The following is a 60,948-nucleotide window of genomic DNA, read 5'->3' on the forward strand; positions in this document are numbered from 1 at the left end:
TATCTACTGATATTTAACAAAAATCACCTCTTTAGGTGTTTGGACTTCAAGTCCATATTTATCACATTTTACTTTGTGATATCAATTCTGCAGGAATTGAGAAACTGACTCGTGATTTATATATCACATTTTTATTTCCTTTCCATAAATACTCACTGACATTCAACAAGCATCACCTCTTTAGGTGTTTAGACTATAAGTCCCGATGCATCATATTTTACTAGTGAATCAATTCTGCAGGAATTGTTTCTTTCAAATTTGGCCAATATTTTACGTCGTATTCTTCGATGATTCTTGATTCACTTTCATCATTACTTCTGGTAATGTCAATTGCCATCTCATATGGAAATACGTTGTCGACAACGATTTTATTTCTATCTATAATTTCTCCATTATTCATGAAATGTATCGACATCTCGTTATTTTCAGGTACCTGTCCCTTTTCAAGGGAAAACATTTTCATGAAAAACCTCTTCAGGAGGCACTCTTCAAGAGTTTGTATAGGAGAATTTTATACAGAGAATTTGGATGGACTTTATTGCTTGTTTTGTGGGTATGGCCTCTTCAGGAGCACCAAATTATTTGTGACTTTCTCTTTTGAGATACTCTATCTTTTGTATCGATAAGTCTCACATGCCTTTATACACGTCTTTAGACTGCTGAATTTCTTAATTGTCCTACAGGGACTTCAATCCTCGCTGGAATTTTAGCAACTAGAATATGAGACATTTTTATCTTATTGTATCCAAAATTTAATTATCATCTGAACTTCTGGTTCACATATGATAATCAAGATAACGTCGAATAATTTCATCTTATTTGCTTCAAGCAAATTTTTCTTTCCACTTCTGGTGGTAAGACTTTATAGTAAAAGAATCTTCTGGTTCTTTTATGGACATCCATATGAAAATCATTCGACTTATCGTAATTCATTTTGGATGATCAAGATAACTATGAAAATATACAAATATTTTGAATCATATCATCTTTTGATGCATCATAATATTTGATTCAATAATTTGTATAATATCATCTCAAAGAGAAAGCTTACAGCTTTTCCAATACGAGGTTCTGGCCCGAAAAAATATTCATTATCACGTTCAATCTCTTAGTTTCTTTGAATGAAACGCATAATTCTTTTCACTTCAGGGCATAGAATGATATAAATTCATTATCATTCACTTCAGGGAATGATATAGATCTAGTAAGACATGATTAATGATTCTTATCAAAAACTCATTATTTTGCTCAGTCATTGAAAGACCATATATAAATTTAGAATATATTGTGAACGTTTGCATTTCATATTGCTACTTCAGGAGCGTTTGCATTTCATATTGCTACTTCAGGAGCATACTCGATATTGCTACTTCAGGAGCATAATCGATATTGCTACTTCAGGAGCACATTCGAGACGTTCATTCAAATATATATTCTTTCCACAATTTCAATTATGCAACTTCAAGTGCATAAATCATAATGAGCTTTTGGTACAAGTATCAATCATTTAAACTATGAGATACTCACAAGCTATTATTGATTTAGGGCGATCCTTCAAGGATGCTCTATTTCCATGTTCAGATAAATCATATCATCAATAAATAAAACTTGTATCTAAACAATATAAATAAAATTAATCACATTAAAATGTGAATTATAAAAATTTTAATTCATCATAGATATAACTTGAGATGTAATCATTAATACTCACCTCAAGAATTATAAATAATATATTGAAAAACTTACTTGAAATAGAAAATTACTATCTTCAGTGTCATCAGGACCTTCATGTATTATGAAAATTACTGGGATCGAAAAGATCAAGGCACATGACTCTTGTCAGAAAACTAATAGAAACTATTAGTCAAACATGATATGCCAATTATAAAAAAAATTATTATTGATTGAACTCATCCTTTATCTCTTCGAGGACAAACTGGGTCCAATGTCGTATTTGATATACGGTGGAAGGCTCCATGTAGTAATTCTAAAAGCAAGTGGGCTCCATATAATAATACCAAAAGCAACTTGGCTTATTTTTTATACTTATCCAAAGATGCTTCTTGGCTTATTTTTTATACTTATCCAAAGATGCTTCCTTTAATGAATGTATCGCATAAAGCAGAAATGGTAAGGCTCCATCCTTGCAACTTGTGCCATTTTTTACTTTACCTTTGACAGCCATTATTTTGGTCTTGAGAGAATTCATGGACCCAAATCCTTTTCTTGGATAGAAACCAGCTCACCTCTCACCGAACTTTGTCGGCAATATCATTGCCTTTTTTTTTTTTTAAGACAAACAATTGAGGTGGTGTGGGTCCTTCAAAGTACATGAAGACACTTTCCCTTCGGCGCCATGATTGTTCCTTTGTCCCACGCTGTTTGAAAAATAACGTGGGCAACAGAATAGGAGGAGTCCGTGGCCACCGCATCAGCATTCTCTGGCAACTTCTGCTATTCGTCCATGAACTTCTGGCTCATGGAATGGCAGAGCTAAAGTGCAGGCAAGGTGTTGCAGAGCTCAGGGATTTCAGCGTCCCTGCGTGGAATTTCATGGGATTGGGTTCTTCACAGCTTCGGCTCGGACTCGGTCGCCTGTTGGCCCAGCTACCTATGTCCATCCTCTCACTTCTCTCTTTTCCTTGTACATCATCAGCCTCGGTTCCACCGAGTCCGCTCGGTCTATGTCCTGCCCAAACTCGGAAGGTAAAAACCTTTTGACAGTTCCTACAGCTTTAATGGCATCAACTAAAACGAGCTGGTCTAAGATGCGTCCATCACCGAAGTCTGATTACCAAGACTACAAAATACGCATCTGAGCTCCTATGGGGATGGGACCCATCACGTGGGTGTACAGCTCGGAGGTCTTCTCGGGCTTTCCCTCAATTTATTTATATCTTCTTGATTTTTGTTGTTATTATCGGGTAATATTGTTATCCATCGTGATAGATTCCTCCGGTGTTAGGAAATCGCAAGGCCAAGTCTAATCACTCGCCAATACCCAGAATAAACTGGAGGATCCGAGCGTACGGGACAGCTGCCAATGGAAAGAACAGATCATGCCCGATCTTCGTCGGATCTCGGAACCGATGAAACAGCGAAGGAAACAAGTGGATAAGTTGACCGGAGCCGAGCCCTCTGATGGGTCCACCGTCTCCGATCTAATATCTTTGCAGAACGACGCACACCACGTTGAATATTCTGGTGGCGCTGTTGATCGGTCGTGGTGTTAGTCCTAGTGCATGCAGCCGGGAGGCAGACCGACAATCTATTCTTGGATGAAGAGGCCGCTGGCTTGATGACCGGAGTTGGCGATACAAAGAGACTCCGGATCGGCCGGGATGTGCTCATCCTTCTCTAACAAAGCTGATGCAATCTTCTGGTGATTCTCTTGGATAGTTCTCATCAACTCCGGAGGCGCAGCACCCAGAGTGGAAGCATAAGCGAAACTGAAGTCAATGATGGGCTGCACGGTAAAGATGAGAAGCTCGGCCTAGAGAATTGAATAGCACGCAGTTGACGTCAGTGAGAGTTTCGAAACTCGAAAATCTGAAGAGGAAGAATTTCAACAGAAAACAATAGGGAAGAGTAATCGTGCTGATAACGTGTTATGAACTGAATGAAAAGAGAGAGTTTCAAGAGATTGAGAGAGAACGGGAGAGGAGATTCTCTTGTTGATCTGTATCTCATATAACATCAATATACCCATATATATAGGGTTACAAAAGAGACTATGCTTTTGACGACTAGCACTATACATTTGACGACTAGCACTATGCACTAGCACTATGCATTTGACGGCTAGCTAAATGTGGTCATACAATTCAAGATAGTTTATAACACCTCCAATATTTATCATATTTTGATTTCATCCTCATAGCCGTAGTAAATAACAATCCCTCACTGTTAGCATAACTTTGTTGCAAGTATTCAGGAATCCTCGAAAACTCGTTGAAGTACAAGTTTGCAGTGCAATATTTGGATCCAGATATCCGCATAGTTGTATCATTAAACAACTTCAAAAAACTTCACACGATCCCAATCAATTGCATCCAACGCACCAAGCCCCCTTCTCCCCCAATAGACTCTATCAAAGCATACCTTAGACCCCCATCCTCAACCTCCATTCGCTGGAACGCTGTTTCGTACTTCTGCGCTACCTCCAACATCATACATGTCAAGTTCCATAGAGTCGAAACGTCCAAACACAACATGGCAGAACATAGAATCTGAAGTTGTTCTACTATCGCCTTAAACTTGCCAAGCCTTTGGAGAGAAGCCCTCACATATCTCACAAGGTTGCGGACTTTGGTAATTGAATCATCAACCTCCTTCAACCCCTCAGAAACAATGAGGTTGATGATATGAGCACAACATCGAACATGTGTAATCGTGTCCACGAATGATATCATCTTTTACTGTTGTATTCCTCTTGAACCACTCAATTGTAGTGTCATTGACACTGGCATTGTCAACTGTGATACAAAGGAATTTTTTAATACCCTTGTCCTGAATACAATCATCCATCATTGCACCAATGGATGCACCATTGTGATCAACAATCTCTTTAAATCCAATTATCCGTTTATGCAACGTCCACTCACTGTCAATAAAGTGGACTGTGATATACATGTAGCCCACATTTTATATGAACATCCATGTATAAGTGGTAAATGATACTCTCTGGCCAGTTCGATTAAAGATCTCCTTCATTTTCGTCTTCTCCATCACATGCCTCTTCAAATAATCTCGCATAACTGTATACCGTGAAAGCATGGGAAAACGTGGCTCAAGACAGCACACAAATTTGTTGAAGTCTTTTTTGTCAACTGTGGTAAAAGGCATATCATCAGTAATGATCATCTCTACAAGTAATTCCCACAATATCTTCTCACTATATTCAGGGATTATAAGTTTCTTAACATGTCATCCGCCACTATCAGTTGCCATTTGAGTTTTGTAACTGAGTTTGGTTTGATCAATGCCAGTGGCCACCAATCCCTTCGTGATCTTATATCCCTAGCAACTATTAAGATGTGCTATTAATACATTGGTGTCTTGCTTCTTCGAATGGTAACCACAAAGTTGCCCATAGTGGTTGCATCTTGCCTGGGGGTTCACACGATCACCATGAATTTTAGTAAAATGTTTCCAAATCCACGACCATTTTTTAGAAGGTCATGGTGGTCGATCATGCTCAATGGGCACATCTGTCATCTCATTCCCTTCATTGAACATATCTTCATCTTCTCCTTCTATATCTATTGGGAGTCGACTACTTGCACAGGAAGTAGCTACTCTAGATGCTGGTTTAGATGCTACCCTAGATGGGTCTCTAGGGGTGGAAGTACACGCTGTCATCAGGGTGGAAGCCCCCACCGGTGTAGGAGCAATGGCATTGTCTCCACAATCTCTACTTCCACTAGGTCTAACATCCATACTATTTGAAATTAAAGAAGTTGAAAAATTAAATTAAAAGCAGGAAGTTAGTTGCTAAATAAAAAAATGTAAATACTATAAATAAAATAAAATTAGAGCAAAACCATCAGAAATTTAAGAAGTAGCATTAGATACTAATAGCAGATTCAAAATGAGTATATGCAGGTTGGTGAGAAAGCATGCTTTTTGTGCTTAAAGCTCACCACTAAAATCACAATGTTCACCCTAACAATATGTAAACTAGCTAGAATTGTGATAAATTATGTAATCTTTACATAATATTTAGCCCACCACTAGATAAAAGAAAATAAATGAATTCACATTTAAAAAAAAAAGATTAATAATAATTTCTTTTACTTTTTATTGTGCCAACTAATTTGTGTTGTTGTGTAAGCCATCTAGAATCACTGTTATGCCACAGTAAAAGTAGTAACAAAGATGTCAATCATGAAGTACAAAGAGCAGTATTCATATATAGATGCCAATTGTCCAATCACAAATCGTTTACAATCTCTTCACCTTTCATAAAAGTTTACCATATTCGTAGGAGCCATTGTGCAAGTCTATGAACTCTTTTCGCATTAATCCACAATGGTTAATGCATTCATCACTAGGGATGTTCAACTGGGTTTCGGACCAGGTATCCGAACCGGGTTCCGACCTAGTTATATCCGGGTTATGACCCGGTCTAAAACCCGGATTAATCCGGGTTTTCACAACTTGGAAATCTGGATTCCAAATCAAACTCGAATTTTTTTTTTTAATTTTTAACCGAAATCTTTCTGTTATTAATTTTTTTATGTTGAAAAAATATTTCTCAAAAATTCAATATTTATTGCAATTTTTTCAAGAAAATATTTGAAAGGAATATGATGTTTCTATACTTACTCGAGAATGATAGCTGCTTTTCATGTACCACCATGATCTCAACTGATCACATGATGCCAATTTCACTTAAATCAGAGAGGGAACTAATCTCACTTGTAGGAATTACATCCCTTTGAAAGGATGGGCAGTATTTTTTTTTTTTTTTGGGTGATATCATGTCGTAATTCTAAGGCCTTTCCAAGAGCAACTTTAGCATGTAAGAAATTCTTATTCATCAGCTCAAATTTCTGTCCCATTGGAGAAGGAATCTAGAGATGTGGCAAGTGCCAAAATATATAGCACGAGGCTTGTGAGAGTGAAGGTTCTGTTATCAATCATCAATCATATAATGCACTGAAGGTTCAGAGAAGTCCACAACTCCTGCTCCTATATATATATATATATATATATTTATATATAATGGTGCAGTGCTTTATATGCAACCAATCCTACAAAACTCTCAATGATTTGCAAAATGCTATTAATGCATCAATCAATAATATAAAATTCCTTTAATATAAAATTTCAACAACCCCAAATAGATCTTAGGGTACAAGAGTTGGCCTAGCAATATAATATAGGCTAAAGTAAAGATTAACACAAACACCAGGTTTCATGATTCGTAACATTGGCTTTTAATTGTTTTGGTCAAGTTAGGTGCACAAAAACCAGTAAACCAGTACTTGACAAGCTCAAGCTCTAAAAACCATCACAACCAAATACCTCTCAAACATTCAAACATCCTCTTTAAAAAAAAAACTCAAAATATGGCACCAAAATCTTCGAACACCCCCAAAATATCACTATCTTTGGAGATCTTTCACTGGTCAGGCAAGAGTACTAGAAGAAGATGGAAAGAGATGTTTCTAGAAACAAAAAAAAAAAAAAAAAAAAAAAAGGAGGTATGCCTACGATGGCTATATGAAATGGAATCAAATTCTTACACTTACAAAACTTGGTGTCTGCCTATGGGTAACCTTCCATCGACTATTCTGGGGAAATTGGCCCCCTGCTGCTCGAGCTGCCAAGCCATGTCATTGGCAAAGATAAGCGGCTAATGAGGGCGAGAGAGATTGAGGCAAAGATAAGCGGCGGCTAGGGTTTGTTTCATAACCTTATATGAACGAGAGAGAGAGAGAGAGAGAGAGAGAGAGAGAGAGAAGAAAAATAAATGAAATTGGGTACTGGGTTTTTAATTAGGTACCTGGGTTTTAAATCCGTACCTGGACCGCATAGGTTCGGGTTTCGGCCCGTATTTAATCCGGGCCGAAACCCGGAACCGGAATCCGGTTTTACCGGATTCTGGACTGGGCCGGATTTTATCTGGCTCGGATGAACAGTCCTATGCATCACGTGTTGGAGTTTTATAGCATAATAAATATTAGTATGGTCAAGATATTTTATAGCAAATGACATTAGGTCATTGGTCTCCAAATGAGAGAATCAAGTTCAAATAACTAAAAAAAATATTAGCATGAGCCTTTTATGTTTGGAGTTCTTCGACAATACATGAGATGAATAATAAGTGAATAATTATATATATATATATATATATATATATATATATATATTCTAGTAAAGATAAATATTAATTGCAAGAAAAATATTTCTTTGTGATAAATTATTTGTTAAAAAATAAATATTTTTTGTCAAAAAATAAGTCAATTATGATCATAAATAACTGATAAATATTATTTTTTTGAGAGCACTCTTCCCACCAAAGGACTGAATTTTGACTCCTTATATTTTTCAAACTCTACCTCTTCTCTCTCGATCTCAACAACCGTGTCTACCAACTCCACCTTTTACCCTTTCCCCCACTCTATATTCCATAAATTTCAACCAATTTTGGTGACTATGAAAAGCTCAACTTCAAAGCGTAGAGTCCATGATGGCTTTAATAGAGAGATTGGTTGGGAGCTCATGCCGGGTGGGATGCTTGTTCAAAGGAGAGATGTTGGGGATGCCTCGTCTGGGCCTATGATCAAGATCAAAGCCTCCCATGGTTCTTATCATCATGATATCACTGTCCCTGGCCATTGTGCCCAATCCACTTTCGGTAATCATCAACATACAGACTAATTTCTGGGTTCCTTTTGTTTTACTCTATTTGTGTCAATTTTTTGAGTATTTGCGCCCCTTTCCTAGTTTGGTGCATTTCACTTTCACCTTTTGGTCTTTGGGTCATTGCCATAAAAGCAAGTCTTATAATTGTTTGTCCTTTCAGCAAGTTTAGAAGGAATTCGAACTTGATCTTTCTCCATGAAGACCATGAGTTCAGCATTGACCTTTATAATTCAACAGGCAATTGCTTCTCGAAAACAATTAGCACCATGTAAGTATATAGTAAGAGAGATTTTTTATTTTATTATATATATTAATATATATATATATATATATAGCTTGTTTTGTTATTTTATCAATTAATTAGGAGTTACCCAGTTATCACAGATTTATATGACAGTTTTTAGAACTCAAAAACATATTATAAAATGAACTATGAAGAAAATGAAATCTAATTTTTTCTCAGGGACATTTCCAAAAACACCTTCCGTTCACTGTCCAAAATCAAGAACCATGATAAAATTTATCACATATTCACAACCACTTCCTCAATACAAATATATTCCTACAATCTACACAATCCAAAATCAATAACCATATTCATATACAGAATATAATTCCATGTAACTAAAAGGCATAAATTTAAAACCCTAAAATTACCGGTTGATGGCGACTTGAACTGCGAACACGGCAAGACGACGACAACTTGGTGGCTAGTGGCACTAGGGTGCAAAGAGCTAAGATAGACTTTGACAGAAGAAGAAACAAAGAAGAAAGGCGTAAGCCGTGCAAGTCTCTGATGGGGCGTGTGAGAGACGGAGAGAGTGAGAGTGAGAGCCAGAGGTCACTGAGAGAAGAAGAAAGGGCCACAAAATTATTGGAAATGATCAAAACGACGTCTTTTCCATTTAAATGGAATGACGTCGTTTAAGCTAGGATCAGAGCAAAACATCGTCATCTATGTTTATTTAAAATTAATCGAAGTTCGGATTTCGGAGTCCTATTTGACTCTAACTCCGACTCCAAGCTCTGATTAACTTATCGAACCCACTCCGATTTTAGACTTCGATTTTCAAAACTCCGACTCCGACCTAATCGAAGTCGGAGTGAAGGTCGAACGGAATCGGAAATTTCGAACATCTGCATAGCCCTAGACCCAACCATTGATTCAAAACCTTTAGAATTGTTGAATACTAATTTGGTTAAACTTTTAATCCTAAGAATCATAACAATATACCATATCAAGTCACGTTTATTTATAATTTATTTTTCTAAGCCGTTTATTTATAAATTTAATTATGATTAAGGTATTTATAAGTTACAAAACATGTTCAAGAAATTATTATTAAAGTATGCTATATGTAATAATATTTTTTTTATAATTCTTTATATAATCATGTTTTAAATTGACAATATTTTTATAAATTAACGATATTATTTTTATAAATTATAAAGTGCTATGAAAAGTATGATGTGTTCGTCATTCTGTCTATTACATATATCCATGTCGAGGTTGCTACCAAAAACTATTTTTTTTTTTATCATCAATGGTAATGGAAGTTGGTGTTACTGTTATGCATGTGGCAGCATGCAATAGTCATACTGAGGTGAAAGTTGTCGCGTTCATGGATATTTCATTGGGTGGCCTATATCCACGGCTGGAGTTTCTAACTTTCTATTAGTATATTTCTTCTATATTTAAAAATAATAATAATAATAATAATAATTACATGTATTTTTTAATATTTAAAAAAATTCATAATATTTTTAAAAATATTTTTTTAATTATTAAATCAAATGAAAATTAAATAAAAATTCCAGTAAAAAGACTAGCATTTTCCTATTTCATTTATTTGTTTTATTTTTCCTCAGATAGTTACGAGGAATACTTCAAGATAAGAATGCTGAGCACATCCCGGAAGAGTATGCACGTTCCAGAAATGAGGTAGAAGATGGTGATTTAACTAACCGAGGGAAACTTGACAGCAGATGGATCATCAGAGCTGCGTGTGCTCAACTTCCAAAAGGAAAATAAAATCATCGTCATTAATTGAATTGGAATTGCCTAGTCAACAAAAAGAAGATGGAAAAATCATCTTGCAAGCACACTCCACGTATTAATATTGATATATTAGGCATATATTTAATGAAATGATATGAATTCAATATAAAATTAATTTTTATGAAATATAAGATTTTCTTCTTCTTTTAAATTTTTTTTATATTTTTTTAAATAAAAAAATCATGAATACGCGAATTGATGTGGGAAGTGCACTTATAGCTAACAAAACTCAAATCTATTTTATGATGGGTTTTGAGTGCTCTGCCCTGTTCACTAACGAATGTCTGTTACTTGCGTACCGATCTTCCAATCTTCAAAACCCGAAGAAGCACACCGATTATCTTTAAAATTTATTATTTATTTTTAAAATTTAAGTGAAACGAAAAAGATAAATTTTATTATTTATTTTATATTTGAATATGGTTATGTCTACAAATGAATCATATAAAAATAATTTTCTAAACTGATGTGGCTTAATCTGATCCGTTAGATTTACTTTACAATAAAAATAATTTTACAATTTGACGAACCATATTAAGCTACGTCGGTTTGTAAAATTACTTTTGTGTAATCTTTTTGTAGCTAGAATATTTTCTTTTATATTTTAATGCTCTCCTTCACGTATAGGCTAGATTAGTAGATTTTCCCTTAATGGATGGTCCAAGTGAAATATTTAATTAAATAGAATAGAGTATAGAGTCAGAATTCGAACTCAATATCTCTACTCTAATACCATATAAAATTACCATTTGTTTCGAAAATTTAAACTGATAAAAATAAATAAATTTAAACTGATAAATTACTCTTCTATTCAAATTCTTTATTGGTATTCTTCCATAGATTTAGTACATGTTTGGGATTACGGTAGAAAATATAGCTTATAACTTTATAGATTATAGCTTATAACTTAAATAATAAGCTCTATACTTCAAAAGTTGTTTTTTGTTTAATAAACATGTATTTAAAATTAGTTACATTAATTTTTTAAAATTATATAGTTATCTGCAGGAGATTTTCGACAAAAGTTTCAATTTGATGCTTTTTTAAAAAAGTAAACTTTAAACTTTTTCAAGTGATTAAAACAATTTTTATAAATTTATCAAACATATCACTTTATCTTTAAAATAGTTTTTAAATAGTTAAAAGTATTTTTTAAACTTTCAAACTCAATCCTAAACAAGCTTTATTCTCCCCTCCCCTGCGTTGCGTTCGGTCAAAAGGCCCCCACCGTGTGCCGCTCTTCCACCATGCGACTGTCGATGCAAATCTCCTCCTCATGTACATTTTTATCCAAAAACAAAAGAAAAAATAACGAAAAAATCTAGTTGTAAGCACAATTGTGCACAAATATATGCATCAATCTATTGTAATTGGTTAAAAAGTAGATTTTATTGAAAACAGTACTAATTTAAATTTTAAATATGAAGAAATCAGTATTAATATGTAAATTAGTGCGCGACTTTACTTATATGTAGTAAAACTCAAAAATAACATATTAGGAAAGAGTGCGGCATAGAAATAGCGAAAAAGGCTGAGTAGATTTACCTAAAATGAAATACAAAATGCAACCAAATTTTGTCTCCTGAATTCTGAAGGCAACAAATCTAGAGAACATTTTCTTCTTGTTTTTTCGTTTCCCTTTTTTTTCCTTGGAGAGGAAAAAAGTAGGAGGAGAGGACTGTTTTAGCGGATAACAATTAACAGGAGACAAAAATTGCTCATTTAGCAGAGAGCTAGACTACAAAAATAAGCCAACTTGGGAAAGATAACTAATTAGAAACGGAATTCTGGATGGTGAGCCTGCATCAAGCATAGAAGATATCGTGGCGTTAATACGTAGGGTGGCGTTCATAAGTTTTTTAACAAGTTCATACGTACGTATGGTATTAGTAATTGCATTTTTTGGAAATATGAACAAATATGTGGAATGCATAGATAAACTATATATACCATAAATACACAAAAGATTGTTAGATTCACCTGATCAATCTTCCTTCAAACCATACTTGATTTGAGGGAAAAAGAGCGTAGAAGAAACTGAAAGAATTAGAAGAATTTTTTAACCATAATTCAATACCTCTTGGGTTTCTTTGAAAGTTGCCTCTTTGTTCAAACTTTAAAGCTCACTGCTACACCGCTTGGCCATTCAGTTGCCTCTTCATATTTTGTTTTGGTTGCATCATTTTCATAATTAATGGTTATACTTTTATAATAAATATTGGTAATTTGGATTCGGTTACGTAGAGATTCCTGATCTGCATGTGCCTCTCACGATTTTCTATCAATGTATGCAAGATTATAAAAACATTTGTGAATATAAATATTAATCATGTTATACTTTTAGGGGTAAAAAGTAGGCCTCCATGCAGTAGTATCATTGTCTGTATATAGATTTTTTCTTGCTTAATAATTCAATGTCTTTTAACAAATTAAGGTCCACACACGCAAAAGACTCTAGCATGACTTCTTGAAGCAATGACGCATGCAATATAATATATTATCTTCTAATGCATGGACAAAATTCAGATATTCAGTTGCTGGCACAGGGACAAAAAGAGAAAAAGGAGAGCATATGGAACTATGCTTTTTGCAAAATGTAACTTATTATAATGTTTTTCTATTATAATGTATAGAAAAAGACAATTGTCTCCTTACATTATATTTATTATAATGTTTTTATATTATAATAAAATACAAACGGACACAAATGGAGACTTAACTGAGACTTAACGGAAAACAATAAAATTAACAGGAAAACAAGAAAAAATCACTATTTACAATTAGATTGGTACTTATTATAATAGAATATATATATATTATTTAATAATTTTCAATATTTTCAATATTTTTTTAAAAAAATAAAAAATTCATAATATTATTGAAAAAATTCTAACGGGACCCACAACTAAAAGACTAGCATTTTCCCAACATGTATTTTGACTTTTATACAACTTTTTGATCCACATGGGTGAGACCCATATATTTATTCACACATAATGACTCCTGCCCTCAATGGGGTGGCCCAACTGGCTGCCAACTGTTAAAATTTCCAAACTCATTACAACAAAATAGATGTTAGAATCTTCTTAGATGCAGAGACAAACGAGAGAAATTACATAAGCAAATAAATGAGGCCAGAAAGTTGGTGGCATATATCTGAAATGTCCTTCAAGATGGCGATGAGTTTCTTTCTTTAGTTCTTGAACAATCAAATTCTATTTGAGACTTGCTATCCTATATATCATAATGAACAGTAACAAAAATATGGAAGCTTAAAAAACTACAAATAGAATTGCTATCCTATATATCATAATGAACAGTAACAAAAATATGGAAGCTTAAAAAACTATGTTCTTTTGCAGTCTAGATCTTATATAAATATACAAGAGCAACAATTTTAATGCCAGAGCCATGATTTCTGAACTACGAGTACCCGTTGATTTTAAAGAAAGAAAAAGCGCTTAGCAATTCCTAACATTATTTCTTTCTGGACTGTAATGGTGGAATGAACCAAGTAGGCATAACCATATTCAACAACAACGAACGATTGCAGAAGACAATTTGCCATTGCATACTTATTCTGTAATTACAAGCTGGAGAGCGCAGAATTGCAGAATATACAACTATCTGAAACTATATGACTGATGATGCTTCCCTTTTCAACCTCTAGCTTCCTACTCTGCCTATTCCACAAGTGAACGACCAAACTTCTGGACTGGATCTGCCTCAACTTTTTAAGCAACCATTTTGAATGCAGCTCGTCTCCAGGCCCTCGAAACAGACTTCGAATCCGACTCCAATCAACCGGATAAAATGCCGATGGCAGCAACACAGTGAAATTAAATCCAGGCTTTCCACTCAGCCTGGAAACAACTCTTGAGACTAGGTAAGGGCCATTGTGCCCCCACTTGTTCCCATCGAAAGTCAGTGCAAATTCTTCAATGAACTTGTAAAGCAGTGGATGATTCTTGTCGAATATCAACACAGCATTGTTCAATCGGCTCCAATTCCCAGTTTCATGATCAATAGTTTGAGCACCTATCACATTTCTCAACTGTGAGAAACTCTTTAGCACTATAACATCTGTGTCAACATAAATACCTCCAAACTTATAAAGTAAAGCGAGCCTAAGCAAATTAGAGAGATTTTGACCCAAAGAAACCACCCCAGGATCCACAATCCCGTTCCTTAGCCTATCAAACCACGCTTCCGCATGAGTATTCTTGAATATATAATCATAATCCGGATTAATAGCCATTACCCTGAACCCCTCATCTAAGAAAGGTTTCAGAACTCGACTTCCTCTGCTTGATTTCATTGAATTTGAGACTATGACCAAGCAAGCATTTGGGTGAGACTTAAACAAGCTTTCCATAGCCAACACTTCTCTATCACCAAATGACTTCAACGAAATCCTGGTCATAAAGAATCGAAACTTACAAGAGGCAGTAGAATTTCCAGCGAAGAAATTCTCGATTCTTGCTGAAAAAGGAGTGGGCCGAGCTTCGGAGGGCACACTCTTGAGCTTGCGCTTGTGCTTCCGGGCTCGTCTCGGCCTGGAAATCGAAGAATTGGTTATGGGTAGGATTGAAAAGCGTGATCTGCGCAAAAGGGGCGACTGGGTCTTCAAAATCACAGATAGCTTTTCTTCTTTCGTTGCATACATCTCTGAAGCAGCCAGCTTTGAAGAATAGGACGAAGAAGAAAAAGAGGACCCTTTTTTCATCGACTCTCCAGCGGTATTTCCCGGGGAGAAATTGGCGGGAACGGCCGGGGACTTGGCCGGAAAAGGGAGGTGAAGGTAGAAGACAGAGAAGCCATTGTATATTAAGAGGAGAAGGAGAATAAGAGCGAAAAGGGAAGTGGGCAAGCAAAGGAGATGAGCTAGGACGTATCTCTTCAGGCCCTGTAACTGACGAAGAAGAAAGAGAAGGAAAGGCTCAGGCTCAGAGGGTTTGACGGGGCATTCGTACATGGTCTTGCTTGTTTGAGCTAAAGTGGGTTTCGTTAATAGAAGTGGGTTTCTTTAAGAGAAGGTTGAAAGGCATTTTAATGGCGGAGGCGGCAAATATCGTAAGGACGAGTGACGGAATAGTGTTGATAAAATCGCTTAAACTTCAACCTTTCTCTAAATTACATTTTTAAAGTCTTTTTTATTAAAAAATGATTTTTTACTATATAACATTATAATATAAGATGATGAAAAGAATAGTAATAATGCAATAACTTAATAATAACATTTCTCTTTAAAAGAAATCACTCCGAACAGGCGTAATGATTTGCTAGTTGGAATCAGCTCACTTAGGCAAGTACGATATTTCTACGTTTCCATGTTTTTAAATATTTTGAACATAACATCACTTATACCAAAAAAAATATATATATATTATATTTTCAAGCTTGTGTGTAGAGTACACTATTTATTTAATTTAAATAGTAAAATTTAATTTGTGAAATTTAAATCTTAAAATTTATTTTTTAAATTAAATTATATTTTATAACTATTTTATTATGTGTGCTCTATACAAGTCTAGTGCACAATTCTAAAATGCGCGAGTCTAATACACTCATTTTGACAAAAAAAAATCATACCTATCATTAAAAAAACAATCTTATCAAAAAAACAAAAAACAATTTTTTCATGTCTTAAATTTTTTCATGTTTTTCAAGAGAAGGCATGTAACTTGCTCATGCTAAGACTCTAATTATCATTTTTCAGATCTAAAAATGTAGACCAACATCCTGAAGTATTGTTTTGGAGCTGTGAAGGTCGTTTCGTAAACAGAAATTTTTTGTGCAATTATTTTTACATACTCTTTTACGCATTTCATTAATGTGATTGATTGAGTATTAAAAAAAATTGATACAGTTAATCACATCAATAAAATATACAAAAAATACACAAAAAAGATTATTTATACATTACTCCCGTAAATAGTGAGTTGGGATGAGTCCATAACGTTTGATATCGGTGAGAGTACTGAGGTGCATTTTGGTACGATGGATGGTGTGGAGAAGCTCCTTTGAAAAACCTGTACCCTGAATCATTCTGAATCCCAGAGGATGTAATGGAATCATCAACAATTCGAAAGAGCAGTCCCGGATTCGGATTGGAAGCTTTAACGCATTGGTCGGTTCTGTTGTACTCATTAAACGCATTTACACTTTTAGCTAATACAAAGTACAAAATTAAGATAATAGAATCATTTATATTATTTGGACTGAATTCCAGTTACCAAAACCTAGCAAAAGTACTTCATCATAATTGTACAGGAAGACAATTTGTTGGGGGACACGAGAACTTCCATTACAAATATGCAAAGCAACCAATGAAATTATTTGTATGGAAGTGAGTACCTACCATCATTTTAGAGAAGCCCTCTTCTTCTCTTATAGTCACTAACTGTCAGGGTCAGTGCATGCCTCCCTCCATCATTCTCTGGGACTTTACATCCAACCGTGGCTTCTACCCTTTGTTTCCTTGCCATGAATCCAGCCTGAGCTCCCTGAGGCCCACCAAACCTCTGTAGAGCAGCCAATGAAATTGGTAGCTCGAAATTATGCAACACATTTGACACGGTCCCTTGATCCACGGGAGCACTGGTATCGACCAACTTCCCCGCATCAGCTGCAGCTTCCAAGGCAGCAGCTGTAGCTGCCATTCCAGCTTCTGTGGTTACCTTTTCTCCTACCCCATTACTGTTCACATTAGTAGATGCACCATTAGCATCAACATTTGCCACTGCGGCGGCTGCTCCACCGGGCTTTGAAACATAGTAATTCCTAGACCTAGTCCATCTCCTTGAAAAGGGATCATAACCAGCCTCACCTGCTTTCAAACCCGTGTTTACAGGTTTCAGTCCGGAAGCATTCTTGAAATTCTCAACCCTATTCTTTCTGTTCATCTCAGCTAGTCTAACAGCCTTGGAATCTTTCTCATGTGTTCGCCTGGATGCCTCTAATTGCTGCAGTCTTGTCTTGACCCTCTCCACCTCTGCCTCATCGTGCTTGCTTTGTGCAATTTCCAACTCCCTCCTCAGCCGGTCCTTCTCGGCTGCAATGTTTAATGGTCTTGATGAAGCAGATTTTTTCTCTTGTAACATCTGCTTCACGGTGGCTGCAGAGTAAACATATGTGTTGGTCTTTTTAATGGCCTCCTTCTTTTCCAACACGTCCTGTTTGCTTGGCAACCGGCCACCACTTCGTTCCACCTCCCTAATCCACTGTTTATACTCCTCCTCCTGTGGCGTGGAGTCTGAAACCATAGCCATCTGCCACCTGGCTGCAGAGCTTTCATTGCCCCAAACAACATTTAGGTACTTGTATGTGGTTTTATTTTCTAGTTTGTACTGCCGGTCAGGTTCTGTGGCATCGACATTCCGGACCATGCAGAGCCTGTATATAGGCCCAGACTTTGATCTCCCAATTCCAACCCTCACAAAGCAACCCACAATCAACTCCTCAAAGAATGGCTCCATAAACCATTTTGCAAGTTTAGACCTTCGAATGGTAATTTCCTTTATATCATCAAAAGATGGCACGTCAGATCCCAGCATGCCTCTCTCCTCATCACTGTCAACCATTGCACCATCTCCTGTTGACCCTTCATCTTCACTGTGGGACCTACTTTCACTCTCACTCTGACTGGAGCTGCTCAGACTTGTTCTAGTGAAGGCTTTTCTCTTTGGTGAGAAAGTTCGACCCCCTGAACTTCCTCTCGTCGCATCTCTCAATTTACGGTGAGCTTCTGGGTCCTGCTGCTTCAACCTTTTTGCTCGCAATTCATTCAATGCATCATCTTTGGCAGCTGATCTGTCAGCAGATCTCGCTGACAAGCGCATACGAGATGATGGAAGTGGTGGAGTCTCTTTTCTAGATTGGGTGGTTTTTCCACTCTCCCGCTTTGATCTTATTTTCTCCCGTAAGTTTTTATCGATTTTCTTAGAAGCTCTATCTGACAAGATCATCTCCCTTTCAAGTTCAGTCATCTGTGCAAGCTTTCGTCTGTCATCTTCATTCTTATAAAGATCATCACCAACATCAGATTCATCACTGCTGTCACCCTCACGGTCAGAAAGGCCACCATCATCGCCTTCTTCTTGGCTGCCCAGATCATCATCTCTTTCAGTAGGGTCTAACCTCTTCTTCAAAGGAACTTGAGATCCAGAGGGCTTTCTGCTAGCATAACCACGATCATCATCAGAGTCATCATCCCTATAATCACTTCCACCATCAGAATATGAGCCTTCACGCCGCCTTCTAGATGGTGGACGTGAATTCCGGTTTCTGCCAGCTGAACTGGTCCTTCCTGCAGCCTCCAGGAGCAAATTCTCTAGGTCTGCCATGATCTGCTACGTTTGTATAAGCTCTGATATTATACACGCCCTCCTGGAAATTTGTAGAGTTTGATTAACTAGCTGAATTGGGAATAAGAGAAACAAAGATAAACGCGTACACAGGATGCAGCTCAGTTTTTCTGAGTTATTAAATTACTAAAGACGTATAACAAACGACTTTCAATTTTTTTTAATGGAAAAACAATTTAAAGCACACTAGCATATCTCCTTTTTTCCTAATCTATGAAAAATAATTTTTTTTATACAAGTTAACCTATGAAAAATCGTTCCAAAGCTAATACAAAAAACCTCAACATTACTTCTTTACAAGCCTTGTGCACAACACGTTAAGCTAAATTTCATACATAATACACGCGTACACACTTTCGAGATCTAGTTTTGTTTTTTAGCACAAATTCATGTGCGACATACCCAAGTATTTCCCCACTTGATATACAAACTTTTATAGAAAAAAAAATACAACCACAAAAGAGAAGGCCATTGTTCGTAAAAACTCTTAAAGAAAAACCTAAAATTAATCTCCAATACTCGAGAAGACATCGAAGGAGAGCAAATAAAACGCTAGAAAAAATCGTTCTTTTATCCCCTCGAAGTATAATTTCTTCGACGTAAAAAACCGAGTTCGGATATTCAGAAACATCCATCGAAACAAACCCTAGCAAGGAAAAATCGAGCAGAACTTATATTACCTTGTTGGAAGATACTAGGTCGTTGAAGCCCAGATCCTCCTTTCTCCTTCGGGTTCTGGTTAAACCGGAGGCTTTTGTTCAGTTGAGCTATCGACTCATCGAGGAAGTCTGGATCAATGGGATTGAACTCTGAAGCACTATGATACTATTGTAAGCTTATAAAGCGAGAGACAGCACGAACGACGGAAGGAATTGCATATTTCTCGAAAGTGCCCCAATACTCAGGAAATTACATTTCTGCCCCAACTTCTTTTTTTTCGTTGGACGGTCTATGGACTCGATGGTTGAGTCGTTGAGATCGCATCATATCCATCCACTTCTTCTCTCTCTCCTTTTCGGTGCATTTTTAAAATAAAAAAGTTTAATTATAAATACAATTAAATACTAATATATACATTAATTTAATATGATTGATTAAAAATTAAATTCTATTAAAAATAATGCTAATTTAAAATTTAAATATGAATGAATCAGTATTAATACACAGATTAATATGCGATTTTACTTATACATAACAAAATTCTTTTAAAATTATGAGGAAGGGAATACACATAATTGGGAATTGGATAATAATAAAATTTCAGAATCATAAAGAAAATTTTTTATAAACCTTTAGTATAATTAAAAACAATGATAGACAATTTTTAATTTTTATTTTTGGAATTGTAAAAAATTATGACCGTTAAATTATATTTCAACCTATTTTTTTATGGGGGCGAAACTGTAGTTTTTACGGTTTTGAGATTTTATTTTTCTAAACAATTCAATAGTGAAATTGAAATTAAAGAGATAAGAAGAAGAGGGGAAGATCTCCTCCATTCTGATTAAAATAGATCATAAAACAAGTGTTAGAATCCATTGCCAAAAGCACCCAAATCAATATTTTCACACAATGTCATGGGAAAATGAGTCATGGAGGCAAGAGATGAGTTGCCAGTAAAGAGAAAGAATAAAACAGAGGGAAATTACAGGGATACTGCACAAACGTGAACACTTCCATTCTATTATCATTCCTTTTTTTCGTGTATACAACAAGCGTCTCGTCTCAGCCTGAAATGGCGCAGAAAGACCTTAAAGAAAGAATTCGATCTGCTAAAGAAACCCAAAAAAGATTTTAAAAAGAAAAAAAAAGGGGAAAGTATCCTAATAAGAAAGAAAAATAGAGAAGCAAACAAAACGATCAGTCAGACAATATAACACATGCTTTTCCTCAGTTTGATAGAGCGCTTGTTTGGACCAAATGGTAGTCCTCCTGAAAGTGCGAAGCGAGAACGCCGCTGCCTGATATGAAAGGACTGCTGAGGCTGTACGAAGTCTCTCTTGAGCTCTCATGGAATCCTGCATGATTCAATCACTTCGCTCACAGCTTTATGTGTTTCCGGAGAAATCATGTTCAATGTCAAATGAAATGCCTGCATCACAGGAAAAGAAAATACATTTATGTTATCATAACTAGGAGCTAAATAAATAGCCATTTAGTAATAATATCACTCCAAGACAAAAGAGTCTCCAGGTTTCGACTGCTTCATCATGACATGCGTGCATTGACAATAAGTTATTGATCACAGGGTGTATATAAACGGGAACGGTCAACAGAGTGTAGGTCGGACAGTAAATTATTTTGGGTATATGGAAACAATTCAATTCTGCAATGATGTTCTCACCCTTATGATACCAGAATGAAAGCATGCCTCAGGCAATTGTCCAAGAACCGAGGAAACTCAGTAAGTTAGCAGATAAAGAAAGGCACGACCAGTAAACCAAGATACACATCCCGATATAATTTATAACCTGACCACTGGATGGGCTATATGCTTTTAAAAGTTGTCATAATTCCCAGTGGTCGCCTCATAAAGGGATAAGCTAAACCATCAAGATGGTCCTCATCAATTTATTATTTGACACACAGGGTTTTACATATTAATTGTTTGCCAGGTTCATGCTTCATCAACTGCACCACTTACAAGCCAAAAGAATTACATACCACAAATCTTTCCAACACAGGTACAAGAATTGTCAAGCTGCGATTTGGGAGACAGTCAGCAATGGCATCACGTATGGTCTTACTGTAAACAGAAAAGTAAACTTCACCTTAGGCTTGGAGAAAACCTGAATTGAAACTTGATTAACAGAAGAAAATCTTGAAATGGTAAATGGACCTTTCTGTTGAAAGGAATGCTAGAAGAAGGGCTGCATATGCTTCTACAATCATCTTCTCAGCTTCTTGCTCTCCTTGTAACACAGCCGCCTCATCATTCTGTAACATGAAACACAACATAGTTTAGGTTTCAGCTACGATCAAATTCCTTCTGTCTAGAATATAAATAAGTGTATTTTCAGTTTTCTTCATTTTTCCATCAATTGCTTTCACTTTCTCCATTAATTCTAATCATTTAGGCTAATTGAATTGAATTTGAACAGTATTTTCCTAAAAAAAAGTCGGCTCCTTCAAAATTTGAATGGTGGGTCACTCACCAACGTCAAATGGTTTCCTTCCCCAGCTCCCTCGCCTGCTCCTTGGTTTGCCAAAAAGATAGAGCACAGTAGTGGAATTACATCCCTGTGACTCTCCTCTACTAACCCTTCCAAGCTAGGCAATCGAACACTGGCTGCTGCAAGCCGTGATCTGCAGGAAACTTAATTGTAAGTATAGCTAAATATTGCATGACAACTCCTTTCCATGCTGCAGGAGACAAGATACTAAAGGCATCTAAGTGGCTGAATTTCAAGATCAATAAAATGGATGTCTAATCAGCAAACTTGCAAGCAAGAAACAAAGAAAAGTTTTCAGTGAGGACTGGCATCAGCACATATAATATGAGAAGATCAGCATCATGCACTAGGAGCTGCAGATCTCAACATCGAAAGTTAGGTATGTTTAACACAATGCCTTCTTCCACCGTCATTTTGTTTAGAAATCCACCCAAAGAGGACTCATCCAACTTGCCCCTGCATTAAAGGTGCTCAAGAATAGAAATGCTCAAACCCATCCGAAGTATCTATATTTCCTTCTACATTTAATAGAATTCAAACTTGATTCATGTGCCTTGAAAACTAATTCAACGGTTTCCTTCTTCTGATTGAGTATGGGAAACCCAGTCAGGGAAAATATAAAACAGATGAAAATTGAGATAGGACTCATTAAAATTTGAAAAAGGCACTGAGCTTAACTTCCAATGGCCAATCAGAATAATAATTCATTGTCAAAGGCACCACATCTCCCAGAACAATATATAAATGCAGGCACATATATAAATAAGAAGCGAAAGAAACCTGTTATGACCATCTTTTTCAACCAAGTTCACAAGTAGACCCAAAATAGCAACAAGAAAATCCAACTCTTGATCAGTGAGGTGCCGATCATTCTGGTGGTCAAGATCACTGCTAGAACTATTCTCCTTCATTTCGCTAGAAGGGGATGAGGATGAGCTGAATGAAGGAAAGTGGCCAGCAATCAGAGATGACATGGTCTCCAGTCCTCCATAAGCAGCAATTTGCCGACAGCCAACAGGATTGTCATTCGTTAAGTTCATAAGAACCTGTCACGAATGAAAACCAGTAATTACTACACAAATTTAAATTGATATCAAATTTCCCACAATGAAATGAAACAATCACCCTCCATAACATAATTCAATCAATCAGCTGATGCGTATTAGAGGACACTATAAGTTCCAGTGGAGAGACATCTCGTTTACTAGGCTGTCAATAATGTGACATAGTGGTATATCATCACCCTCCACTTGATAGCATAGAAGTCAATGAACCACAAAAGCTCAAAACTAAAATGTGGAAAATCATACTATTAAATCAGTGAAAAACCTTAACAGCAGTCAGAAGGCAATCGGCTAGAAGACTGGAACCCACTTCATCAACAGCACTCAGACAGGAAAGTTCATGGGAATGATTGTTGTCACCATTACTCAATTCTTGTTGGCTTGTCAAAATCTGAGCTTGACACCCATCTTCAGGTTCCCTGCATGATACCCCACTTTTTCGAGTTCGAGTTGTTTTTTGCTTCCCAGACAATACGTCCCATTTTGAGGGCTCAAATTCATCTTCATCAAAAGCAAAAGGATCCTCACTATCCTCAAGTTCAAGCTTGGCATCTTCGGTAAAGTTTGGTCTCTTGCCAAGACCAAAATGCTTACTGGAACCATTATCCGTTGTTAATATTCCACTGTTTGAACCCCTTGAAGTCCCGCTGCACAAGCCACCCATGGAAGAATTGACTCTCATCTTTAATGAATAAGTATCAGTCACTGAAGTGCCAGTAGTCTCAGAACTGGATATACAATAATTCTGTTCCCGGGTACTTGGTAACAATTTTCTGCTCCCAGATACATTGAAGCTCTTCTGAGAGGAGGTCCTCTCCGTGCTACAGAATTTTCTAGAGGAATTGATGGAAAAGGACTCAATGCTGTCCACTGCAATGAGGATTTCATTTTAGAATTTAGAGTCAACAGAATTGTGTCAACTTAAGGATTACAGTCTACAGAGCTGTAACCACCAAGCAGCTGGCAGCCATCAGTTTAGTTTTACTGTTTCCATTTACGATTTGTTGAACAATTCACATCTCAAAGAACAACTTTGCAGAGTAACTAAAATTTAGGAGATAGGGAATTCTAGTACGAAACCATGGGGAAAAATAATTTCTATCTCAGATATGAGCTTGAACAAAAAGATAAATCCAGGAGAAAGAAAATCCAGGGGTCATGTGGTAAAGCCCCTAAATTGAATACCCAAGCCATTCATAGTTCAAGTGTATCAGTTTTATCAGCTTTTTTATAATAAAATTTTAACTGCTCTACCCAAATGTACATCATCTGTGAGTCAAGAAGAGAAGATATTTACAACTGACTTTCTTTTAGTTCAATTTTAAGCTCCTTAGTCATATCATGTCAAATATTAGGCAAACTCTAAAAAAACATATGAGAACTGACACATTGTGATGAGGGATATGAACCGTGAAGATACAAACAGTAGAGATAAAGCAGTTTGCAACCAAGTACCTTTGCAGTCTTTGATTAAAGCCAACTCAGAAGCATGACCTGTCCCATTGGGCAGATTACAAGACTTTTCATCCTTGGAGGCAGCAGAAGATCTTCTAAGCAGATAAAGACCTAAAAATCAAAAAAATCAATCATAAAAAAAGTACCATTTATAGCAAAGATGCTGGACCAAAGAATTTATTTATAACAGTCATGCTCTCTACAAAACAAATAAGACGGGTGTGGTAGTTGATGTAAGAAGCAGCCCCTTTTACTCTCAGTTACCTGAGAGAATCTTGATAAGATTTACAATGACCTCTATAAAAGATAGTAAGGTTCCCAGAGGATCCAAGTTTCCTCTCATCCCAAGCAAATGACTCTGTTACAGGAAATTCTACGTAAAAGACTCGTCAAAAAAGAAGGAAACAAATAAAACTCTAAGAATGCATATTTCACTTTACCTGATTATTTGTACTTAGGAATGTGGCATTTTCCATTATCTTCAAACATTTCAGTAGCTGCATCGGACTTTGTAAATGCAGGTCAGTCTTGGCATCCTGATTAGAAGGTGCACTATGTTCCATCCAACCCTGCAATGAGATTTGATTTGCAAGTTTGAGAACTTCCCTAAATAATAATCAAATACCATCAACTCTTTAGAAACCAACAGGAGATTATACACTGTAAATTGATTTTCTTTAATATTATGCCATGGACCAACCATAACTCCAGAATTCAGATGCTTATCAAGTACAAACAACAATATTATTGTGCCAACGTCAATCGGGCAGGTTTGGTAACTCAAAAATCTTATCTCAAACTCAAAATTCTCATCTCATCATTACAACTTTTTCAAATTCCCATACAAAATATAATAAACAATTCAACTTTTTCAAATCTCAATACAACTTTTTCAAATCCCAAAACAATAATAACACTAAAAACTAATATTTTAAACTTTCATCTCAACTCAAAATTTTCATCTCTACCCCCAAACCTCCCAGAAATGACAGAAGGTAGTGTCAGTACTGAAGCTTATCCAATAAGAAAACTCAGAAACTGAAACACAAATTCTCACAGGTGACTAACTGGAGAAAGAAATGGCGGTTGAAAAATGTTCATGCTTTTTCTTGGTAAGCACATATTCTTCACATATTATAGCACCTACATATCTTCATTTCTTCTACTTTTTCAGACCATTTTATTTGTAACATAAGGAAATGGATAATGAGATCAAACAAACATACAGGCTCACACCTCCATATCGGAATGACAATTTATGATGACCTCAAAGACAGCATCAAGTCCTCCAAGCTCTCTTAACTTTTCCTTGAAATTGCCCCGCGTCTTCCTTACTGCACCAGTGGTTTCTATATGGATGCAAAGACAAATAAGAAAAAAATAAAATAAAAGAGTAACAGAAAACAACAAAGGCATACTGGATTACACATAACAAAAAATATCACTCATTTGGCTGCACCAATTAGTACAAAACAGAAAATATTCTTGTCTTTATGGTTGTAGATCTATTTGAACTTATTGGATCGAATTATTTTTACCAAAAAATATAAACGGTTGCAACCCTCTTAATCTTGACAGCACAGATCCCTATCACAGTTCATCTCAGTATATAAATAACTCTAATCTTATCATAAAAGCGTAGAAGGGGTATTTCGCCGCATTACCTTCAAGAGAGACGGTGGTTAAGCAAGCTTTTTCCATAGTCAGCAAAGCTATCCATTTTGGGCATAGCTCTAGTCTCCCAATTCCACCATCATCCGCACAACTTGATTTCAGTTCCTTGCAACTTGCTAGAACTTCCTGAACCTTGGAAACAATAGCGACATAACTGGAATCTAATCTTTTCATTTTATCACGACATATGTCGGCAACATTACATAATGATAGAAGCTTGCGGCCTATTTTTGGTGCTTTGTCCTCATCAGACATTGAGACCATTGGTTTCAACAGCTTGATTAGAAAACGAATGCAGTTGGGTGATTCCAAAAGATGATCATCTTGACCCTGAAATAGTACAGTTAGACAGGCCTTCGGGGCAGTACTTCTATGAAGAAAGGAGTGTCCAAAAAATGGTGGTCTATTGTGAAAGTAAAAAACAAGATGTTGCAACTGAAAACGTGCATTTCTGAATGATCAAAAGTTCCTAGTGCATGATTAAATTGAAAAAGAAAAGTGAAAAACAAATCTGATATGTGCAGACTAATGAGGGAGGCGCAAAATTAACAACAAACACTTCATATCTATATCCACTTTCCTTCTCCGTATTCATTACATGGCATCAACAAAGATAGGATCTTTTTCTTCTCTTTTGAGATAAAAGTCACATATGACATCATAAAAAATGTCACAAAATGGGAGATATAACCTATGATATGATACTTTTTCAATATCCATAAGGGAAATATCTTTTATAACCCTAGAGATCCGACTGTGTGTGACAAATGCATTGTTCAGAATTTGCATCCAGTTCAGTTAACACGAAAAGCACTCTTCCCTATCACTTTTGAGTCAAAAGTCAGTTGGCAGCTCAAAATCATTCAACTTTTTGTTCCATACTCAAAAAATACCACAAAAGAAAATGAAGTAATTCTTAATAGGCCCAAGATTATCTGGACAAAAGATCGTCAATGGGAGAATTGTCATCTTTTCACAGTTCACTAAAATTGTGCTTTTGCCTGCAGATTTGCAATTGCTTACATCACTGGCTAAAACACAGAAAAGAGCTGCAGCAGCCAGATTGCTGGGTGAGTCATCAAAGCTGAGATCCAAAATAGCGTCTACTATTGTCTTTGCCATCCTGAAAATAAGGTACCTCAAAGATTAGGGTAAGACATGCCCAACCTTGCACAGCAATTTCGATTTCAGCAAGGGAATAGAAATGGGTACTCTTGACATGATAAAAGGAGGAAACAAGAAGTAACTAGGTTATGTTTGGATTAAAGAATTGACAAAAGTCAAGATTTTACAAAAAAAGAAACTACCCTATTGGTTAAAAGCATCAAATATGACATTTGTTCAAATATAAAACAATAAAGAGTATGTTTGTAATTCACATACAAACACTTCCACATATTTTAAACCACAAGCCAGACAGCAGACTCATGCACATTCATGAGATGGAGGCATACTTCAAATCAGCCCTACTAATCAGCAAATGCTCGGGATAAATTATACAAATGTAATGAAGCTAAGGGAAAATCAGTCCTTGCACCAATAAGAAGGGGACTAAAAAAGTAAATTACGAGACACATAATTGAGTAAATTGTGAAATCAACACTTGTCCCAAAAGCTTAAGTTGATGGGAAGAGCTAGATTTAATTATTTGTATTATATTCTTACACTCACCCTCACATGTGAGCTAGACTCCCCCTCACATGTGGACTAGACTACCCCTCAATGGGTGGCCCAACACATGGCGTATTTAATTAAATAAGATAAAGTGTAGAGTCAAGATTCGAACTCATGACCTCTACTCTGTTACCATGTGAAATCACTACTAGTCCCAAAAGCTTAAGTTAATGGGAAGAAGTAGATTTAATTATTTGTATCATATTCTTAACACAAATCCACCAAGATCCAAATACTTTCTTTTTTTATAAGTATTAATAACTTCATTAAACAGCACAAAAGGAGCAATCCAAGTATACAGGATGCATACATGAAAGACACTTATCTAGAAAGCAAAAATGATAGAAGAAAATCATGTAAATGAAACCATTACCGATGTACTTGGGCAAAGCCTATTCTAGTATGAACAAAATCTTTTACTTTTAAAAAAAATGTAAATTTACCCATTGAAGTCTATAGAAGTTGTTAAAAGGAGAGGAGTATTGAAGAAGAGCATCTTAAGCTCCTATTGGTTAATGGTTGCCAAAACTTTTATCATTCATTTCCCTCCAAATTCACCATATGAGGCAAGTAGGAACCATTTTCCATATTGCTAATCCACCTTCCGTAATAGCTAGCTAGGATCATGCAGTAAAAGACTACACACCCCTAAACACACATTCTACAGACTTTCGTGAGCGCCAAACTCAGTCAATCTAAGTTTATGATTCAGAATCAAACTACAAACCCAGATAACTCCTAACATAAACTTCACGAAATTCTATAAACATTCTTCTCCTAAGATAAGAAAACCGTAGCACCCGCTAACGCAGCAAGAAAGCCCAACAAATCATATGCCCAAAATTCAAATTCAAGAGCTCAACACATTTCTAAACCCAAAAAGGAATTGAAGTAACTCCCATAAGCAAATTTTCAAACATCCCTCCACATTTACAAGAAAATACGCATAAAAATCACATTTTAATTCAAAATCCGTCACAGAAATTTCGAAATTTGCGTACCCTTGAGTCCGCAAGAGCCGTCTCTGCTGCGTGGTGGCGCATATAGACAACAAAGACAGCAAGCTCGCCCTCCTAATCCGAACGGGCTGGCCTTTCCTGAGCCCATCCAATGCGAAATTGACCTCGTCCACGTGCTCCATCATCTCCCCGAACTCCTGGGCCTCCATCAGCGTCGAGGTGGCAGGAAGCGAAGACTTGGTACAGTTCTTGATCAAATCTGGCTTCCTCTTCCTCCCGACCCTCCTCGGCTTCTTCGGCCTCCCAACGGCGCCGTTTATGGAATCGTCGAGAGCGGGACTCGAAGATGGGGCGTAGGGGTCGGAGTCGGAAGCCCAGTGGAGGGAGGAAGAGTCCTGGGAAGAGAAGGCGAAGCCGCTGTAGAGGCCGAGGCCGTGGTCCAGGGGGCTCTCTTGGGAGAGAGAGTCCTTAAAGGAATCGTCGTCTACGGCGTCGTTTAAGGTGTCGGAGGAGCAAGGTCTTTGAATGCCTCGGTTGCGACGACCGTAAGTCCGCACTATCATTGTTGTTCCTCGCTCACGGCGGTGGGGTTAAATTGAATGGTTTGTGCTAGGCATTCAAACGAAAGTGAGGGGCTTTTTGGGAAAAAATTGAATCGGGGATAGAGAAATTGAGAAGAGCCGAAGAACGAGCAGGAGTAGGAGGTTTGAGCTGGCTTCAAAGCGAAACGAAGAGCGAACGAGCGAGAGAAAGAGAGAGAGAGTCTTTAATCTACAACAAACTAGTGTGTCTGTGTGGAAGTTCGTTGGCGAACAGTGAACTAAACTGGGGTGACGGATCTTGGGTCCGTTCCTCTGAAATTCCGTGCAATTCTTTTTCCCCCAAGGAGCTGTGCTGTCTACGGCTGGTTGAACGAGCCTTTGCCTTTCGTCCTTGACATCAGATCTTAGGCTAGTTTAGTCATTTCCTGAAGCCAACTGAATTAGTAGTATAGTACCCTCCTCCGAACATCACCAAACTGTCCTTGGACTGACGGTTTTTTTTTTTTCCCAATTAAGATTCAAGATTCAAGATGTAGGCATTTATTTTTTATTTATTTTAAAAATTTTGTTGAGATAAAAAAATATGAATTTTATTTACAAGTAGTTTGTATTTAGATTTAAAAGTTATTTCATCTAATTATTATGACTTTTTCAAATTACCACATAAAATATAATAAATAATTCAATTTTTTTAAATCTCAATTTAATTTTTTTAAATCTTAAAATAATAATAATATTAAAAAAATAATATTTTAACAATATTTTATTCAACTTTTATTTTTCATTTAAAACCATCTCATCTCATCTCTAAATCTAAAAAATAATTTAGCTTGGGATAATTACTAAAGTACAATATCTATTTATGAGTTTGATCTAATTCAAAATTTCAAATAAAGAAATATGTGTTATCAAAAATAGAGAATGGAAATGTAAAAAGTAAAAAAACAAATATTCTCATCATTCTCGTTTTTTTATGAAAATAAATACTCATTCTGTGAATCAAACTTACCCTAATGATAACCTTAGAAACATATGGCTTCATAATCATATTGTAGAATAAATTATAGTTTAAATAGCATAAAAAATTATTTATAAATTAATAAATTTTTAAATAGATGTCTATGTGTTTGACTGTAATCAGGGTTGAGCCCAAGAAAGCACTAGTATTCAGGTCACATTCGGGCCTGATGAAGTTGGACCCCACCCCGCATAAGCTTTTCAAATGTACGTACAAACTTCGAAGAGCTTTGAGCGTATGCCGTGGCGATTACGGCGGGATGGGCTCGAACCGGCCCGGACGATATGGTCTGATTAAAATGCTCCGTCATGTATTGGGCTATAACGTTAATCGGAACCCAATATTTGCCATTTTTTTTTTTAAATGTTAAAACTATATCATGAAAAATATCAATTTATAATTTTTTTTATAACTATTTTAGTACTCTTTTATATAATCAAAAGTATTTTTATAAGATAGAAATTTAATTTTAATGAAGTGACATAATTATATTGATTGATTGTAAAATGGATTATAAAAGAGTTCGAAAAAGTTGTAGATATATATCACCGAATAAAAAAAAAATGGGAAAGCTGTTGATCTAAACTCTAAATTTTAAAAAGAAATAAAAACAGACACGTGAAATATGCCATGCAACATTGGTGTCTCGCTTTAAAATTGTTAGTTTTAAATATTCAACAAATGAGTAATATTATTCATCATCACTTTTTTATTATCTTCTTATCATTTAATGATATGATAGTAGATGATTAGAAACTATTTATTATATTTTATCGTGAATATATCATCTAATGACACATAATGAGATGATAATAGGATAATAAGAAAATTAACGTGAATAGATTTTTTTTATTGCTATTAAGTGGTTACGTTTAATGCGGGCCACATTGCCGATTGTATTAAATAGTCATTTCTTTAACTATTAAGAAAAAATTAATAGAAATAAAATAAAATATTCAAACGGTAATTTTGAGATGACTAGTAGCATTTTTCTAATGCCCTATTTGGATAATTTAAGTGTTTCATCTCATCATTATAATTTTTTTAAAATTCTCATATAAAATATAATAAATAATTTAACTCTTTCAAATCTTAAAATAATAATATTATTATTAAAATTATTATTTTATTTAACTCTTAACTTTTATTTTAACTTATCACATCCCAATTCACTATCTATATCGCACATAAATGTTAAGTTTTATGTTATAAATCCTCTATCACATAGTGACGGGACAACAATGTTTCACACTTTATAAGAAGTAGTCTTGTTAAAGTTTTGCACTTTATAATGATATACCAACAACTAATCTCGCATTTAGAACATTTTCATTTGGTTTTCTATACTTTCCATATCTTTAAATTTTAGGGAATCAACTTAACTTTTTGACAAAACAAGAACATTCACATCCTGTTTACCCTAAATTTTAGTTAGAAATCATATTTCCTATAATTTTCTCATAAATTTTACTCATTCTTAAAAAATCTCATATATCTCATTTCCTATCATTTATCTATTCTATCAAAATAATCATTTTATATTATTTATCTATTATTTATACTACTTTATTTTTACATCTTTAACTATTCCATATAAAATATATATAAACTGATTAAGGAAATAAATAATAACTCTCCATATATAGAGAATCATTGTTCACATCCTAAACCTATACCTTAAAATAGGGAACCGGATGGAGTACCTATTTTGTCAAAAAGTTAACTTGACTCCCTAAATTTTAGAGATAATAATAGTTTAAGGCACTGGATGGGAATGCTCTAAGCACTCTATCCGGTTTCCTATTTTAATATATAGGTTTAAAATGTGAACAGTGACTCTTTATATTTGAAGAATCACTATTTATCTTCTAAATCAATTTATATATACTTTATAGGGAACAGTTAAAAATATAGAAATAAAATAGTAAAAATAATAATATTCTTTTCATAGAATCGACAAAGAATAGAAAATATGATATAGAATATCTTTTAAAAATGAGTATAATTAAAGAGAAAGAATTATATGTTGAACCCAAAATTTTAAGTTTTGTGTAATTATATATCTACACGTATATTTTGATGATAACAAATGAATTCAAAGAATAAAGAAGTTTCAAACTCAAGTTGTCTACACAATGGAGTCAAGCACATCAAGGAAACAAGAATTAGCAAGAATGGAACAAGTTCACATTAAAGTCATAGAATAATGTTGTAAATATCTTAAAATTTTGAAATTAAGATTAAGGCTCAAAATTAATATTTTATCATAAAGTATTAAAATACATTTTCCACATATGCATGAATATTTTGAAAATTAAATTTGAAAATTTTGAAAGATAATTGATTGTCATCTTTTACATGTGTATGCCTTGATTAAAGGTTTGAACTTTGAAAATATTAAAGATGATTGATTGTCATCTTTCACATGTGCATGTTTTATTTAAATATTTTTAAAAGTAATTGATATTTTTTTTTACTTATGCAAAAGGTAGATATTTTTGTTTATAATATTTGAAAAGTAAAGTGTGTTCTTTTTGTCATATGCAAAAAGTAAAAAGATTAGGTTTGAAAAATTTGAAAAGTAAAGTGTGCTCCTTTTGTCATATGCAAAAAGTAAAAGATTAGGTTTGAAATATTTGAAAAATAAATTATGCTCCTTTTGTAATATGCCAAAAGTAAAAAATCAGGTTTGAAGTTTTTGAAAAATGAATGATGTTGTTTTTGACAATTGAAAAAAAAAAGAACTTTTTATTTGAATTTTTTAAAAAAGTGAATGATATTGTATTTGACATGTGAATCTTTTTAAATTTGAATATGAAATCTTATATGCCTATAAATAGATCATTTAAGAGTTTCACATTTACAACACCAATAACATACAACATTCATTCAAAACTTTCATTTTCTATTCTCTAAGCATTGGGGCTTAATTCTTGTTCATTTTGAGATATATAGTTTACGCTGTATTATTCTTATTCCACTCATTGATGAGTGTTTTCTGATAACCTACTCACTATCAGCTCTTGTATCAGTAAAAATTGTGTATAATCCATGTGCGTGTAAAAATTGTTCTACACAGAGAATAGTTGAATCACCACGTGTAAGGTAATTGTAAGTATAGAGGGTGTTCTACATAGATCCTTTGTAGCGGTGTTGTTCAAAGATGTAATAGGTTTCTATCTCCACTTGAAGGAGGTTGAATAGTGAATTTGGAAATTCTCAAGAGGTAGCTTGAGGCGAGGATGTAAGCAGTGGGGCCGAATCTCGTTAACATACTGAGTTTGCTTCTCTCTTACCTTTACGCTTTATATTTATTGATATTTCGTATTTTGTTTATATTTGATATTGTATATTTAATTTATAATTGTTATTTTTTTTATACAACTCAATTCACCCCCCTCTTATATTAGTCATCTATGCAACAATATCAAATGTGTGATTCCTAACTAAAATTTAGTAAAAATTATAAGAAACCGAACTTGAATGCCAACAGGTTTAAAGCATTCACATCCGGTGCCTCAAAGCATTGGATTTATTATAATTTTAGGTTTATTATACAATTTTGATCAAAATACTCCATACATCAAAATCTCTATTTTAGAAAAAATATTTTTCTCTAAACCAATTTTTATCAATATTTTATTCTAATACATAAAATAAATTATTCTTTCAATTATCTACAATTTTTATCATACTCATATTTGTTATAGTTTTAAATAATAATTTTAAAAATAATTTAAATAATTACGAAAATATAAAAAAATAATTTTAAAAATATTATCATACCCACAAAAAAATAATTAAATTTTTTTAAATGTTTACTAGAGTGATAGCTCAAAACATAATAAAAAAATATTGAGTAATTATGTTTGTAAATAAAAGTGAGAAAAAAGTAATAAATAAAGAATATTTAAGTATTATTTTAATATAATAGAGAAAGTGTAGGGAATGAAATGTAAGAGAATTTTGAAATATAAGTAAAATTTAAAAAAAATTAAAAATGTTATTTTTTGCTAAATTATAAAAAATTTGATGGGACGAATGTAAAATTGGTAAATGCTCTAATTATTACTGTTTGATTGGCTGGCATTTATACGATTGCCTTTCTTATTGGTCCGCGTGGCTCGTGGTACTTGCCCCTTGCCCCGGCGCGCTGGCGATGGAGCCAGCCAGTTGCCAACAAATAATATTGTTCTCACCAACCTCAGTTTTCAAAGGATATTGATTTTTCTGTCCGCATCAGAGTTGTTAGTTTTGTTGATTTTCCATTCCAAAACCAGTGGTAATGCTTAGGTCGAAAATAGTTGCAATAAACCAAAATTTAACATTTATTAAATATGAAAATAATATTAAAAAAGTGATCCCAAAACATCAAATTGGCTATCTCATGAAAGGATAAGCATGAAGGCTGAAGCTGTTACGAAGGATCAACGATTAATTTAAGGCATTTATAATGTTGAAGTGAATGGGAATGTTTCAAAATCAAGGCATCAACTGAACTGAGAGAACTTGTTGCTAGACACATTGACATTTATTTATTTATTTATTATTTAGACAATGGGTTAGAGAGTTTTGAATTCAGATTTTTTATTTAGAGAACTAGATCATAAGTTATCAGATTATCAGATTCTTGACACATACGTAAACATTTTACTACAATGCTAGACTGTCATTATATATAATTAAGTTAATTTTTAAGATTGCCAAGCTTTAGCTGCGGCTATGTTACCATCAATTGAATTTGTTTAATATTCAGTTAAATTAGGCATTTATTAACACGTCTCTAGAGTCTTTTTGCCCTTACTGTATTTAAGGCCAACTTTTATCTACCTAGTTCTAATATTGTTACTCTCTCTGTCTCTCTCTCTAAACAAAACCATCATCTTCCTCCCCTTCCCTCCCTTCCCATTTCTCTTTTTCTATCCCTCTATATCTATAGATATGAAGGTTTTTCCCTGAACTTTCTCTTTCAAATAGGTCGAAAATGTTTAGATCTACTGTCCTTCAATCACCAAGTGACAACATAAGCTAGTCCATCGAACTCCTTAGCCGTTGATCTTCAAGAAGTTGTTAGGATTGCCGCTATCAAACAAGCACATGAAGCACACATGCCGTTCAACCTGCAAGTGAGTTTCACATGCAGTTGCATGACCATGCATCTAATGAGTACACATGGGCCACCGGCGAGATAGTTGGCCTTTAATATTCAAGATAGGCCGATCACCACTAGGGCTATGCATATGACCCATCAATCTGATGGCCCGATTAAAATAACCCGACCCAGTCCATATTTAAACGGATTATAATATGATCGGATCTCTAACCCAACTAGTTAACGGATTTTCATTTTGTTTCAACCTGCCCGTATATAAGCATCTTATCTTGGAGAGGCACACAATCTTTGATTCTAGTTTCAAAAGAGCAAGATATGCCCCGAGCACACACTTACACAATTGCTATTCTCTTACACCCTCCAATAAAAAAGAAAATAATATTTTTTTCTCTTAAAAAAAAAAATTCCAAAACAGACTACAGAAAAATCTTTGGAGCGAAAACTGCTCTTACCTCTTCGCAAAATTACTCACCTACCAAACTACACTTCCAAATCGTCATCTTTCTTATTTTTCTTCTTTCTCAAAGCTTCTATGGAAGAGTCGATGGCCGACACAGGCGCAAATAAACATCCATAGAAAGCAGTAACAACTTTTGGATCATGGAAACGACGAGAAGCGCACACAGAAAAACTAATAATAGAAACAAATGTCGTTTTAAACTTTTTAACAAATTTCAAGTATTGGTCGTGGTAACTAATAGTGATATTGTTTGTTTTTGTCTTCTTCTCTCTTTTTTTTTTTTAAATATAAATAAAAATAAAAATAAAAACCTATTTGTTGGAGAGACACGAGAAGTAAGGGAACGATGGAAAATGTAAGGCGTTGCAAAAAAATATTTACTTTTTTGAATACACCCGTGTGGGTTTTTTCTCCGTATTTAAATAGAATCTATTGTGATTTTGTTGTTTGGCTCATGAGAAAACGTCTGTTGTGGTTTTGTTGTTTGGCTCATGAGAAAACGAAGGAAAAAATAATCCTGATGTTGGGTAAAGAAAAATGAAATGGGCTCTCGTTGTGGAGCATGGTCTGTGGTGGTTTTTTTTTTTTTTAATAAAAGGTCTGTTGTGCTTTTGATTGTTTGGCTCACGAGAAAATGAAAGAACAAGAAAGAAAAAGAAAGGGGATCCTGTTGTGGTTGGGTCATACGGGTTCGACTCGATTTTATTTTGGTCGGTTCAGTCGGATTTGTTAGCCTTCTAGCCCATTCTTGTTTCGGGTCGGATCGATCCCAAACTCGATTATTCCATGCCAGGTTGCAGGCCTACTCACCACTTCCACCGACAACATGTGGCCCCACGCACCCTCGCAAAGTGTGTGTGCCTTTTGCCTTTTGGTGTTTGCCATAAATCGAGACTTTTCGATCCTATCTATCATGTTTTGGTTTTGCTTTTTCTAAATAGAATATAGATATAATAGACGTGGAAATCTCAAATAAAAACATCAAAACGGTTGGTTGTAGGGTACTATAATTGGGGTCTTTAATCTCAACCCTTTGTTTAACTCATTTGGACCACAGCAAACCACCTTTGACAGTCCTTTCCTTAGCAAGAGCAAGAAACAAGGCCAAGGATCTTTGGTCCATGCAAGTAACATAATGAGTAGCTAATATAACAAGTTTGAGTCTAGTCTCGTCCCATTATACATTTATGGTTGGAATTAGTAGCTAATACCATTTGTAATGTCCAAATAAATAACAAACAAGGTCATGTTGATCAATACTCAAAAAACACTCATAGATGTTACAATTGGAGTCATTTGAAATCTCTTATAAAGGTTTTCAACTTATCTTCTGAACAATATGGGATGCCATTACCACCTTTTTATATACAATTACAATAAGATATATTGCAATCTTGCTCCCATTAAATCATCGACGTTCTCACTACACCAAGTTCATCACAAGTGAGACTTGAACACCTTTCTATACACTATTTCAGTTGAAGTACTACACCAAATCTCTTGCGAGAGATCTTAATGGGTAAATACGATGTTATGATGTAGAAAATAGAGTCTCCCATCTCATATTGGTGTATTATGTTTGGTGTATTATGTTTATTTTTCTCTTTTTTTTTTTCAACTTATATATAAACTATAAAGAGATTTGATATTTATCATTCTCACACACCACATATCACGCTTATTTTTATTTTTATTTGATTTGATTTTTTTTAAATTAATTGAATTTTTAACTCATTATCTATACACTATATATTTAATAAGAGAAAAAAAATATAATGTGTGGAAATAATGATTATAATTTCTCATATACAAATCGACTTTGATACTTGTATAAATCCTGATAACTGTCCAATTTGCTTTGAACAGTTGGTGAAGTTAAAGTCTTCATCGTATAAAAACAGTCGGTTTAAATAGTTCAGAACTTTCTTAAAGACGTATCATTGCAAATGAAATTTGATGATTCTATAAATTTTCTCTTTGCAAATGAAATTTTATAAATTTGCTTGAAATTCATTCATCATATTTTCAAGACACTCTTATCTTATTTTTATCCTATTAAATAAGATGTGATATATTTATTATTATTAGATAATAAAAATATATATAATTAAAGATTATTAAATGATAATAAATGTATCATATCGTACTTAACAGAATAAAAATAGAATGGTAATATGATATATAGAATTTTTCATTAACTAAAAAAAAGAAATGATTTGTATAAATTTTAAATAAATAACTCTCATATAAGTCACTGTAAAAAAGTGGATCACACCTTAAAAAAGATTTAAAAAATCAATTTTTTTATATTAATGAGACTCATTTTTTTTATAAAATACTTATATTAAAATTGTCTATTTAAAACTTCAACTTAATATTCCTGGTTAACTAAAACTATTTGCCTCCTATTTACGTAATTTTAAAATAAAATAAACTCTAGAATTTAAAAAAAAAAAAAAAAGAAAAAGAAAAAAAGAAGCAAGCAAACAAACAATTAAACAAACTCTAGAACCGGTGAAAATTGGCAGACAGAGACCGCACGAGGATGTTGTAAGTTGTAACAAGCAATTTCGTGTGAACTCCTCAAAGAAAAGAAAAAAAGAAAAAAAAAAAAAAAGGTAAGTTCGTGTGAACGGTCAAACAAAATACACAATCGCATATCTTACATAAGCAGCCAGGCAATCAGAGCCCGCCACGTAGCAAAATTCACGTACATCTAAAATTTTCCTTCACTTACATCCCTGCTTTTTTAAACGCGTGAGAAACCCAGGCAATACATTCGTGATGTTCAGAATTCCAGACTGAAATTATAGGGTTATACGAATATACAATATTTTGAAAGGGGGCGAAAGAATCCACAAATTGGAAATCTGCCCCCAACCCCTATTCTCTGATTTGCTTTTTCTAATTTAATTTAATTTCTTTTAATTATCTTTGCCTCGCGCAGTGGAGTGCTATTTTTGACCTTTCGCTTTCTGGATCTAGGGTTTCGCTTTTAACAACTCGTTTCTCCTCCTCCAGCATCACCACCAACACCACCATCATCACAATCAAATAAAAACCCTAGCTCAATCATTTATTGCTTCCGAGATGAAAATCCAATCCGAGATCGCTTAGGGTTTTTTTGGATCGTCTTCATCATCAGCAATCAGATCTAATTTTTTCCAGGAAAAAACCCTAAATTTTCTCTGAATGACCTGGGATTTTTACTTTTGTTTGTTAAACTCCAAAAGATAGGATCAAATCTAAAGCATTCTTGAGACGATGATGATATTGAGTTTCACAAAGAAATTGATGAACAATCTGAGCCACCAAAGAGTAAGATTTTGACTATTTTGGTTTTCGGCGAGAAATGGATATGTATAAGGCGGTGGTGTATCAAGGGGAAGAGTTACTGGGGGAGGTAGAGATGTACCCAGTAGAGAACAACAACGACAACTCGATGATTGAAGCGAAGGAAATCAGAATAAGTTACTTTTCGCAAGCGAGTGAGAGGTGTCCACCACTGGCAGTGCTCCATACCATTGCATCTAGTGGGATTTGCTTCAAAATGGAATCAAAGTCCTCGCAGTCACAGGACTCGCCGCTCTATCTTTTGCACTCATCATGTTTCAAGGAGAACAAGGTATAAGCACAACTCCACAAAATAAATAAAATCTAAAAAACGAGAAAACTACTGAAACTCCAATTTTAAATCTCAGAAGAAAAAATTAAAAATAAAGGAAGGAAATTCAGATTCTAAATGAACACTGTTAATCTTGCTGAGGACCCTGAGAAGAATTAACAATGGCCCGTCTAGAAGTTATTATGATTTTATTAACGCTTTTAGAGAACCAATTTTGCCCAAAATTTATGAGAACTGTCTGAAGTTTGAACTTTCAAATTCTGAATTTCAAACCCAGGTGATTTGGGAACTCTCCGAAGTCTGAACTAGTTGATGCTACAACAAATATATGAACTTCTTGTGTAGGACTGAACTCACTGGTATATTATGACTTGCTTTGAACTTGCTGACCTGTGTAAACGTGGTCGAAAAATTCTGACGCTAAGAATATAACATATGATGGTTGGTGACGACTTCTTGTCATCAGTCTTTCTAAAAGAGTGGTTTAGTATTTGCTATTAGTCTTCCTGAAAATGTGGTTGAGGATTCCGTTTTTGGCACAATTTCGGTTTTACTGCATTTGAGAAGAATGTTGAAAGATGGAACCTTACCCTGGAACTCTGCAAAACAAGTCTTCAATATCTGGTTCTGAGAATATAGCTCAGAACATTGGAACAACGGGCAACTTTGTGGCTCTTATTTCGTTATGTGATGTGCACATGATAGGAAATAGACGCTGAGGGGGTTATCCAGGAAACTATTTCCTAAAATTCCTTATGGATGGCTTGAGAGAAACATTGTGTTATCTACATGTCCTTGCTGTATATACTTTTTGTTTTTTGTGTGATCCTTTCTTCCCTACAGTACATTTGGTATAAATAACTTGCACAGATTAAGTTCTTCCTTGATTCTATTGTTTGGGTGTGGATGGTTTTTGTGAATGTTAACAATGATTGCAATATCGCATTTACAGACTGCGGTAATAGCAGTTGGAGGGGAGGAACTTCATTTGGTTGCTATGTCTTCGAGGAATACTGACAAACAGTATCCATGTTTCTGGGGATTCAATGTTGCATCAGGACTTTATGATTCTTGTCTCGTCATGCTGAACCTTAGATGTCTTGGAATAGTATTTGATCTTGATGAGACGCTCATAGTTGCAAATACAATGCGCTCATTTGAGGATAGGATTGATGCCCTACAGCGGAAAATAAACAGTGAAGTGGACCCACAACGCATCTCTGGCATGCTGGCAGAGGTCAAGCGTTATCAAGATGACAAGCATATATTGAAGCAATATGCTGAAAATGACCAGGTTATTGAAAATGGAAAGGTGATAAAAAGTCAGTCTGAGGTTGTTCCAGCTTTGTCAGATAACCATCAACCTATTGTTCGGCCAATTATACGGTTACAGGAGAAGAACATTATTCTGACTCGCATCAATCCACAGGTATGCAATTGGAATAGGCACTCTTGCTGAAATTCTTTGTACTTCATTGTTTGGTTCTATTTTATTTATGCATTTCTGAAATTACACACTGATGTTAAGAAGTATCATTTGTCGATTCTCTGGTTATTAATTTGTGCAAGAAGTCTGAATTTCAGTTGGATATTATATTAGATGGTGCTTCATAATGTTATGGACTTCCTACCAGATGCTTGAAGTGATTGGTTTCTGCAATATCCACTTGATGGTGGACATGCATTTAGATGTTTAGGTTATAGTTATTATTTTACAATGTACCAATTAAAAAAATTATTATTTTACAATGTAAGAGCCTCATTAGAATTAGTTGGTCCAAGTAATGTTTCTTTTTCCTGATATTTTTCAGGATTTGCTTATCAAAAAGAAATATTTTTCAGGATTTGCATTAGCCTCTTTTCGTTTTTAGTGTAAAGTAGGTATCTCCTTTGTATACATCCTGTGTACTTGGGCTTTGCCTATTCATGGTAATAAAATTTCTTATTAACTATAAAAAAAAATGTTTCTTTTTCCTCTATAGATTCGTGATACAAGTGTTCTTGTGAGGTTGAGACCTGCATGGGATGATCTCCGGAGCTACTTGATAGCACGAGGGCGCAAGCGTTTTGAGGTTTATGTTTGCACAATGGCTGAAAGGGATTATGCTTTAGAAATGTGGAGGCTTCTTGATCCAGATTTAAATTTGATAAACTCCAAGGAATTATTGGCTCGCATTGTCTGTGTCAAGTCTGGTAAGTGAAATAATCTGTGCAGTTCTGTCCAGCTCATTAAGAGAAGCTAATTACATAGTCTGAAACGAGCCATTAGGCAAGAAAAAAAGTCATTATATTTCTGCATTTTTGTTATTTTTGCCTGAAATTGTTTGAATTAGCGTGTTCATTTCCCTATGATGCTCTGCTTATTGTTTATATGTTAAACTAATAGGTTCAAGGAAGTCACTGTTCAATGTCTTTCAAGACGGCTTATGCCATCCTAAGATGGCACTGGTCATTGATGATCGCTTGAAAGTGTGGGATGAGAAAGACCAACCACGGGTCCATGTTGTTCCTGCATTTGCTCCATACTACGCTCCCCAAGCTGAGGTATCCACCATTTGCATTTGACCATGTGTGCAAATGCACCCAAGAGACTCACTTTCTGAATTTTATCTTGTAGGCTAATAATGCTATACCTGTTTTGTGTGTGGCGAGAAATGTTGCCTGCAATGTTAGAGGCGGTTTTTTCAAGTAAGAATACTAAGTCCCAACACATGTTCAACATCAATTAATCTTTATTGTTGGAACTTAAGTTTTGAGAAAATAAATGCTGGTCCTATATATATACAGTTCATGTATATGATATTGTTCCTTTGGCATGACTTGACCTTCATATCTGATGACAGGGAATTTGATGAAGGTCTTCTACAAAAGATTTCTGAAATTGCTCATGAAGATGATATTAAAGATATTCCTTCTCCACCTGATGTGAGCAATTATTTAGTCTCTGAGGTTAGTCAGGACAAAATTCATTTACACTGGTTCTTGTTTGTGTGTTTTGTATGAGTTATTCAGATTTCTTGTTACCTATAAAAAAACTTTTCATGCAGGATGATACTTCTGCTTCAAATGGCAACAGAGATCCACTTTCTTTTGATGGCATGGCAGATGCAGAAGTTGAAAGAAGACTGAAGGTAACCTGCTGAGTTCTGAATTGATGTGTGTATTTGGAATTCAATAAAATTAAGGCAAAAAGATATCTACTCTTTCAAGGCATGTTTATGGGGGTTTTGATGTTAATATGTAGAATTTTATCTGTGCTTTCAAGATAAAATTTGTTTTATTTTTCCTTTTTCCATTCAGGATGCAATATCTGCTTCTTCAACAATCTCTTCAGCAGTTGCTAATCTAGTTCCAAGGCTTGTTCCTGCTATTCAGAATACAATAACACCAGCATCTAGCTCAATTCCACTCACAACAACTCAAGTTTTGTCACACTTTCCCAGCATTCAGTTCCCTCAGCCAGCTTCACTTGTTAAACCAGCAGGTCATATTGGGCCCCAAGAACCAAGCTTGCAAAGTTCTCCTGCTAGAGAAGAGGGTGAGGTACCAGAATCAGAATTAGATCCTGATACAAGGCGGAGGCTACTCATATTGCAACATGGGCAAGATACAAGAGAGCATGCATCAACTGAACCCCCATTTCCTGTCAGACCTCCGATTCAAGTTCCTGCTCCCCGGGTGCAATCACGGGGTGGCTGGTTTCCAGTGGAGGAAGAGATGGGCCCACAACAGCTGAGCCGAGCAGGAGCTAAAGAATTTCCCTTAGATCCAGAATCAATGCATATTGAGAAGCATGGACCTCGCCATCCTCCTTTTTTCCCAAAGGTTGAGAGTTCAATTAATTCTGATAGAGTTCTTCGTGAAAATCAAAGATTGCCAAAAGAGGTGATTGTTACTTGGTGTTGTTCTGGTTTTATACTTCAGTTTCAGTGCTACAAGGTTAAACTTACTTGTGACTGGTGTATGAATCTTACAAGATTTATTTATTTGCAGGCATTTCATAGAGATGATCGGTTGAGATTAAACCAGACACTGTCCAGTTATCATTCTTTCTCAGGTGAGCTATTTCACAAAATTGCATACTGAGGCAAATCTTACTGGTTTTTTTCATTGGTGGGCTTGCAGATTACTATTTTGAATGTTGCCGAATCCCAAAGCATCTGAACTCACCTACATATATCTCTATGAAATTAAATCTTCTTGAAAACAATTCACCTTTGCATATCAAAAAAGTTTGACAGTAACGTCTAATAAAAATTTTAAGCATCATAGCCTGTATACACGGGCATCGCTTAATAGAAAAAATTTGCATACAAGAGCATTAATGAATGAGATATTCTTAAACATGCCAAATTCGATTTTTGAAGTCTTGAATGAGTCCTACTGTTGAAAAGGGATACCTATCACTAATCTTAAACCGTGGGATAACTGAATTAGGCTCTTATTAGTTGCTGTTCCCTTTAGAATTTCTTTGATGGTCTGTCTGAATAAGGCTTTTATCAGATGATTTACCATATAGAATTTTGTTGATACTGTTTAAAAGGTTTTCGAATCTGAATTCATACATAAATAGAAGCTTATTGGCTCTTGAGTCTTGAGAGTTTCTTTAGTAAGGGATATCAGAGCTTTTAAAGATGTTGATTTATGCTCTGCAACATTTCAATTGGTGGTTATTTTTACTTTCTCTTTGGAATTTATTATCACATCTGGTGTTATGTCATGCTGATGCCATTTTGAAGGTGAGGATATTCCATTGAGTCGACCATCTTCCAGCAACAGGGATCTAGACTTTGAATCTGGACGAGGTGTTCCAAATGAAGAAACTCCAGCTGGAGTGTTACAGGATATCGCAATGAAGTGTGGAACCAAGGTAATTGGAAAGAGATTTATTATGACCTGGTCCTATGTGCATGTTGAGTTCCATCTAAGTTCCTTTTTTTCCCTCCTGTTTTTAATGGCACGGATAGGTGGAGTTCAGACCAGCTTTGATTGGTAGCATGGAATTGCAATTTTCTATGGAGGTATTTTAATTCTTTACCCCCCAAAATCTTTAATTTCTTTTTAGTTTTGAGGATATAATCTCTGTATTTCCAGTTATGAATGTATAGTTTTTTTTTTTTTGGGGGTGGGGGGGGGGGGGGGGGGGAGAGAGAGAGAGAGAGAGAGAGAGAGAGAGAGAGAGAGAGAGAGAGAGAGAGAGAGAGAGAGAGTTGAGGTCATATTTGCCTGACTGGCTAACTTTTTGAATAAAACATTTCAGTCCTTTGAGTTGTTGATGTAATAGGAAATATAATTTAATGAAAGCGAGATTAAAGGGCCCATTCTCATTAAATATGATGCCATGTAGCATTTATTGAACAATATTTGTCATCCTTCATTTACCTATCCTAAAATTATTTGTCACTCCTAATGCTTGGTTTTATGAAGCTAATAATTTTGCTTACCTAGCTTACCCAAAATAAATCCACACTTTTGTGATACCCAATTATAAACTGGCCAAATTAAAATTATGATTTGGCCTATTCAAACGAGGGCTGAGTTCTCCTTAGTGGAGCTAGATATTGGACTTGTAAAACTGATGGTTTAGTTCAGAGCTAAATACCAGCTTGATTCTTTCAGCAATGGTGTTTCCTCTTTCGTAACAACCTGATTATGTTGTCCATTTCTTTGTTGTGAGATAACATGCTTGATAAGTCATCCCAAAAATTGTTTTTGTAGGCTTGGTTTGCGGGGGAAAAAATTGGTGAAGGGATTGGTAGAACGAGGAGGGACGCTCAACGTCAGGCTGCTGAGGGTTCTCTTAAGAACTTGGCTAGTAAGATTTCTTGTTTCTTATATTTATGTTGACTAAAGCAGAGCTTGGGCTCTATTACTTGGTGCTCATCTTATGAGCTGATTTTATAATAGTATACTAAAAACCCCTAGGGGTTGGTTCAAGTGGTAAAGGCCTTGGGCTTGGGGGTATGCCCCCCCTACGTCTGAGGTTCAAATCCCCTTGGGTGTGAACAATGAACAATCTCTAGGGGCCATCAGACTGGTGGATTTTCTCATTGAATTAACTGAGGTGCACTTGTGAAAAACTCCTTGCGGAGGGCCTATGCACCCCCGGGATTAGTCCGGATGTTGTTTCTAGACACCCGGTACTAATAAAATAATAATAATGGTATACGCCATATTATTTGGTGCTTATATCATGAACCAATTTCACACTGGTATACTGACTATCTCCATCTGACCATTTTATTTGGTGCTCATATCATACAATGGGATATCAATCTCATGTTTGTTGTACATTACATCTGGGATTTTTTACGTGGTTTCATTGGGGAAATCTTGTTGAAATATATTATAAAGTTTTTTCTCATGGCATTTCCCTTTTCTGATCCTTACCATTTCATACATTTCGTCCACAGATATATATATGTCCCGGATTCAGCCTGATTCTGGGTCTATTCATGGGGATTGGAGTATTCTTAATGCAAATGGCAATGGTTTTTTGGGTAGTGTGAATTCTTTTGGGGATCAGCCATTGTCCAAAGAGGAGCCTGTCTCATTTTCAGCTGCATCTGAACCATCTAGGCCTCTCGACCCTCGGTTGGAAGGCTCTAAGAAGTCAATGGGTTCGGTCTCTGCACTGAAAGAATTAGTAAATTCACAAGAACTCAAGCATCTTTGATTTTCACATTCATTACTTGTTGGAAAGAGTTGGAATATCTTTTAATGATTATTCATATGCTCTATCTTTTTGCATTTTTAACTTCTTTCAGTGCACAATGGAAGGCCTCGATGTGGCTTTTCAACCTCGGCCGCCACCTTCTGGTAATTCAGTTCAGAATGATGAAGTCTATGCACAGGTTCGCATTAGCAAGATTATTTTCATTGAAGTTTGGGAATGCTTCTGTAACAAGTTTTAATATTATACTTTGGTAAATTCTGGAATGTTCCTTTTTTTCCTCCCTTTCTGAAATCTTAGGCAAACTTGGTGGGACACAATGACTTATTGTGAGGCTCTTTTACGAAAATACAATGATATTTTTGTTTAAATATTGAACCATTCAGTCTCTGAGCTAGCATGCCTTTTCTAAATACTTGGCGCTTTGCTGTAGCCAAGCTTACTGCTAGATTGTCTGCTAGAGCCAAGCTTCGACAGCGACTGCTCTTATTATGTTCTATATCCTTATTTTTTCTTGTACTCTGGACCTATTTATCTGTTCATGAGATGCATATATATGTCCTGGATTTCATTCCCACAGGTGATCTATTTATGTACATCTTATAGTCATTTTTCTGGTTAGCCATCTATGGATGGATGTGGATGAAAATTCATATTAGCCTGCAAGTGGTAATAAATTGAAATTGAGGAGCCGCATTTGTATTGTGGGAGTTTAAGCAACTCTATTTGAGGGTTATTCATGGCCATTTTTTTTATACACGTTCCATGCTTGATTCTAAAAACATCTATTCTGTATTTGATGCTTTGCTTCAGGTTGAAATAGATGGACAGGTCTTAGGGAAAGGGATCGGTTTGACATGGGATGAGGCTAAGATGCAGGTATTTTTACTAATGTAGGCAAATTTGGCTTGAGGGATTCACATGATCTCTTCTTCTGTACACACCTATATTTTTTCATGTCGCCAACCACCTTGACATGCTTTTCCGCAGGCTGCTGAAAAGGCACTTGGAAGTCTACGATCAATGCTTGGTCAATCTAATCCGAAGCGGCCAGATTTTTCTCGGTGTGTGATGTAACCAGTTGCCAGTGTTCAGTTCCTATTTTTTTTTTTTTTTATATAGAACACGTGTTTCAATGTTGAGGTGTGGCGTGGCCCGCCACCCCCACAAATTATCAAAAATATTGTGATTTGGGGGAGGATGGGGGGCCCAGGATATGTCCTGAAAATTCAGTGCTGTTATTTTTCCGTGCAATAACAGAACAAAAATAAAAGTAGTTCCTTCACAGCACTGTGATTTTTATTAGCTGGAATACTATGTTTTCTGTATAAGGTTTGTTTTCCAGTTTTTCTTTTTCTCTTTTCTCCATTCCTTTTTTCTTATTCGATGTTTTTGTCAATTTGAACAAGGTCATTGCATGGGATTTCGAATAAACGTATGAAGCCGGAATTTTCACGAGTTCTGCAGCGGATGCCTTCTTCTGCTAGATATGCCAAGAATGCTCCTCCTGTTCCCTAAAGTGCATAATACATTTTTTCTTCCCACTTCTTGGTATGGCTGCCGTTGGGACATTTTATGGTACATAACTAACTAAGAGACAGGCAAGGGCAGTTGAGATCCAGAACTGCCAATTGGCTATCTGCCCTCTATTCTTCTTAAGATCTCATTGGAACTTCCACCGGAATATTGATCTTGTTGTGGCTTCATCTCCAATTCGTTCAAAGGCATGGGGAGACACCAAACTGACTGCAGTCCGAGGTATTCATGTTTCCGGAGTTTTATTTGCTATCTAATGAGGCCTTTTCTCCTCAAAATGCTTAGCGACCTCTCACGAGGATAGAAGGTTGTACCATGTAGTCCCCCACTTTTTAATGTGGCCAATGCCGCCGGTGCCAATGTTTTTCTGCAAGCTGCATTGAGCTGGATTTATTTGCAGTGTACTGATATTTGTTTAAGCAGAAGAAAACAGAGATTTATTTGCAGTGTATTGACCAAGGGCAGCTTCCAGCTATGCTCGGAGTTGCTTAACATTCTAACCAAGGACAGTTTTACTCCCCAATCCGACTGTTCTTCTCTTCTCAATACCCACCTCTCTGAAGATACGGAATATGTTAATTTCAGAGTTCTGATATTTGGCAAAAATTCATAGCAATAGTGAACTGAGCCGATTAACTCTGCAGTTTCTTCACATGTAAGTACGGATTGGAGACCCTTTTCTTTATGGTTTTTAATGACTTTTGAGTTTGATGAAGATAGGTAGCGTTTCCTAAGGATGGATAACTGAGAAGTTTTTCCCAACCTCCTTTGGGAATTTCTTTGATAAAATCTGATTATCCACCCGTATCTGGAACTGTACAATAGTCATACGCTTATATTGAAATCAATGCCTCCCCCATTTTGTGCTTATTTACTTCCAAATTCCCTCTCATCCAATAAGTCATTTCATTTGTCTCCATTTATCTCATACTGAAATCAATGAATATAGAAGCTCTTCCTCCCAACCAAAATTTTATTTGCAACGCCTTTTATTAATTCCTTAAAATACACTATTGATATTGATATGGAAGCTCGTCACATTAATAAACATAAATACTATTTCCAACAGATATAAAGACGGATACGTGATTTCCCTCATATATGTATCTCTCTCTCTTTCCCAAGAGATTGTCAATTATTTGGGACATACATGTATATCTTAAATTGTTATTTAGAGCCAAATGATGAGTGGTCAAAACATTATTTGGTTCATGTGACGATGACCATTACTTTCACGAGCATTTAATGTCCAAATTGACTTTGGAATACGAGGGTTTTTAAATCTTTATTAGCATATATTTAAACAAAGTGAGAATACGTGAATAAGATAGGATAACAGATTATAGGAGATCTTACACATTAACTATTATTAATATTGTAAGATAGCTAAGCACCAAGAGACAGGTCTTATACATATCAACTATTATTAATATTGTAAGATAGCTAAGTACGAAGAGACGGCTTCACTAATTTAGACATATGGTTTTAAGAAAATTTAAATACATCACGTACTTGTTAAGTGATGTATTTAAATTTAGACATCAATGTCTCATTTATTTTTATAATCTATTTCAACTTATTTTATCTAATCATTATAAATTTTTAAAATTTTTACACGAAATAAAATAAATAATTCAATTTTTTTAAATTTTAAAATAAAAATAATATTAAAAAATATATTTTAATAATATTTTATTTAATTTTTAACTATAATATTAATTCATCTCAACTCATATGAAGAAATCAAAAGAGAGGGATTGAGATTTTTTAACATTTTTCAATCCAATCAATATCTACAATTCGGAGAGATTTCATTGAATGTTTATATCGTGTTTGGATGATGGAAAATTCTATAAATTTTTTTTATCAGTTTACCGACAAAATTCTAAGCACGAGCTCAAGCCTTGTAGCCAAAAAAAAAAAAAAAGAATGTAAAAGTCTACAAGAAACAACGTCGTTTTAGTATCAATAAAAGTTAGGACAGGGTACAAATCGATCCGCCTGGCAAGAGTCAGTGCAAGACAATTACAGTACCTTCGTTCGCTTTTCCGTGGCAACTATATAAGAAGGTCGAGGGTGGTTTATAAAATTTGGAAGGCTCTCCAGTCAGCAAAAGCTCTTGCATTCTACAGAGGAGGAGGCACCGAGGGAGAAACATTTCTAGAGAGAGAAAGTGAGTGTTTTTTAGAGAGTGAGAGAAAGAGATATGTCTTCCTTTGACGAGTACGGCGAGGAGATGAACGTGAACGCTTCAACTCGTCACTTCGTCGACGACCACCACGACGATAACTTCACTGGCGGAAGCTTCGGATCCGGAGCCTACTCCAGCTTCCCAGCCGCCGCAGGAGACTTCTCCGGAGGGTTTCCTGCAGAAGGTGATGTCGCCGTCGACCACGCATCTGCCTCGCCGGAGATATTTTCATTCGACGATCCAAACTCTGGCTACTCCCAGTCTCCGTACGATCCGATCCATGTGGAGAACGGAAATGGTTACGGCGTTGGTGACGATGTTTTTGTCTCGGATGGGCCCGTGCTCCCGCCGCCGAGTGAGATGGAGCATGAGGAAGGGTTCGCTCTTCGCGAATGGAGGCGGTGAGGATTTTAATTAGTTTCTTACTGTTTTATCGGATTTCTTTAAGAATTGAGTTCTTTGATTTGTTAACTGTCAGATCTAAGATGAATTTTGTTTCAATCTCCGTAGATCTGTAATTATTTTGATCTCACTTGACAATTTCAATTTCTTAGAGTTTATTCTTGTTCTTTCTTGGCTGTTCAGTTGATCCGGTGTTGCAACTTTTGCATCGAAGTGTACTTAAATATTTTCTTCGAAGTTGTGCTTTTTGCAGAGAAAGTAGGCGTTCATTTGATTTGATCGTCTATGAAAATATATTTAAACGAATTTAGCTCAGTTTTAGACAAGTGCAGTTTAATGTCTTCTTGGTCTAATTTTTTAGTTGAATGCTTAGTTGATGGCTTAATTTATTATGATCCGGAACAGATAAAATATGGCATACCTGCATGTACATGCACGATTTACCACGAAACCGTGTATCTAGTCTGTTTTTGTGCCACGCAGATTTCTTTTTCTTTTTGCTCTGCAAAGTTAGATCCGTATGTCACATATAATGCTGAGGGGTCTCTTCAGAATTAAATTTATTTTTTGAGTCCATGTGATATTCGTTAGTCTAGGTTAGTAAGGATTCCTCACACGTAAGCAGCTGGAGTTGCTTTAAACATAGGATCAGAAATATGAGAAAGATGTTTCATGATCCCGTTGAAGGAAATGTTATCCCTCCCCAGTTCGAAGATGCCATCCAGTATAAGGACAGAAATAAAAGCAGTCCCTTGTGTGTAACACCCATCTATGGGAAGGTAGCGTGGAGGAGTTGTTGGCATTTATTTTTTGAGCTTTGCTACACATAAACCTACACACCATATTTTTTTAAATTTTTTAATTTTTTAAAAAATCTATTCTTCTTATACTAATTGAATTATTTTACTCATTATCCATATACCAAACATTTGGTAAAAGAAAAAAATTAAAAAAAAAATGTGGTGTGTGGTTTGTGGGCATATGTTTAGAATTTTTCTTATTTTTTTATAAGTACTTGTTGGCATTTGTAATGATTCCAAGGAAGCTCTAATCGTATTTTTGATAAGTCATTTCAGAGTATAAGAGTAAAGGTGGCTTGAGCTTTTCTTTTGATGAATTTAAACTTGGTGAATGAAATCCCATGTTACGTGGAGGAAAAAGTTCTTGCCATTTTACAATGATTTCAAGGAAACTCTAATTGTAATCTTGACTAGTTTTGTTTTTGGACATTATGTGGGGTGATTACTTGTGATGACAACAGACTCGTGAAGCAAGATGTTGGAACTTAAACTGTGTAATACTATCGGTATTTTAGTGGTTGATTCCTAAATTACTTTGGGTCTTAGCCAAAGGGAAGGTGAAAGAGTACATACCTTGGGTTTATGTTTAGTTGATTCCCAGTGGTTACAACTATGGGCTTGCTGACTCTAGAAAACCTTCTTCCTCTTCTTCTTCTTTTATTTTAATTTCTTGGATGAGTTAGGCAAACCTTATTACTTTCTTTAACATTAGAAATTTATCTTGGATGTTATGCAAGTGCTTTGGATAGTGAGTTGAGATGAGACGAGTTGAGATGAAAGTTGGATAAAATATTGTTAGAATATTATTATTGTTTTGGGATTCAAAAAAGTTGAATTGTTTATTATATTTTGTAATTTGATAAAGTTGTAATAATTAAATGAGATGAGTTAAGATGAGTTGAGATTGGTTTTGTATCCAAACCGGGGACCGTAGCATCTCTTGCAGGGAGGTCTTGAGATGTCATGTATAGAAGGGATAGGATTTTGTGGGTCTTGGTATTTCCTTTGTTGGTCGAAAGGAAAAAGATTAAACAAATTTAAATCTAATAACATCTGTGAACCAGCTGTGAACCATTGTTGTATTATATCCTTCAAGCAGAAGCATAGATCATCATTGCTTGGTGCCCAATTTTAGGTCTGGGACAGGTGCAGCATACCATTTTGTCCTATGTGCGAGTTCCATCCACATGTGGTAAATGAGGTAAGTTGCAAAGTTTATTTAGCGTATGTATAAAGGCAGACACTGGTGTAGCAGGAAAGAAAGGGGGTTAACTTTTGAAAAGTCAGTTGTCTGATACAATAATTTGTTTGATCTGTTTTTTGTTTTTTAATAGGGGACATCCTCTATGTTATTTACTTATTTTAAATGTGAAGATATTTCTGTCTTTCTAAATTAGATTGGAATTACTTTCAATTAAATTTAAGGAAGGAGAACCATGAATTTGCTGGTGCAGTCAAAATGCCATTCAACTTGAGGAGAAGGAGAAGAGGGAGAAAGAAATGAGAATCCAAATTATTATAGAAGCTGAGGAGTATATGCAAGCTTTTTATGAGAAAAGGAAGCTGAACGTTGAGAGTAACAAGGTGAACAACAGAGAAAGGGAAAAGGTAAATGTTGAAGTGCTTCTAACCTAGCCACCCTATTTTCTACTCTGGTTATGGTCTTCTCAATGCTTGACTATCGGTGTCTCTCTCTGGCGCAGTTATACACTGCTAATCAAGAGAAGTTTCATAAAGACGCAGACAAACAGTACTGGAAAGCAATAGCAGAGCTCGTTCCTCATGAGATCCCAAACATTGAGAAGAAAAGAGGCAAGAAAGATCAGGAAAAGAAGCCATCAATCACAGTTGTGCAGGGCCCAAAGCCTGGGAAACCCACTGATCTTTCAAGGATGCGCCAAATACTGGTGAAGCTAAAACACACGCCTCCTCCCCACATGATAACTCCCCCATCTGCACCTGCTAAGGATGGCAAAGACGGGAAGGGAGTTAAAGATGCCAAAAATGGAAAAGACGCATCTCCAAATGCAACCGTATCTGCAGCTGGAGGAGCGCCGGCTTTACCGACCAAAGATGCTGCCTCTAATGATACTCCTCAAGCTTCCAAACAAGAAGTTGCTGCCGAGGAACAGTCTGCAGCATAACCATAGAAATATGAAGTGCTTTGGTCCGTACACGTTTTCTTTTCATTTGTTGTACTCCGCCTTTGCTTCCTCTTCGTTTTGAATATGTTTTGTGTAAAAGTTGTGTCCATTCTATTCAGCTTTCAGTGGAACCCACTTTTTGGATTGCTTGTTGCTTTGTTATGAATGGGATTGGAAGTAGTCATTGATTTCACGGTATTATACCATGTTACTATTCTTTTTGTACCAACATTAAATATAAAGGGTCAAATGGATTGTCGCATACTCATAATTTGTTTTGATGCCATGAACTGATTACCCAAAGATTTACATTATGTGTAACATGACAATATGGTACAACTTTCTTCTATGTTGGAAGTAGTGCTTCAAGCCAAAGAATCGTTTGCTCGCTCTGTGTTCCACAGGTTTATTCATTTCGGCACCAAAGGAAATAGAAGATAATGAGTCTGCTCTATCCCAATACGAAGGCCAAAAAATATATATATATATATATATATATATATATATATATATATATATATATATATATATAAGCAATATAAAACCGGATATGTATCTAAAACAAGCTGTAACTGCATTTTTGCTGAGTCGTATTCACTGTTCACCTAGGAATGGAATTATTCAATCATCTAGGGGTAACTTCAGTAATTGTGACGGGGACAGAGCTCATCTGATTGCTGGTATAGTGGGAGGATGACCCTTTCTTGGAGGAAGATGCCTCCCCTGACACCGTGAAATGGCCTGGGGCTGTAAGTTCCTTCTCATTGAGTCGGATGTTCCTCGAGAGCATGTCAACAACCTGGCTCATCAACGGCCTTCGGCTCGCTGCTGCCTGGGTGCAGAAAAAGGCTACCTTCATGTATCTAATTACTTCTTCCTCGGGGAATCCTTGCATTTCCGGATCCACAATCTCCAAGAGTCTCTCTTCTTCATACAGCTGCCATGCCTAATAAAGCAAAAAGGGTTGTAGTTAAAGAAAAGGTTGAGGAATCGTATAACAGCAAGACCAATAAAAGGGATATGCCATCACTAAATCTATACAAGGAAAATTAAGAAAATGTATGGATTTTCTGTAGTTATTACCTGTTTCCTCCCGAACTTTCTCCCTATATTAATTTTAATATAAGACCACCCACCAAATATTCAGCCATTCTTATGATTGAGGTTCAATGGAGCAACGAGGTTGATTAACAAAAGTAAAACTAGTTATGGCAGGTGATGTTGGTTCGAATCCGTAGGGTGAGTGAAGAAGCAAGTTTGACTGTTTTTAGTAAATTCATAACTCATTGAACTTGAAGTAAGCTTCTTCTTGTCAATGACAACTACAAAGATAATTTAGTACAAAGAAAGAAGCCAGCCAACTCATTAATGAGGGGAGCAGCAGATGTCAGAAGCTACTGACAATTTTGTAGAAAGTAGGAAACCGAAAAAATGGACATACCCATTCCAAGAGAAATTTCTCTGTCCCGCCCCAGTTTGCCTTAGCACTGCTTCTGCTGCTAATTATTTCTAGTATAAGGACTCCAAAACTGTAAACATCGGCTTTCATGGTCAAATGACCACCCAAGGCATATTCTGGTGCTAAATAGCCACTGCACAAAGTAAAAGCAAGTTATGCATCTGCCTTCACTGACCAGCTAAAATTTAAATCTCAATATAAACTCTAAAACGAAGGCCTTCTACCATTTTTAAATCATCATATGATCCAGATGATTTGGGTGACTCACAAACCTAACATACCTTCCTTGAATGTAGTGACGTCTAGTTCAAATTAGATAAAGGTTACAGAGATGCTGATTAATAGGGAAAATTATAGACTGACCAAGTTTCGAAAGGTAAATATTTAATGATGCAAGGAATATACAATTTCATATGTGAAATCACAGTCAACCAGAAATCTGAAAGATAACATACGTTGTTCCAGCAATTCTTGTGCTAATGTGAGTGATGTCATCTGGGAAAAGTTTAGCCAGCCCAAAGTCTCCAATTTTTGGGTTAAATTCTTTGTCCAGAAGTATATTACTAGCTTTAATATCTCTATGCACAATATGTGGTACAAGATCTTCATGAAGAAATACAAGACCCCTAGCGGTGCCCAGGCAAATAGCAGATCTTTGTTCCCAATTCAGATTGATCTTTGAACTCTTTGAACCTAAAAACATTAGGAAACAGATTAAATATTCAATCCTTATTTGGGTACGAAGACATTGAGCCCATCTTGCAGACTAATGCTGAATTACCTAATAATGCACGATCAAGGCTGTTGTTTTGTAAGTATTCATAGACCAAAATCCGATGAGATCCTTCGACACAGTAGCCTACCAACTCAACCAGGTTTGGATGCCTGACATTTGATATGGTATTAATCTCGGTCAAAAACTCACGTAATCCTTGCTTTGAATGGGCAGAAAGTGTCTTCACAGCAACTTCTATTCCATCTTTTAGGGTTCCCTAGAAAAATATCAATGCACTAATTAAGTAAAAGTTATTTTAATTTTTGAATACTAGATGCCAAAAACCATCTTTGGATTTCTTTTGCAGTAATTATATAAACTTTCATATTTGTTCCTCTCCAAAGTTTGACCTCCAGAAACACATCCAACTTAAGAAAATCGAGCTTGAATTATATTCTTTGATAGAGAAGTAAAGATTCAGAAAAATCAATTCACAGCGGTGGCTAATTTTCTTCATGGTGCATCAAATTTTAAACCAAACAATGAAAAGTTGTTTTCCCATACCACTGGAGACCTGGTAATAACAATAGTAGTAGTAGTAGTAGTATGGTAATAAAAGAGTAAGCAGCAGTATCCATATGTCACGACAGTTCTATAAGAACCTCTAAAGTAGGGGTGGAAATTGGTCCAATCAGAGGGGATGGTCCATCCTTTTCCCGGACTAGACCAGACCGATCACCCCTAGTGGACCGGACTGGACTGTTAGCTATTGGTCTGGTCAGTCCATATCAGTCCGCCAGTTTCAAATGGGGGATCATACAAAAAAGCCCACCATTCTTGAAGTATAGAAAAAAATGTGTATTTTCGGCCCATTAGTGTAAAAAAGCCCACAATGTTTATAATTTTGAATAATACAACAATTTAAATTTATTTGTACATTTTTTACTTAAAAATAGCCTAAAAAAAATTGTACAAGATCAAAACTGATAATTATAGATTAGTTAATTGATATAAGTTAATTAATAATTATATATTTAACATTTTATATTGTCAATAGTCATAGGTTAGACAAAAATTACATAATTCACTTATATAACTACTATATAAAATAATATATAATTTATAAAAAAATACTTAAAAATATATATTTGTAGTTTGGTCAGTCCGGTCCGGGGTGAAAAAACTCCACCCCAGGACTGGACCAAAACCCATTCAGTCCCACAAATGGAGGACCGAAACTGACCAAACAAGTTTTCAGTCCGAAAATTTTACACCCCTACTCTAAAGAATGTTTTTAATAAGTTCAAGTTTTCCGACACTAGAAAGGTCAATCATCTGCAAATTATGATACCTTGTAAACAGTTCCAAAACCTCCTTGGCCTAATTTATTGCTTGGATGGAAATTATCTGTCGCCAACCTTAATTCATTGTAGGAGAAATGTTTAGTATTCCCAGGCAAACTCCCTATGCATCAGAAGGAAAAAGAAGTAACTTAAAGAAAATCATAAATATGAAACAGAGAATTAGCAATGCACAAAAACTTAAGAAAATTAGGGAGGGGGGGGGGGGGGGGGGGGGAAGGGGCCATAAACAGAGAGTTACAATCCAAAGAATGGATGCACTGCTATTCCCAATTTATGGTAATGATGAGATAATGAGCCCAGGCACTGAGTCTGATACGAGTCAAATGAAAAAATTTGACATACAATGGAAATACAACCCAGCAGACGCCAATAATTCCTTTTCAAGTCAGAATTAGGACAAACAGATGTAAAGGCAGCAAAGAACATATCGGGATGTTCAAATCAGGATGTCGCATTCTTACAGTCTGGGCCAGTCTCAAATTGAGCCAGTACTGTAAGTGAACAAATGTGATTTAGACATCGGTGGAGAATTAACCACAATCAAAATGTACTAAAATGCAAAACCTCTGTTGATTAGACATGAACATGCCAAGTACCTGACACCATGGCAAAAGTTTAGTGAGTACTATTAGATAGTTTTCCTTCTTTTCCTTTTTTCTTCTCATTTTAGGTAAATTAGTATATATTATTGGTGATAAGACTGGAGTAGACTACAATGCCATGATTACACCATAGATAGAGTTTTCCTTTTTGATGAACAATAAAAATACGTAGGAAATTTTCCTTCTTTTTTATAATGCTCAGAAAATCCTCATAATAAGGAAGCATAAAACTGCATCTGGCTTTGAACAGGGCTATGCATCAGTTGGTCAAGGTATAAAAATTTGTGATGTTTTGAACTTGGGTCCATATATATGTGCCTCCTTAAAGAATGCCCCTTGTTTAACAGATTCCCAATCTATGAATCTGTTATAAGAATAAATTTCACAAGCTGATTAGAACTACCTCAAAGTCCCCCCCACCCCCACAAAAAAAAATTACAACAGTAAGACTTGCTGTAGGACTAGTCCTTAAGGGCAATGCTGATGAAGATATAGCTCAGGTTCAATGGCCTCAGGTTATGTTCTCATCTATATGCATAAAGAACCTGTGAGCAAAATATTTAATTATTATACGCTCCATGTGTCAGGTAAGCAGTACAACTTGGGGAGGAAAGAGGGGGAGAGATCCACAAAAGCCATATCATTAAGTATGTGACCACAAACACCCCCCCCCCCCCCCCCCCCCCCCCCTTTTCTCCTTTCTCTCTTAAGAAGAAGAAATCGCACTCACTTGATCTGCCAAGAAAGTCATGCAAAATTCATGAAAAACCTTTAAAATGTTTCGTGTGTCAACAAATAGTGTTATAACATTAACAATCACGGCAAACGGGTAAAAATTTCCCAGATTAAGCAGACATATTATGCATTACACATAACAGAGACAGATAATGTAACTCAATTTATAGGGCAGTTTCTAGAATACAAAATATGAAAAGAAGGAAGTTCCCTACCTACTATTTCACGATGAGCAGAGCTCTCTCCCCTCTTAACTTTTAAGGCCCCAAAGCAGCTACAACTCATAATATTTTAAGTTATGTGACTACTATGTTCTTGTTGTAAATTATACCTTTCACCTGCAAAATGAAATGGGACAGATAAAGAAATAATTCAATATAAATTAACAGAATACTTGCTTTTTTCTTTATTGAGCTTCACATATTGTTTCCATTTTTCTAACTAACTAATATTTGAGGACTAAGTAACAGAATAAATCAATACACAATTAACTTATTACCTCATTTTGATCATCCAAATTTCCTAGAGCATTATGACTAAAACATAGTCATAACCCTCTCTATTTTTTTCTATGTTGGTCAGGGGAATTAGGGAAGTTTGGGATTTATTCTTATATGTTACCATTTGTGTTATTAAAGTAAAAGACATCACCATCATCTGCCGGATCTCCTAAAACAAAATTTACCCTTCGATAAAAATCAAACGCCAAACTGCTCATGCATCCAAAACGAAAGATATTCAGAATGGCAACCCTAAGTCGCAAGCACAGCATATAATCTACAACACAGAATTTTCACAAGGTCGTATGGTCTATTCCTATAAATATGTATATACGCATGCATGAATGTATTGCATGCATATGCATAAGAAGACGCAAAGTTAAACAAAATTTGAACGAATCGGCTCAGAAAACCAAATCCCCTTGCATTACGACCAAAACAAACTAAAAAAGTCAGACAATCTAAGCCCCAAAATAAACTAAAAAACTAGCAGGAGTAAAAGCTTCAACACAGGTGGAAAAATATCGTGATCACTTTGAGAAACAAGCAACACAAAAGCGAACTGATTCTTAAATTGACAATCAAGAACAACTTAAGTAATTACCTAGATTAACAGGGGAAAACAACTTCAGCTCCCGATTTAGTTACGGAATCAACAAATGAAGGAGACTTCGAAGGCTCCAAGATTTGTCTCTGCTCTGGCTTCTTCTAAATTTGTGTGCGTTGAAACTGTTCGTTAAAAAATAAAAAAAAAAGGATAATGATAAAATAGGAGAGGAGTTGAAAGATGAGGCAGCGAGGTTGTTTTGTCGCGTAATCCGTTGTCGTGGTCGTATCAACAGGCTCCGCTTCTTTCTCCGCTTACGATTTCAGCACCTTATTTTTTCTTTACTCAGCTCTGCCTGAGAGCAGAGAGGGACCTTCGTCTATTTATTTTTATTATTTTTGTTATTTTCTTATATAAGTTGTTGAGCAATGGGTTCCGCAGGTTGACTTTTGACACACGTCCTTTCAAAGGCCTGACGTCTCTCTTTTACAATTTATTTTATTTGACGTGTTATTTGATTAGATTAGAAATATTTTTTTAATATTAAATAAATGAGAAATGATATTTACAGTCATGATTGTGTAAGCGACGTGCAGTTACTTTGAAAAAAATGAATTAATATAAGATTCACATGAAAAAAAAAATTAACTTTTTAATCGTGAACTCTATTTTTTTTCAAAGTGATTGCGTGACGTTTGTAATTCTACGACTGTATATAATATTACTCTAAATAACTTTAACATATCATAGTCATAGTGTTTTTTTTTTTTTTTTTTATATAAATCTAGCACTTCTAAAGGTATTTATATTTATTACTGAAAGCCTTCAAATCGGTTTGGATAATAACGTTAAGTTATATAGTTGAGATAATATGAAATGAGATATTTTGTTAAAAATTAAATAAAATATTATTATAATATAATTATTTAATATTAATTTATTTTAAAAATTAAAAAAAATGAATTATTTATTATATTTTATAATAAAATTTGAGAAAATTTTGATGACTATATGAGATAAGGTAGTTTAGTATTTGGTATCTAAACTAAATTTAAGTTGAAATGAAATAAAAGTTGAGATGAAAGTTAAAAGTTAAATAAAATATTGTTAGAATATTATTTTTTTTATATTAATTGTTTTGAAATTTCAAAGAGTAAATTTTTTATCATATTTTGAGTAAAAATTTAAAAATTTATAATAATAAGATGAGATAAAACAAAATAATATACTTTTTGCATCCAATGATAACTTTAGTCTAAATTAGAATTGAAATTTAGGGAATTCAATTTGAATTCTAAAAAATGACTTTTTGTGACGCCCCCAAATTCCGTTTGGGATTGGACGGACATTTGAAGCGTCGAGACATGCAACACAAGGTTACCTGCCCCCGTTCATGACATATAAGATGCAATAATCCTAACATGCATCTAACATTATGCAATATTCGCAGCGGATAATTTTTTTTTTCTTTAGCAATACTATGCACCAAACTGAAAATATCCCAATACTTAAAACATACTTCATACATAAAGATCCATTGAATAACTAAGATCACAGCACTATTCCAAAATAGTTATGATCCAATAGTACTGGAGATGCAACTCCATCGTACAAGTAGTAATTTAACTACTATATTAACATTAACGACGCACCGTCGTTCAGTCGACTGTGTCTAGTTGGTCAGCTCCTGATCCTCCTTCAGGTCCTGTAACAAGATCTACCATT

General features: G+C 35.3%; 6 protein-coding genes across 8 annotated transcripts; 2 read left to right on the top strand and 4 right to left on the bottom strand.

Moving 5' to 3' along the window:
* Nucleotides 1-13,717: 13,717 nt before the first annotated feature.
* Nucleotides 13,718-15,554, bottom strand: LOC122278284 (uncharacterized protein At4g19900). The gene has a single exon (XM_043088468.1). It carries the CDS (start codon nucleotides 15,405-15,407, stop codon nucleotides 14,019-14,021), a length of 1,389 nt encoding a protein of 462 aa, XP_042944402.1. The 5' UTR covers nucleotides 15,408-15,554; the 3' UTR covers nucleotides 13,718-14,018.
* Nucleotides 15,555-16,621: 1,067 nt separating this feature from the next.
* On the bottom strand, nucleotides 16,622-19,636 carry LOC122279398 (protein RTF1 homolog). The gene is made up of 2 exons (XM_043090036.1): nucleotides 19,479-19,636; nucleotides 16,622-18,820 (listed from the first exon to the last, which is right to left on the bottom strand). The coding sequence occupies exon 2, from the start codon at nucleotides 18,775-18,777 to the stop codon at nucleotides 16,801-16,803; it is 1,977 nt and encodes a 658-aa protein (XP_042945970.1). The 5' UTR covers nucleotides 18,778-18,820; nucleotides 19,479-19,636; the 3' UTR covers nucleotides 16,622-16,800.
* Nucleotides 19,637-20,452: 816 nt separating this feature from the next.
* LOC122279183 (wings apart-like protein 1) lies at nucleotides 20,453-29,743 on the bottom strand. Its single transcript, XM_043089585.1, has 13 exons — nucleotides 28,840-29,743; nucleotides 27,188-27,287; nucleotides 26,155-26,494; nucleotides 25,727-25,839; nucleotides 24,931-25,059; nucleotides 24,755-24,848; nucleotides 24,491-24,601; nucleotides 23,301-23,905; nucleotides 22,752-23,017; nucleotides 21,954-22,104; nucleotides 21,638-21,735; nucleotides 21,463-21,544; nucleotides 20,453-20,890 (listed from the first exon to the last, which is right to left on the bottom strand). The coding sequence occupies exons 1-13, from the start codon at nucleotides 29,358-29,360 to the stop codon at nucleotides 20,807-20,809; spliced, it is 2,694 nt and encodes an 897-aa protein (XP_042945519.1). The 5' UTR covers nucleotides 29,361-29,743; the 3' UTR covers nucleotides 20,453-20,806.
* A 9,007-nt stretch (nucleotides 29,744-38,750) lies between these two features.
* LOC122279137 (RNA polymerase II C-terminal domain phosphatase-like 1) lies at nucleotides 38,751-48,634 on the top strand. The gene is made up of 17 exons (XM_043089510.1): nucleotides 38,751-39,555; nucleotides 40,508-40,984; nucleotides 41,538-41,748; nucleotides 41,942-42,099; nucleotides 42,173-42,243; nucleotides 42,399-42,504; nucleotides 42,603-42,686; nucleotides 42,856-43,440; nucleotides 43,549-43,612; nucleotides 44,295-44,425; nucleotides 44,523-44,576; nucleotides 45,274-45,370; nucleotides 45,969-46,201; nucleotides 46,323-46,409; nucleotides 47,042-47,107; nucleotides 47,219-47,292; nucleotides 47,638-48,634. The coding sequence occupies exons 1-17, from the start codon at nucleotides 39,283-39,285 to the stop codon at nucleotides 47,744-47,746; spliced, it is 2,880 nt and encodes a 959-aa protein (XP_042945444.1). The 5' UTR covers nucleotides 38,751-39,282; the 3' UTR covers nucleotides 47,747-48,634.
* Nucleotides 48,635-49,827: 1,193 nt separating this feature from the next.
* Nucleotides 49,828-53,572, top strand: LOC122279094 (clathrin light chain 2-like). The gene is made up of 3 exons (XM_043089433.1): nucleotides 49,828-50,356; nucleotides 52,612-52,765; nucleotides 52,861-53,572. The coding sequence occupies exons 1-3, from the start codon at nucleotides 49,971-49,973 to the stop codon at nucleotides 53,299-53,301; spliced, it is 981 nt and encodes a 326-aa protein (XP_042945367.1). The 5' UTR covers nucleotides 49,828-49,970; the 3' UTR covers nucleotides 53,302-53,572.
* On the bottom strand, nucleotides 53,564-59,702 carry LOC122279093 (cold-responsive protein kinase 1-like). 3 transcript variants are annotated; one of them, XM_043089431.1, is made up of 8 exons: nucleotides 59,281-59,702; nucleotides 58,798-58,886; nucleotides 58,392-58,514; nucleotides 56,827-56,939; nucleotides 55,542-55,752; nucleotides 55,216-55,453; nucleotides 54,743-54,893; nucleotides 53,564-54,247 (listed from the first exon to the last, which is right to left on the bottom strand). In XM_043089431.1, exons 3-8 carry the CDS (start codon nucleotides 58,459-58,461, stop codon nucleotides 53,927-53,929), a joined length of 1,104 nt encoding a protein of 367 aa, XP_042945365.1. In that variant the 5' UTR covers nucleotides 58,462-58,514; nucleotides 58,798-58,886; nucleotides 59,281-59,702; the 3' UTR covers nucleotides 53,564-53,926. The 3 variants fall into 3 exon arrangements, with proteins under 3 accessions (XP_042945365.1, XP_042945364.1, XP_042945366.1); XM_043089430.1 differs by lacking the exon at nucleotides 58,798-58,886 and having other exon boundaries at nucleotides 59,281-59,697; XM_043089432.1 differs by lacking the exons at nucleotides 58,798-58,886; nucleotides 59,281-59,702 and adding an exon at nucleotides 58,676-58,694.
* Nucleotides 59,703-60,948: the final 1,246 nt, after the last annotated feature.

Source organism: Carya illinoinensis, chromosome 10, assembly GCF_018687715.1.
Source record: "Carya illinoinensis cultivar Pawnee chromosome 10, C.illinoinensisPawnee_v1, whole genome shotgun sequence".
NCBI lineage: Eukaryota > Viridiplantae > Streptophyta > Magnoliopsida > Fagales > Juglandaceae > Carya > Carya illinoinensis.

Coding starts and splice junctions, on each gene's coding strand:
- LOC122278284 (XM_043088468.1), bottom strand. CDS start 15,407: ATGTACGAATGCCCCGTCAAACCCTCTGAGCCTGAGCCTTTCCTTCTC.
- LOC122279093 (XM_043089431.1), bottom strand. CDS start 58,461: ATGAGTTGTAGCTGCTTTGGGGCCTTAAAAGTTAAGAGGGGAGAGAGC. Junction 56,940..58,391: donor TGCTCATCGTGAAATAGTAG/GTAGGGAACTTC, acceptor TCTGATGCATAG/GGAGTTTGCCTGGGAATACT. Junction 54,248..54,742: donor AGAAATTTCTCTTGGAATGG/GTATGTCCATTT, acceptor TTGCTTTATTAG/GCATGGCAGCTGTATGAAGA.
- LOC122279183 (XM_043089585.1), bottom strand. CDS start 29,360: ATGATAGTGCGGACTTACGGTCGTCGCAACCGAGGCATTCAAAGACCT. Junction 25,060..25,726: donor ATTGTCATTCCGATATGGAG/GTGTGAGCCTGT, acceptor ATCTCATTGCAG/GGTTGGATGGAACATAGTGC. Junction 24,849..24,930: donor TCCTAAGTACAAATAATCAG/GTAAAGTGAAAT, acceptor TTCCTGTAACAG/AGTCATTTGCTTGGGATGAG.
- LOC122279398 (XM_043090036.1), bottom strand. CDS start 18,777: ATGGCAGACCTAGAGAATTTGCTCCTGGAGGCTGCAGGAAGGACCAGT.
- LOC122279094 (XM_043089433.1), top strand. CDS start 49,971: ATGTCTTCCTTTGACGAGTACGGCGAGGAGATGAACGTGAACGCTTCA. Junction 50,357..52,611: donor GCTCTTCGCGAATGGAGGCG/GTGAGGATTTTA, acceptor TTGCTGGTGCAG/TCAAAATGCCATTCAACTTG. Junction 52,766..52,860: donor ACAACAGAGAAAGGGAAAAG/GTAAATGTTGAA, acceptor TCTCTGGCGCAG/TTATACACTGCTAATCAAGA.
- LOC122279137 (XM_043089510.1), top strand. CDS start 39,283: ATGGATATGTATAAGGCGGTGGTGTATCAAGGGGAAGAGTTACTGGGG. Junction 39,556..40,507: donor CATGTTTCAAGGAGAACAAG/GTATAAGCACAA, acceptor TCGCATTTACAG/ACTGCGGTAATAGCAGTTGG. Junction 43,441..43,548: donor ATCAAAGATTGCCAAAAGAG/GTGATTGTTACT, acceptor ATTTATTTGCAG/GCATTTCATAGAGATGATCG.